Source organism: Aethalodelphis obliquidens, unplaced genomic scaffold, assembly GCF_003676395.1.
Source record: "Aethalodelphis obliquidens isolate GAN/ISIS:26980383/991018 unplaced genomic scaffold, ASM367639v1 scaffold91, whole genome shotgun sequence".
In the NCBI taxonomy this organism is placed as follows: Eukaryota; Metazoa; Chordata; class Mammalia; order Artiodactyla; family Delphinidae; genus Aethalodelphis; species Aethalodelphis obliquidens.
The window spans coordinates 1,869,430-1,941,518 of NW_020838035.1; the positions used below are offsets into that span (position 1 = coordinate 1,869,430).

At 45.5% G+C, this 72,089-nt stretch overlaps 2 long non-coding RNA genes across 2 annotated transcripts; both read right to left on the reverse strand.

Annotated features, from left to right (window-relative positions):
* Nucleotides 1-8,578: 8,578 nt before the first annotated feature.
* Nucleotides 8,579-44,275, reverse strand: LOC113614146 (uncharacterized). The gene is made up of 4 exons (XR_003430471.1): nucleotides 43,305-44,275; nucleotides 40,049-42,190; nucleotides 39,736-39,833; nucleotides 8,579-8,817 (listed from the first exon to the last, which is right to left on the reverse strand). It is a non-coding gene; the product is annotated as an uncharacterized LOC113614146 (long non-coding RNA).
* Nucleotides 44,276-66,060: 21,785 nt separating this feature from the next.
* Nucleotides 66,061-68,827, reverse strand: LOC113614147 (uncharacterized). The gene is made up of 3 exons (XR_003430473.1): nucleotides 68,267-68,827; nucleotides 67,513-67,816; nucleotides 66,061-66,573 (listed from the first exon to the last, which is right to left on the reverse strand). It is a non-coding gene; the product is annotated as an uncharacterized LOC113614147 (long non-coding RNA).
* Between the last annotated feature and the right edge of the window lie 3,262 nt (nucleotides 68,828-72,089).

Sequence of the window (72,089 nt, forward strand, 5' to 3'; positions counted from 1 at the left end):
GAAGACTGCTTCTGATGATACACACAGACAGGTAAATACACCCGCCCATGCATACATACACGCATACATAAAGTCATGCAGAAACGCATGCGTACACATACACCCAAACGCATGTACAAACACAGATGCGTACACGCAAACCTAAACACATGCCTGCATACGAACACATATGCACACAAATACATGTGCATACACAAACACACAGACTCATGCAGAAACATACACATTCAGACACCCAGACACACAAAGGTTAAAGACGGTAACCCAGGCCAGAGCCACACGTGGGATGTGGCTGAGACAGGGGAGGGTTCTCGTGGCTGGCCTTTCGGCCCTGACCAGGACATCCAGGAGGCAGGCAGACTGCAGGATGCAGCCCCCAGTGCTAGCCACGTGCAGGTGGACGAGGCTGGCCTCGGCTCCAACAGGAGCTCAGGGCAGCCACTCCTCAACCAAACCCCAGCCCCAGATTCACGGCTTCATCCTGTGGTCGGAAGGACAGCTCTGTGCACCTAATCTCTCGGCCACACATCAGCTTGGAGAACTCTTGGAGATGGATAAAGGACCACCATGCATGTATTCAAAAGGCACCCAGGAGCCCCTGAAGAGAATCACCTGTTTACCCTACATCTACACCTACCATCCTCCCAGCTTGGCAGGAGGCTGGCGAGCCCATCAGAGTAGCTGACAGATAAAAACACAGCACAAGCGGCACTGAGTATGTCTAAAAGTGAGTCTGGTAATCTGGGCATCTGACCCCATCATAACCGAGCTCCTACTGTGGTCCTGGAAAGAACGCTAGTGTCCACTACTTATTGGTGACCAATGGTTACCATGGATACCTCTGTCCAGCACATGTGCAGACTCAACTTTTATCCCACAGTCAGGCACATACACCGCTGTGAACATTCATGTTAAAACCCAATCAAATGGGCACCAATTGTTTTGGATCTTAGTTCCCCGACCAGGGATAGAACCCATGCCCCCTGCAGGGGAAGCATAGAGTCTTAACCACGGAGGTCCCAGCAACAATTTTTTAAATTTGAACTCCTACTGGGTTCAAACTGCTACACTGACCCACATGCCATGCCTGGAAAGACACTAACAGCTGAAAAGAAAATAAAACCATGTACAGGACTGCCTTCTGCATTGAACCCACACATGAAAGAAACTGAAAATAAAATTTGCAAAAGAAATTTGAGGTGGGTGACCTGATGTGGATGATTTTTCTTTTTTTAACTTCTGACAAATACTTTACAAAGTGTTTTGTTAGGCTAATGAAGGGGTTGGGGGGTTGGAATCTCACTTTCAACACACAGAAGGTGTACCGTGGCATATTTCCATCTATTATGGACTGAGTGTTTGAGTTCCTCCGAAATACATAGGTTGAAGCCCTAACTCCCAGCACAGGTGTATTTGGAGAAAGGAAGCAATTAAGGTGAAATGAAGTCATGAGGGTGAGGCCCTGATCCAATAGGATTAGTGTCCTTAGAAGAAGAGTTACCTTCACTCTCTCTCTTTCTCCACAATATGAAGACACAACAGGAAGGCAGCCATCTACAAACCGAGGAGAGAGTCCCCACCGGAAACCAACCACTCTGGCCCTTTGATCTCAGACTTCCAGCCTCTAAGACTGAGTAAATACATGTCTGCTGTTTAAGGGCCCCCCCATATGTGGTACTACATTATGGCAGCCTGAGCTGAGTAACATACCATCTCTGGGTGTTTAGCGCTATAATTTTCTATCACTGGGGCAAATGGATTTTGTAGACCACCATACGCTTGTGTTATAGGCCCCTCAAAGAACTGAGTGAGCATTGGCTGGACACGGAGGCTTTGCAAAGACCCTGATTGTCCCTGACTATGGTGTTTGGAGTGGGTTTCTGCCCCCGCCCTCAGGAGCAAGGGAAAGTACATAGGGACACGTGTAGGCTGTGTTTTACATTCTTCAGCATTTGTTTTTGCCCAGATGACCCATGAGTTTGTTTCTCACTGGTTTTCTCTGGGTGGGTGCTGGGGTGGGTAACACTCTCTAATTAATTACACCTGCCTGGACCCTGGCAGCCCTTGACTTGCTGCTCTCATGGGTGGGAGGGCTGTGCTTTGTTCATCGTGGTGGGTGATTCTCTAATAAAATGCTCCTTGAATTGACACTGACAGATCAATGATGCAGGAGGACAGAGTCATAGACAGAGGGGTTGGGGGACACTTGGGTGCTGCCATTTTGTGGTGGACTTTTAGTTCTGGACGAAAGTAACCCTACATATAAGGTACCTCCTAGGACTCTGCATGACCCTTCGTGTTCTCACGTCTCGAGTTTTAATAAGCATGGTTTGAATATAAGTGCGAGCATGGTTCCAAAGTAATTAACACAACAGCACAGTGGAGACCAGAAAATCTCATCCATCATCTATCATCTATTTACTTATCTCTATCATCTTTCTATCTATCTGTTTAGCTATTCCTATCATGTCTCTATAAACTGTCTCTACCTATTTCTCTATTTCATCTATCATTATCTGTATCTATCATCTATGTATTTATCTATTATCTACATCATCTTTTTATCATCTATCATCTTTCTATCTACCTATCATTTATCTCTCATCCATCCCTCCATCTATTACCTATCTATCCATCTACCTATCTATCCTCTATCTCTCTATATAATCTATCTATCCATCCATCCATCCATCTATCCATCTCTTTTCATCCATTTGTCTATCTGTCCATCCATCCATATCTATGCATCTATATATCTATCCGTAGATCATCTCTCTCTCTCCACCCATTCATCCACCCATCTATTCATCTACCTATTCATCCATCTATCCTTCCATATCGATCTATCATCTATTAGTTATCATCCCTATCATCTTCTGTTTACCTATCCCTGTCATGTATCTATAAACAAGCTATCTATACCTATCTCTCTATTCCATCTATCTATATCTATCATCTATCTATCATCTACTTGTTCATCTATCATCTATCTCTATCATCTTTTCATTATCTGTCATCAATCATTTATCATTTATCTATCATCTATCCATCTAGCTATCATCTATCAGTCATACATCTATTCACACCTACTATGGAAACTGCTTCAGTATGTAGTCAGTTAGAGCTTCCACATGCACAGATTTCATTTGGGTTAAGCACTCTGAAGTGTGAGTTATGGATAATTTCAAAGAATGGTGGGGGTCAACCCTAAAGCATCTCCCAGGTGTGCAGGAAGAGGGCTGGACACTCCAGCCCACAGCCCTACTTTTCTGAAGGGGGACACTAAATGGCTACGCCCCCCAGGATGTGTCCTACGAGCTTTCTGAAAGGGCAGTAACTGACGTTCAAGGTACTGCCCCCTTGAACCCTCTGGTCACTGGTATGCATCAAGCTGATTATGACCCAACATATCTGAGGAGCAGATGCCTCCCTGAACCTCCAACTGTTTTCTCTGTTCCATCGGCTCTGTCCCTGACACACACCTGGAGTACCGTTCAGGACTAAGTGCCAGGAAAAGGATGACCTTCTCTGTGCGTGCAGGGGAGGACTGCTTCCCATGCCGGATGCAGCAAGTCTGTGAGTTACCTTCAAGCTACCACCAACTGTAGAACAAACAACTATATTTAAACCAACACATGGAGGGGGAAAAAAATACATGTTAAAATATACATCTCACGGTGACAGAGAAACAATGCCTGAATTGTCATGACTTCCAGTTTATACCCACCAAATATAATTTCTCTAACAATCAGAGGAAGGAAACTCAGCTTCAGAATTTCCCTGAGACCAGAGGAGTGACTTTCAAATAAAAGTGCTTTAAACTCCTCCGACGGGGCTGAGTTGAAAACCATGCCTTTTACTCTCTAGGAAAATCATGGGGCATGCTTCTGACTCAGGATACACAAAAGGACCTAGTTTGACGTTTGATGAATCGACATCTGCCTGCCCTCCTAACAGAAACATTTCCAGGGAAATCCATCTCCTCCAATGTGCATTTTCTTCCCCCACCGGAAACTTTTCTTGGAAGTTCCTCATCTGATACTTGGAAATCTTTGCATTTACGTTGAGCTCTTGGGCTCCCAATGCACAGGGGTCTCCAGGCTTTCATGAGAAAAACCTCTCTGCCAGACCTTAACTCTAGATCTACTCCCAATTTTGTCCCTATCATGTCATTTTGGGTAATTTGAGTAACCTCTGAATGTGAGATCATCACAGCAATTTACTTCCTAATTTCTCTCTGTCCAATTGCATCCGAAGAGTTGTGATGCACTCGGCTGCAACTGGAATTCAAATCTTCCACCTCTAGAGTTTTCCCTTGACATTCATCAGATTCCCTATTCTCTTCCTTTCCCTGATGGCACTGATAACAGGTAAGGAGCTGTTCCTGCTCAAAAATCATAATCTGTACAGTCTCCATGGGCAGAACCAACTGGGATATCTGGTCTACCACCTACCTTTTATGAGTCCTTGCAGGATTTTGCCTGCGAAAATGAATCACTGTCTCACCTTAAAGCTATCTCCTTTCTCGAGGTAGGAGGCATCACACTCTCAATATGATTTAGGCATCCATGGACTCCTTCCTGTTCCTACAGGTCACATTTCCATTTTTACTAAACTTCTGCCCACACTGACGTATATGCACTAGGTGGTCAGACCGTATTTGTGCAAATAGATGTGTTGAATTCCAAGCCCTGTCTTCATCTGATGAAGAAATGCATTTCACAGTCACCCAAAGACCTGACATCATAACTGATAAGAGTTCTTGGTTTGATTATTATTTTTTTTGGCATCTTTTCTTTCAGCCCTCCAAGAAGATTACCTTTAAAGTATTTTCCTTGGACGGTTTCTCTCTTATTTTCTTCGTTGTCAATGACCAACATAGTCTGTTCTCTTAAATATTCACAGCTCCTTTCCCCTTTGGGGGTGCAGGGGTATAATCATAGCTACGTTCCCAGGTTCATTGTTTTTCCTGTTTCAGCATCCTTTTTGGTTAATGAACACAGCTTAGGAACACTTATAAGTTTGGTTCAACATTCCAATCTGTTTCGATAATCCTTTCTGACTTTTCTCAAGGAAGCAAGGGATGGTTAAGTGTTTCCAGGCTTGGGGAGGCTCTCCCGGGCATATCCTAAGAGAAATGTGGACCCTTCTTGGGCTTTTCCTGAAATCCAGCTCATGGTCTCTCCATGCAAGCTGAGTCTGCTTATCTGAAAATAACATTAGACTCACTCAAGCAGAACGGTTCGCTCCCTGAGCTGTTTCATCCTCACCTGTCAAAGGTGATTCAAGCCAAGGTGGCTTCTAACCAGCCACTGGCAAGATGCAATCTCTCTAGTCCATTGTGGGACTCCCCCAGTTTTCTTGCCTTAAACCCTTGTAAATCAAGTGAATTTTTTCTTCCACCTTTTCTCTCCTCTCTGTTTCTTCTGTTCCATAACCCTGCCCCTTCTTGGGGAAGCAATTTTTTTTTCAGTTCTAATTAATTAGCCTTAGACATAATAATAAAGTTAAACCATATCCATTTTCTGCTAAGTTTAGTAAAACAAGGTTTCCTTCTTTTACTATTCTGCTAAATTGTCTCACAGTTACATACATAATATACAATTTAAAAAACAACTGGGGCTTCCCTGGTGGCGCAGTGGTTGAGAGTCCGCCTGCCGATGCAGGGGACGTGGGTTCGTGCCCCGGTCCGGGAGGATCCCACATGCCGCGGAGCGGCTGGCCCCGTGAGCCGTGGCCGCTGAGCCTGCGCATCCGGAGCCTGTGCTCCGCAACGGGAGAGGCCACAGCAGTGAGAGGCCCGCGTACCGCAAAAAAAAAAAAAACCAAAAACAACTGTAGTTGAATAGGATATGAGAGTGCTCAGAAGCTCCTTCTTTTAGCTAAAAACAAAAATATCTCTTATGTAAAATTCATGCTGTTAAATTAGGACCAAGTTTCATATTATTTTGGTTGATTCTAAATCAGTGGTCTTAAGTAAATTTTGAAACCTTATATCCCTTCTCAGAAATTTTTGTTGACCTCTAAAATTCCTCATCATGTCTCAATAGTTGTAAAATATACAGTTTACAGAAAATTGTGAACATTGACATGAAAATTTCATCAGTCTTTGAAATGGATCCATTTGGATTCCCACCATGATGCATATAAAAATACTTGAACAAGCTCATTTTAACAGGTCAGAAGTTCTTCATTTTTTTTGTCTCTGAAATTCTATTTTCATATCACTTTTCTTGGGGAAGCAGTTTAATGATTTACATTTCCCTGTAAGAAAAATCTACTCCAATTAGCATTTTTGTCTTCTTCCTGTTTTACTGAGATCTAACTGACACACAGCACCGTATAAGTGTAAGGTGTACAGCACAATGATTTCACTTACATACATCGTGAAATAATTATCACAAGTTTAGTGAACACCCATCATCTCCTATAGATACGAAATTAAAGACATAGAAAAAAATTCCGTTTTGTGATGAGAACTCTTAGGATCGACTATCTTTACACCTTTCATACAGAAGACCCCGCAGGTGTTCATTCTACTTTTCATGTTGTACATCACAACCACAGTACTTATTTATCTTCTCTTATAACTTATTTATCTTATAACCGTACCTTTGACTTCCTTCATCCGATTTTTTTCTATGGGTTTTTGAAGTATAATTGACTTACGACACTATGTTATTCCTGGTACACAACACAGTGATTCAATATTTCTAAACATTTCAAAATGGTCACCATGCTAAGTCTTGTTACGATGTCACCATACAAAGTTATCACATAGTCATTGACTACATTCGCCACCCTGCACTTTTCACACTCTTGACTCATTTATTTTGTAACTGAAATGTCTTTCAGGCACAGGGTTTTGCACGCATTTGCCCTTGGTTAAATATTGAGGCAACATCATGTTCATGACCATAAACTACAGAGTATCCTAATTTTGTTGGCTATTTGAGAGTGCAGTGTATTACTGTAGGAGCACTAATGCATTTTAACAAGTCCTGATGTGAACACGAGCACACTGCCAGGATTATTCTAATGTGTACGAGCCAATATGTTTATATATATACACCTTCTAACACATATCACATTAAATCCATGCATACAGTTTAGGACAAAACCAAAAAAGGACCCTGTGTCTCCTGTATCGTATAACACGGCAGCATCTGGTAAGAGTTTCAGCCAGGCCAGGTCACGTCCCTGACCACATCTGTTATTTAAATAAGACTTCCCTTCTCTCCACTGCTCTGTGAGGTAGAGCAGCTGATACCACTTTGACATTGATCTTCTGATTGCAACAAGGAAATTATAGAAGATTCAGTCCTAGGGAATTCCCGGTGGTCCAGTGGTTCGGACTCAGCACTTTCACTGCCGTGCGCCCAGGCTTGGTCAGGGAATTAAGATCCCGCAAGCTACACGGCGCCCTCCGCCCCCCACCCCAGCCCCCCGATAAAAGATCTGGTTCTGAAAATAAAGTCTTTGGGGAGGAAATATTGCCTGAATGTCGTGGGATGGTTTCTGTCTTTCGCACAAACGTCTGTGTTTTCTGTGGACACCCAGATTCCCAGCTAACTGAAGGGAATTTTGTCTCTCCCTTTTCCAAAGGGAGCCAAAGGCATCCCTGCAAAATATGCAATACACACAGGAGGGCTGGCATCCCAGAAATGCCATAGCAGCCCAATCAAAGATTCTTTCCACTGCAGCCTTTCCGTTAGCTTGGTTGCAGTGGCTGACTTCATGGAAGAGGATGAGCGACCTCTTCTTCGGCCAGCAGCATGGAGTGAACATTTGCAAAGCTGTGATGGCCTTAAAGATGGATCTCTACCTCTGATAAAATGACTGCATGCACCCATCTTACGGCAGAAAGATTGAGTTGCACCTTTCTGCTTCTAAGATCTCTCAGCCGATCCTTCTGGTCCACAGAGGTGGTTTGAGAGAAAACATCCGGCTTCCAACAGCCAGTATTTCATTTCCCACTGGTTGGCGCAAGTGGACATCATTGCTGGTGGATGGGATGTTTCCTACTGAAGCCGAATCTGGCCTCCGTGCCCTGACACCAAATTAATTTTTGGAGACCAAGTTTGGGGTGAAGCAGAAGAGAATAGCTTTATTGCTTTGCCAGGCAAAGGGGGCCACAGTGGGCTAATGCCCTCAAAACTGTGTGTCCCAGGGACTTCCCTGGGGGCACAGCGGTTAAGAATCAGCCTGCCAATCCAGGGGACATGGGTTCGAGCCCTGGTCCGGGAAGATCCCACATGCCGCGGAGCCACTAAGCCCATGCGCCACAACTACTGAGCCTGCGCTGCAAAGCCTGTGAGCCACAACTACTGAAGCCCACGTGCCACAACTACTGAGCCTGCGCTCTAGAGCCTGCAAGATGCAACTACTGAACCAATGCACCACAACTACTGAGCCCGTGAGCCACAACTACTGAAGCCCGCGTGCCTAGAGCCCGTGCTCTGCAACAAGAGAAGCCACCGCAATGAGAAGCCCGCGCACCGCAACGAAGAGTAGCCACAGCTCGCCACAACTAGAGAAAGCCCGCGCACAGCAACGAAGACCCAACGCAGCCAAAAATAAATAAATAAATATTAAACAAAACACAGAAAACTGTGTGTCCCAACCTGGAGGTGGTTGTGAGGAGTTTTACAGCGATGGTTCAAAGAGGGCGTGGTCAGCTCATGGGCACTCTTCTCATTGGTTGGTGGTGAGGTCATCGAAGTCAGCATCATTGACCTTCTGGTTCCAACGGGTCTGGGTCTGCGTGCTGGTGGGCAGCATGCAGTTAACTTCTCCCACCTGCTGGGGTTTCAGTACCTGCAGAAGAGCTCAAAGATGTTGTCATGTGTATCTCTTGAGGGGGAACCAGAACCCTGCCCCCAGGCTGCACCATTGTTTCTCTTGACTGTTCCTCCCTTGTCTCTGCATCCCCTCCCTTCCCTGATTAGCATCTGTTTGAACCTGCCCGTTGGAACGCAGGGAAGGTCACGGGGGCTGAAGGAAGCCTATTTCCTGTAATCAAGAAGGGCGGGACACAGAAAAGCTTTTGTGCCCAGGAGCCCCACAGGGTCTGCTCGGTATCACTACCAGGGATTGTATGCAAATTTTACATTTTTGGGGTCAACGTCAGGATTTCCTCATTTCAGTTCCATTCAAGTGAGCACATGTGTCTTGAGCCCCTGCTGTGTGAGACCCCCCCCCCCCATCCCCACCCCACCCCGGGCTGGCAGCTCTAAAGAGCTTGAGCCCGACAGCGGGGTGGAAAGGAAAGAACAGGCGTTCGGGATGGGGAGGGTCTCCTTGAGCTGCAGCATTGACAGAGGGATGGGTGTTTCTGCTGGGTGATGGTGATGGGTGGGATGTTGCCAGCAGAGGTGAAATGAGGCAAAAATCACTTGTGGGTGCACACAGATCCCCTCGGAAGATATAATGGCAAAAAAGGAGCCACGTTGATGATGTGTGCAATGATTATCACCTTAAACTCTTCCTGTTGACACAGTAGAATAAGGGCTATGGGGACACGTTAGAGTGATATTGCATTTTTGAACTCATGACGGCCGGCAAGAGAATCTCGCCATGGCTTCCTTTCCTTTTTATTTTTATGGAGGTGAAATTCACATAACCCCAAATCAATCAACCGAAGAGAGCAATTCGATGCCATCTGGGACATTCACCATGTGGTTCAGCCGTCACCATGATGGTTCCACAACATTTTCATCACCCCAAGAGGAAACCCTACACCCATCCCCAGTCAATCCCCACTCTCCCCAGCCCTAGGCAGCCAGGTATCTTTCTGCTTCTTTGGAATGAACTATTCAGAACCTGTCCTACAAGTGGAATCCTATAATGTGTGGTCTTTCGTGTCCGGTTTCTTTCCCTTAACGTCTTGTTTCTGGGGTTCATCCACGTTGGAGCTGGTATCAGAATTTCACTCCACGTTATGGCTGAATAATATTCCAACGTATATGTGTGTGTAGGTATATGGACATATACTTCATTTCCTTTTCGACTCTGGTGAGGTGACAAAACTTTGCTGTACAGCAGAGACTGGAACATACTGTAAATCAACTATACTTCAATTCAATGAATTAATTAAAAATCAATCACTACATCACAAGCATCCTACTACTGAAGACTCAGGCTCCTTGTTTGAGCTACCTTTCCTACCTTGTCGATTCCCTGGGTGACCAATGAAGCCTCCTTCTATCTTGAAAGCCCGTCATCGGCCAACAACCCTCAAATGTATCTCAGTACCTTTGCTCCAGACTCACGTTATCCAACCGGCTACTGGGATGCTTAACGGATACGAGATTCATACCCACGTTCATGAGATTTCCGATTCAGCAAGTCCAACGCTGTATGTTTGACCCTCCTTTGAAACCTTCTCCCTGCCACCCTTCTCCGTCTCTGCCCAAATGTTTCGAGTCTCCATACTTACTGTTCTCTTGTGTGTCCCGCATCCACCAAGAAGTCTCATTCGCTGTCCTGTCTGTATGACTTTCCTAAGACTGTCGAAATGTATACTCTCACATTGCTAAAGGCCAGACATCCGAGGTCAAGGTGTGAGCAGGACCAGGTTCCCCTCAGAGGCTCTATATGAGGGTCCCTCCTTCCGCCGTCCAGCTTCTGACAGCTCCAGGTGTCCCCTGATTTGTAATGCATCATTCCAATCTCCTTATCCTCGGGGGATACATTCCAAGACCCCTGGAACCGCGAATAATACCAAACCTTATGTACACGCTGTATTTTTCTATACATATATACCTAGGATAAAGCTTAATGTATAAATTAGGTACATTAAAAGGATGCCCGAGTTGCCAGCATCACCACTCCTGTGCTTTGGGGTCATTATTAAGTAAAATAAGGGTTCTCTGAACTCAAGCACTGAGATACCGGAGAGAGTTGATCTGATAACCAAGATGGCTGTGAAGTGAGGAAAGGGTGAAACTTGCTGGACAAAGGGAGGATTCACGTCACGGGCAGGACAGAGCTGATCGCGCAAGATTTTCTCACACGATGCTACACAATTTAAAACTTACGAATTGTTTATTTCTTCAATTTTTCCATTTAATATTTTCTGACTGAGGTGGACCATGGGTAACTGAAACCATGGAAAGTGAAACCACAGATAAGGGGGGGGAGTATTGTATCTGCCTTTCATCTCATATGGCCTTCTCCACCTGTGTCTGTCTGTGTCCAAATTTCCCTGTTCTTTTTTACTTTTGGATTTTAAAAATCTTTTTAAATTAAAATAATTTGTAAATATTATTTTTTTTAATTGAAGTATAGTTGATGTACAGCGTTGTGTTGGTTTCAGGTGTACAGCAAAGTGATTCAGTTATACACAGGTATTCTTTTTCGGCTTCTTTTCCCTATAGGTTATTACAAAATATGGAGTATAGTTCTCTGAGGAGGTCCTCGGTGGTTATCATTTTAGAGATAGTAGTGTGTATATGTTAATCCCAAGCTTCTAATTAAGGACACCAGTCACGTTTTGTGAGGGCCCACCCAAATGACCTCATGTTAATTTGATCGTGTCTGCAAAGCACTTATTTCCAGATAAGGTCACATTCACAGGTACTCGCAGTTGAGACGTCAAACATCGTTTTTTTTTTGGTGGGGGACCAATTCAACCCCTAGCACCATTCAAGTATATCAGCTCTCAGAGCACTTCTCACCATCTTCACTGCAATCACCCTGATCCAAAATACCACCAACTCTTTTCCAGCAACAATCAGAGTGCCGTGGATTATTAGGGAAGTTCCCAAAGGCACACGTGATTTCATCATTCTCCAGGGCTCGCTTCACCCCTTAGCATCTTGTCTGGACAACCTGCTCCTCACTCACTCTTCCCCACCCGTACTGTTCCATGAACATACTAGGTGACCCTTACCAAAGGGCCTTTGCACAACCTGTTCCCACTACCTGGGAAACTCTCCCTCCGGCCGTCTGCTTGAGATCAGCCCTCATGGCCCACATGCCTTAGCTGAAATGCCACCTTCTCCATGAAAGCAAGCTTGACAGTCCTGCACAGAAAATTTCAACTTCTCTTCTGCTCTCAGCTGAGGGCTCCCATTCCCCATCTACTCTTCTGCTTTTTAAACTTTCCATAGCATTTATCACCTTCTAGCATTTTCTGTGATTCGCAGATGCCTGATGTTTATGCTATAATAGAGGCTTAAGCAGAATGCAAGACATGTTTTCTTCCCTGACGTAGCCCAGTAGCACCATGAGTCCCTCTGAACAAAGGTGAGACTCAGTAGATGTCTACTGAATGAATGAATGAATTCATGATGGATGAGTCCCTCTGCAAAAAGGCAGGACTCGGTAGATGTCTACTGAATGAATGAAAGTTAAATGCCTCTCCCGAGATCTCACTAATAAGAATCAGAAACAGGGCTCAAACTCACATTTCCATGTGGAATCCAACCTTCTTTCCACAACAGCAAAATCTAGTAGAAATACATTCACTCATGGCTACTAGCCCATTTTCAAGATGTAACCATAAGGAAAAACCGTTAAGACTCATGTTAAAATAATCTATATAATGATATTTGGAGGATAAAAGGGAAACAAAACATGACCCTGAAGTACCCCTAAACATTTCATTCTCTGCTTACAGAATGCAAATTTTCATCAGGACAATTTTAACTGAATCAGCTGAGACTGACCCTATGGAAATTCCTGGAGCTGTAATATGTTAAAATGGCCCCGCTCACATTTTTAGTATAAATACAGTCTCATTTTCTTTCTTACAGTACAAGGGAGAACCAAATAATGTCAACAAACCTCAGGAGAAATAGACAAATTATACCATCAAGGCAAAAACAAATTATTGAGGAAACAAAAAGTCGGACTCAATTCCACAACAAAGCATTTGCATGCTTTTAATACTATTGAGGAGTAGAGCATAAATCGGGTTTTCTAAAAACACTTAATTCCCCTCAATTCCAATTCTTGCTTTGCTGTTTGTAGTGGTTTGTTTGTCGTTCTATCGTCCTAAATTGCTTCCAAGAACTAGAATGTAGTCTTGATGCTAATCCAATTCAGCTATATTCATTTCCTTATTATTTTCTCAATAAGTAAATATTTTCATTTTGGAGAATGATTCCAAAACACAATTATACCTCCCAGCAAGGGTTGTCATGCAAATTCGTAAGTCACTACTACTTTATTTTTATTTTATTTTATTTATTTATTTATTATTATTTTTTTTTGTGGTACGCGGGCCTCTCACTGTTGCGGCCTCTCCCGTTGCAGAGCACAGGCTCCGGACGCGCAGGCTCAGCGGCCATGGCTCACGGGCCCAGCCGCTCCGCGGCATGTGGGATCTTCTCGGACCGGGGCACGAACCCGCGTCCCCTGCCTCGGCAGGCGGGCTCTCAACCACTGCGCCACCAGGGAAGCCCGGCAGTCCTATTTTTATGTAAGCAATCTCCGTACTATTCTCCATAGTGGCTGCACCAATTTACATGCCCAGCAACAGTGCACGAGGGTCTCCTTTCCTCCACAGCCTCTCCAACACTTGTGTCTTGCCTCTTTGAGTCGCTCCTATTTTAAGCATAAACGGTTTGGGGTGTAACATCCTTAAAGGAAAATTGAGGGGAGCAAATGTCACGTCATCTTCAGGGATCCAATCACTTACCAAACATTTGATGGACGCTTCTTAATTCTAGGGCACTGGGTGAGTGTTTTTTTTTTTTTTTTTTTTGACAGAACGAAAAGCCTTAAAATTTTTTTATTTTTTAACTTTTTAGTTTATATTGGAGTATAGTTGATTGACAATGTTGTGATAGTTTCAGGGGAACAGTGACTCAGTTATACATAGATATGTATCTATTCTTTTTCAAATGCTTTTCCCATTTTGGTTGTTACATAATATCGAGCAGAGTTCCCTGTGCTCTACAGCAGGTCCTTGTTGGTTATCCATTTTGAATATAGCCGTGTGGACCTGTCAACCCAAACCTCCCGATCTATCCCTCCTCCCATTTCCCCCCTGGTAACCGTAAATTTATTCACTCATTCGTTCGCTTAATTATTCAAGAATTTTTGTTGGGTGCTGATTTGGGCTAGTCTCTGTCTTAACACCTAGAGGATGAATGGGGACAAAATAGATGTGGCTCCTACTTTTGGGGAAGTGTTGATCTTTTAGAGGAAGTTGTTTGAATACTTAGGAGCTGACGTGAGTGTCTAAGAAGGGAACACAGGGGTGCTGAGGGGCACAACGCCAGGGATCGTGAGGTCTGTCCATTCGAACTCCAGGCTTTCTCTTTCTCTTGGTCATTTTTCGGTCCAGGTTTCTCCAGTTGGCCTACTGCCACGTCCTCCTACGTCCTCCAAGAGGGCGCCTGTCCCTCAGCTCCACGCTTGCCCAAAACCCTCCTGGAGGTCAGGACTCTGCTCTGCCCAGCTGGTTTTCTTTGCATCAGAGGAGATGCTGACAGGTAGACTGAGCATCCTCGGTCAGGTGTAAAGTCATCCACCTGGAAGGACCCTCCCCGGGGAGCCCACCTGGAGTTCTTCATAGATGTGGAGAGCACCCCTGTGATTTCCTTGGGGGGGAAAAAAAACCCTTCCTGACCCAAGAACCACGCAACGTCCGTGAACTCTGGGGCCAAAGGGATCTTTCTGCTGTACCGACTGGAGGGTCTGGGACAGTTCAGTAAATCGCTCATCACAAGAGCCTGATTCCTTGGAAATTCATCTGCATGTGTGAATTTTCTTTTATTTACTTTATGTCTCTGTGCTTTTAGGTCACAACTACTTTCCAAGCCTGTCATTCTGAGGCATATCTTACATCCTGATAACCTGTCCTTCTTACTGTGGTTAAAATACCCCTAATATACATTGCACCACCTGTATTCATTTCCTAGGGCCGCCATAACGAAGTGCCCCCCGCTGGGGGGCTCCACGCAACAGAAAAATCACTCTGCAGAGCAGAGCGTGAAGTCGAGGTGGAGGCACGACTGATTTCTTCCGGAGGTTCTGGGGGAAACTCACGCCTCTCTCCCAGCTTCTGGTAGCTGCTCACAATCCTTGCGTTCCTTGGTTTACAGAGACATCATCCCAATTTCTGTCTTTACGTTCCTACGCTGTTCTCCCCGCCTGTGTGGATCTGTGTCCAGATTTCCAGTCCTGTTCGATTAGGGTCCCTCCCTCCTCCGGCACGACTTCATTATTTCACAATGACCCTAATTCCAAATAAGGTCACATTCGGAGGGACAGAGAGTCGGGACTTTAACATATGAATCTGAGGGGCACACAGTCAACTCATAACGCCGTTGTAAGCATTTTAAAATACCCGACTGGGTGGCATTGAGCACAGCCACAGTGTTGTGCGATCATCCCCTTTATGTAGTTCCAAACGGTTTTCATCACCCCAAGGGGAAACTCTGTACCCGTGAAAGCAGTCACTTCCCAGTTTTCCCTCCCTGTGGCCCCTGGCAAACACTAATCTGTTTTCTGTTCCGTGTTTAAACGCTGGCTAACGCAGGCATTTATAAATAACGTCGAACGGAAGCCCGATCTTACCTAGAGAGTTCAGATGCCTTGTGGCGTTTGGAATGGCACGCTCTCTCTGGTTCTGTCTGCAGACGGGGGCACAGGAGAACTTACATGACCTCACTCTTGGATCAGGAAATACTTTCGCCAGTGATTCGGATAACCCCATTCCAAGAGCAGGCTTTTTAAGCTCCCACGATTAAAACCAGCTGAAGAAAAGCCAACTCACTCCCTTGACAAGAACTGAGATTACCGTATCTAGAAACAGAGATGAGGCTCAGGCGTGGCAAAATAAGAATAAAAAGCCCCAGGGTGATCAGGTCAGGGAGAAAAAAAAAAAAAGATATGGCCGGAGGGTGGGTGAAAGTCAGGGTTGGTCTGAGTGTTCGCAAAACTGAAATGGCAAGATTGTCATTTGTAACTGTCCGCCCTGCTCTTGCGGGCAGATAAAGTGGCGAGATGGCTGGTGTGTCAATCTTGTTTGGAATCCTGAGTCCTAGGGAGACTGGGGCGGGGTAGCACGCCCAGTGGGCTCCCGAAGCCTTTTCTTGTCCCCCCGTTTCTTGTAGGCAAGACTGCAGCCTCCGAGACCTTCCCAGAGTTCCCAAGGGCGGATGTGGAACAGTTGCTAATCAAGTCCCTGCTGACCGGAGACCCTGCACAAGCCCTGATCTTATCAGCAACCCCACCCTTGAACTATTGCTATAAACGCATCAAATCCTCCCAAGGTGGGATACATAGTTTTTCGAGGGCAGGAGCCCGCTGTGCCCCTCTCTGTCTGGCAAAGCAATAACGCTCTCCTTTACTACTTCGCCCCAAACTCTGTCTCTGAGATTCGATCTGGCGCCGGTGCAGACAAGCTCAGTGTGTGACATCACTTAGCAGGCTCCCACACGTGTGTCCAGTGAGCAAATCAACTCAACAAAACATGTCAGACTAGATAAGACTGGCCATTTCCCCAAAACCTTTAGATTCCAAAACATTTCATCATGAGCTCAAAGTATGCCTTACATTATGCTATGAGGCTATATATATACCCAACAAACATAAGCATTGGATTTCCCTGAGCGCCAAATGAAAACTGGGGAGCTGTGCAAAGGAGTTCATTTTTCTATTACTTTCTTCTCTTTTGTTGCTGCGGTTCATGGCGAGAACACTGGTGTTTGGTTTTGTTTTGGTTTTCTCAGCGTTGGAGCTGCCGATGGAATCAGATGGACATGCAAAGGTCAGCGAGTTCTGAGAGGCGACCATGGGATTTATTTTGTGTTTTGGTTTACATCGATGGGTTGCACAGCATGGGAATGGAAATAGCATTTACGGAGGAACTGCTAGATGGGAGGCACAGGGAAGGTCGGGCAGCTAGGATCAAAGCAACATCCTCAAGGTTGTGACAACCCCTTGGCCATGTTTTGGGGAAGCTCAGCTTTGCTCAGCAGCGTGTCAGGCTGCTGCGGTCACACAGCTCAAGGGAACATGTAAGCTTCTATAAACAAAACACAGTGAAACAACACACCGCAGATGTTAAAATACAATAGGAAAAAAAAATGGATGACCATAAAATCATCTTAGATCCCTTTCAAGAACAAATTCTTGCAAAACAGACTTCTACTCTTTATAAAAGAAGCCACAGAATTATCCGAATAGATGTTCCCCTTTACGATTTGCCTTAAATTTAAAAATAGATGTATATTTGGATGGTATCCTGTAAAATTAAACTCCATCTCTGTAAACCTAGTGTCCTTTTCATCCAGTGACTGAAAATAGCTGGAAGACAGCCAGTGTTTGAAACGCTCTGAACAACCACAAGGTAATCCGTAATTTGGGACTATTAACTGATCTCTTTCTACATTAGGTTCACTGACAAAGTCTGGTCAGGCTGTTGAAACAAACTGTTTGGCTGCAAGTTTACTATGTCTGTCCTTCATCATCGTTTTCTTTCAACGTGATTTTCTTTTCCTTCATAAATGGAAGAACCACTGGTAAGGTCACATGGGGTAAAATAAATATGGGGGTCGGAGTCTTCTAGCGTAACCAACCAAGAAATGTTTCTTTTTTACAAGGGCTGTGGCTACATGAAATCTCTCTCCAGAGACAGGCAAAACCAACGCTATCATGCATCCATTTAGCATCTGTAGTTTCTCTTCATCACTTTATGATACAGTTAAAATAACTTTCATTGTCGTGAAAAGAGGACCACCCTGGACAATAGATTTTTACCAAGAGTAAAAAAAAAAAATTCCAAGAAATGCCATTAAAACAAGTCCTATTCTCCTCCCAGCTGCCTTTTCTGTGAAGCAATGCTAAAACGCAGTAGCTGTGTGAATGCATCGTTTGATGGACTTTGTTTTTTAACAGAAAATGTCTTATAAATCACACGTCAACCTTTTCTTTTCTGAGCTAAGAAAATTTGAGAGCATAAGGCATATAGTAATATGCAGAGTGTGTGAAGGGACTTCCCTGGTGGCACAGTGGTTAAGAATCCACCTGCCAATGCTGGGGACACAGGTTCGAGCCCTGGTCAGGGAAGATCCTACACGCCACAGAGCAGCTAAGCCCGTGCACCATAACTACTGAGCCTGCGCTCTAGAGCCCACGGGCCACAACTACTGAGCCCGGCTGCCACAACTACTGAAGCCTGCACGCTCTAAGGCCCACATACTGCCACTACTGAGCCCACGTGCTGCAACTACTGAAGCCCGCACGCCTAGAGCCCATGCTCCGCAACAAGAGAAGCCACCGCAATGAGAAGCCCGCGCACCACAATGAAGGGTAGCCCCCGCTCGCTGCAACTAGAGAAAGCCTGCGCGCAGCAACGAAGACCCAACGCAGCCATAAATAAATAAATAAATTTATATTAAAAAAGAGAGTGTGTGAGTAGACCACCTGGGCATATACCCTGAGAAAACCATAATTCAAAAAGAGTCATGTACCAAAATGTTCATTGCAGCTCTATTTACAATAGCCTGGAGATGGAAACAACCTAAGTGCCCACCAACAGATGAATGGGTAAAGAAGATGTGGCACATATATACAATGGAATATTACCCAGCCATAAAAAGAAATGAAATTGAGTTATTTGTAGTGAGGTGGATGGACCTAGAGTCTGTCATACAGAGTGAAGTAAGTCAGAAAAACAAATGCCGAATGCTAATACATATATAGGGGATCTAAGAAAAAAAAAAAAAAGGTCATGAAGAACCTAGGGGTAAGACGGGAATAAAGACACAGACCTACTAGAGAATGGACTTGAGGACGTGGGGAGAGGGAAGGGTAAGCTGGGACGAAGTGAGAGAGTGGCATGGACATATATACACTACCAGATGTAAAACAGATAGCTAGTGGGAAGCAGCCGCATAGCACAGGGAGATCAGCTCGGTGCTTTGTGACCACCTAGAGGGGTGGGATAGGGAGGGTGGGAGGGAGAGGCAAGAGGGAGGGGATATGGGGATATATGTATACGTATAGCCGATTCACTTTGTTATACAGCAGAAACTAACACACCATTGTAAAGCAATTATACTCCAATAAAGATGTGAAAAAAACTTTTTTAAAAATTATACAATTTTTAAAGGTTACTTTCCATTTACAGCTATTACAAAATATTGGTACAAAACAAAGTTATGGTCACCAATGGGGAAAGGGGGGGAGGGATAAATTGGAAGATTGGGATTGACACATACACACTACTATATACAAAATAGATAACTAATAAGGACCTACTGTAGAGCACAGGGAACTCTACTCAATACTCTGTAATGACCTATATGGGGAAAGAAACTGAAAAAAAGTGGATACGTGTGTATGTATAACTGATTCACTTTGCTGTACAGCGAAAACGAACACCACATTGTTAATCAACTATACTCCAATAAAAATTAATTTAAAAAATATTGGCGATACTCCTCGTGCTGTACGAAACTGGGGGATTTATACCTCGTGCTTTCTCGTGGTAACCTCACAGTGTTTTCTTCTGTGCGTTCTCTTTCTTGCTTTTGCTCTTACAGGTGAGAAAGCTCAAATTCAGACAGCTCAGTGTGAAAGCCCAGAGTTGAATCTGATGTGCCTGGTTATAACGTCAGGGTTTGCCCACTGCCTCCAGACACGGTGGAATGCCGTTATTCAACTTGGTTTCCAAGAAAATGTCGTACGTGTAGCCATACCCTGAAGCACGCATCAAAACCAAGGGAGCATGAAGAGCCCCTTGCACGTTTCCAGTCCTACTCACGCATTTCACAGAGTGAACGTACTCTTTTTCGTCCAGTAAGCCATCTTTCTAGAAAAGCAGAAAGACAAGATGTGCAGTATCTCAAAAAAGTGTCAAATGCATAAAAGTCAAGGTCTTGTCGACAGGATGAAAAATTTGCCCTGGGTGTGGCCATCCTAAGCAGGAGGATCGCGGGGAGAGGGGATATATAAATTACTTTTAAGCTACTGTCTGGATTGGTATTTAGAAACAAGTAACTGGGCCTGATTTGTTCCAGACGTGTCCTCGGATGCACAATAGACATTCTATCTCCCTTAGCTGAGTCAGAACTGGGGAATCTCTCTATTTGTCTCTCTAAAGATGTTGCCCCAAACAAATGGGAGATCTCACTGTGCAAAGTAATTTCCAGAAGTTGCATCCATTTTAGAAGGAATGTAACATAAGATGGAGAGGAAACCAAACACAGAGAGATCGTCAGAGCCGCATGCATCTGGTTTTCATTTGGGCTGTATGTTTATTTTCGTCGTGTAACTTTCATTTTCCAAGTGGCTGGCGGGTAAAAGGTTTTAACTGATGCAACTCTTTTTCCAACTGGCAACTTTCTGGCTGTCATCCCGAGACTGTGTCCCATGGTTCTATGAAAATACATTGACGACAGAAAACCTCCGCCTCCAGGTTTATTCAGACCCTTGCAAAAATGCTTCTTAATGGATCACACATGTTCTAGGGTGGCTAAGGTATCAGGCTCTCCCAGGAGCGAGAAGGAGCTTGGAGGAATCCCATTTCCCCCTCTACCACCTACTCAGTACATCAAGTCCCTTGGATTCCATGGAGTGGTCAAAAGGCCAATTAAGTAGAAATAAAGGCAAGCTTTATTCAGTTTATACTTTATCTCTAATCATTCATTTCTACATGAATCAGACTTGGTATATCTCTCTTTCCTTTGAAAGCAGGATTCTCTCTAAGCAAAGACTTGTAGATGGCTGGGCTGTAGGTTGGACACCTTATTCTTCTAATTCCCCCAAATCTTGCTTTGTGTATTTAAGTGCTTTGCTACCAGGTCCAAAGAACGTTAGCATGTTTGCAACTTTTTGGCGAAAATTGATCGCTTCATACTAGCTTTCTTTATCCATAGCTTTCTTTTTTTTTAACTTCCTGAAGTCTTTTTTACTTGACTTGAATAGGGCTCCAGAAAGTTCTTCTTCGGTTACTCACCATTTTAGTGTTTTCGTATCTTTATCTTAGCCTTTCTTGGTTATTGGTTTCAGACCCTTTCAAACTAGCAAGAACCTAGATTTTTTTTTTTTAAACCCGATCTGAGAGTTCATATCTGTCAAGAGAGATTTTCATCCGTTTCTATGTACTGCAATTGCTAATATTCCTAAATTTCATTTTGGGTGCTTATTTGACAATTTCTAGGAACAGTTTCCTTTCTTCGCTTCTATTATTTCTCTTCTATGATACCTAAATAAAAAAAAATATTTCTCCCATGTTTTTAAGAGGAAGCTGTTTTCAGTCTTCATTATTTAGTGATTAAATTTAATACGCCTAATAACTTCAGCAGAAACATGATAAAGCTCACGTTTACTGTCTTCTCAAAGAGGTGACTTGTTTTAACTCTGTTCCATTTTCATTCTGCAAGTTATGTCACTGCTAACTTCCGCCCCACCTTTGCTTGTATGCCTTCATGGAGTCGTAATTTTATTATTGGTGCTGGCTTTGATGTGGTCAGTGTTAGATCGGTTTCACACTCTGGTCCTTTTCTCCTTTTGCTCACAATGTTTCTTGCATCCTTTTCCTTCATCTGACTCCAACATTGTCCTTCCTGTGAGTTTCCTTTTGAAGTCCCAACAATGAGGGTCCGTGAGAGGGAAACACTCTGGCTTTGGGGAAACACCCGGGCTTTGCACTATGTCTTTATTTCCTCTGTACTCTTTGGGGAAACACTTTGGCTTTGCACTATGTCTTTATTTCCTCTGTACTCAGAATAGACTCGACTCAGCGTAGAATCTTAGACATCCAGAAATTTCTCTTTCACGCTTAAAAGACATACTTCTAGCTTCCAGCCCTCCTGATGGTGTAGAGATGTCTTCTCTGGGTCTTACCGGATACTTTGAGGTCACCTGGCTATTTTAAGTTTTCCCCTCTGTTTTTGAATGTCCACCATGTTCCTGCTATGTGTTTGATGGTGTGTTTATTTTTCCATACCATGATTTTTCAACTGGGGAATTAAAGTTGTTCACACATGTACACACTGCTGTATTTATTTTTTATTTATTTATTTATTTTTAAATTATAGTCATATCTCATTTAAAAATTTATTTTTATTTTTGGCTGCGTTGGGTCTTCGTTGCTGCACGTGGGCTTTCTCTAGTTGCGGTGAGCGGGGGCTACTCTTCATTGCAGTGCATGGGCTTCTCATTGCAGTGGCTTCTCTTGTTGCGGAGCATGGGCTCTAGGCATGCAGGCTTCAGTAGTTGTGGCACATGGGCTCAGTAGTTGTGACTGACAGGCTCTAGAGCTCAGGCACAGTAGTTGTGGCACACGGGCTTAGCTGCTCCGCGGCATGTGGGATCTTCCCAGACCAGGGCTCGAACACGTGTCCCCTGAACTGGCGGTTAGATTCTTAACCAATGCGCCACCAGGGAAGTCCCGACAATGCTATATTTAAAATGGATAACCAGGGCTTCCCTGGTGGCGCAGTGGTTGAGAGTCCGCCTGCCGATGCAGGGGACGCAGGTTCGTGCCCCGGTCCAGGAAGATCCCACGTGCCGCGGAGCGGCTGGGCCCGTGAGCCATGGCCGCTGAGCCTGCGCGTCCGGAGCCTGTGCTCCGCAACGGGAGAGGCCACAACAGGGAGAGGCCCGCGTACCGCAAAAATAAATAAATAAATAAAATGGATAACCAATAACATCCCAATGCGCAGGTGTCTTTAGTTTTTTTTGTTACCTTAACCATCATTTTTCAGAATTGTGTTGCAAACTGTTTCCTGCCGTCTCCCTTTCTCTTTGTGTGTGATTATGCAGTTTAATCATGTCCTCTCATTTCTGTAGGGTTTGCCTCCATATTTATTACAAATGCTTCTTTTTAGGAACGGCCTCAGGCTGCCACCTGGGAAATCATGAGTTCTGCGCCATTAGAACAGTGTGTCTGAGAAGAACATTTCTGTATGCTTGACATTTGGGGCCAAGTGGTACAAACCCGATTAAATAGTTTATTCTTAAATTGTGCTATTTGATGAATGCATGTCTTTGCTCTAGGGGTCTGGAATCTGAAGAGCTGAAATTGTGATGTAGGTACTTCAGCCTTCATGACAGATCCCCAGTAAAATTCCTGGACACCAAGGCTCGGGGGGGCTAATCTGAGTGGCCAGAGTTCAGATGTGTCGTTACGTACCACTGCTGGGACAATTAGCCATACCCATGTAACTCCACCGGGAGAGGACACCTGCAAGTATGTGCCTTGCTTCTCCTGGACTTTGTCCCACAGACCTTCAGCCTTTGCTAATTTTAAGGAAGGAGGATGAGAGGATGCTCTGGGCTAATGGTAACGTCTACCTCAACAGGGTTGGTCGCACAGACATATTTATTTGTCGAAACTTATCATAGGGTACACTTAATATTTATGCATTTCATTGTATGTAAACTTTACCTAGAAATAATTTTAAACAAATAGTAAAACCTAGTTAATGATACGTATACTGAAAGTTTCAGGGGAGCCTGTGTGGATGTCTGTACGTATTTTAAAATGTCTCAAAAAGAAGCGTAGAATAATGGATGGAAATCGGGATCGATAAATGGACAGATAGGCCTACAAGGCAAGTCTAGCACAATGTCAATGCTTCACTCTAGGTGATGAGCACGTGAGTGTTCAGTGTAAAATCTTTTCAAATTATATGTTGAAAATTTTTCCTAACAAAATATCTGAAAAAATCAAAATTGGAACATTACAACAAACTCTCCATTTTTACTGTGATTTTGAAACGGAAGTATTGTTCTCAATAAAGTTTCCTCAAGAAAAAATAAATAAATAAAATGGATAACCAAGAAGGACCTACTGTCTAGCACAGGGACCTCTATTCAATATTCTGTAATAACCTAAATGGGAAGAGAATCTGAAAAAGAAGAGGTACACGTATACGTATAAGTGAATCACTTTACTGTACACCTGAAACGAACACAACACTGTTAAGCACCTATACTCCAATATAAAATAGAAAGTTAAAAAGAAAGTCATTCACAGATCTGCTAAAATGAGCAACCACTGTTTCTTCAAGTATGACTCGGCCCCTTCTTTCTTTTTTTTTAAAATTTTCTTACCAATTGCGTGACCTTAAAATTAAAAAAAAAAAAAAAGTCCACAACTATTCTGGTTCTTAGTTTTCTCCTCTGGGTCAGATAATCTCCAAAGATCCTTGCAACTTTAGAGACACGAGACTACAATTCTATCACTTAAGAGAACATGACAGAAACTCTAAAGGGACACATTTTGTCTCCTTGTTTTTCTCCCCTTGAAAAATTTTTAAACTTTTAATGCTTATGAGATTATAGATTCAAAAGGTGTTGCAAATATAGGACAGGGAGGTCTCTCTCGTATGTTTTTAATATTTTAATATTTACAAGGGAAACATTTACTAATACACAAATTATTCACATTAGCTGACTTTGCAGTTTAAATGTCCTTGGAATCATTTCATCGTTTCCTTTATATTTTTTTCTCCCAAATTCCTATAACTGTTTTTTTTTAAATTAAAGTATAGTTGATTTAAAATATTATATTAGTTTCAGGTATAAACAAAGCGATTCAAAACTTTTATAGTCTGTACTCCATTTCCAGTTATTACAAAATATTGGCTATATTCCCTGTGCTGTACAATGTAGCCTTTGTTTTATACCCAGTAGTTTATATCTCTTACTCTCCTCCCCCTATGTTGCCCCTCCCCGCTTCCCTCTCCCCACTGGGAACCACTAGTTTGTTCTCTATATGAGTGAGTCTATTTCTTTTTTGTTGTATTCACACCAAAGAGTGCTTCTGTATTATTCATCTATCTTCCTTATTCCTGCTACGTTAAAACCAATTTCTTAAAAATTGAGGTATAGTTGATTGACAATATTATATTAGTTTAAAGTGTACAAAGTAGTGATTCCAAATTCTTATAGAGTATACTCCATGTATAGTTATTACAAAATACTGGCAATACTCCCTGTGTTGTACAATATATCCTCATAGCTTATGTATTTTATACCCAGTAGTTTGTTCCTCTTAATCCCCTCCCCCTATCTTGCCCCTCCCCGCTTCCCTCTCCCCACTGGGAACCACTAGTTTCTTCTCTGTATCTGTGAGTCTGCTTCTGTTTTGTTATATTCACTAGTTTGTTGTACTTTTGTTTAGATTCCACATGTAAGTGATATCATACAGTGTTTGTCTTTCTCCATCTGACTGACTTCCCTTAGTATGATAACCTCTAGGTCCATCCATGTTGCTGCAAATGACATGATTTCATTCTTTTTTATGGCTGAGTAGTGTTTCATTGTGTACATGTACCGCATCTTCTTTATCCATTCCTCTGTCGATGGGCATTTAGGTTGCTTCCACGTCCTGGCTATTGTAAATAGTGCTGCTGTGAACACTGGGGTGCGTGCATCTTTTCTAATTAGAGTCTCGTCTGGACCCATGCCCAGGAGTGGGATTGCTGGATCAAGTAACCCTCACTCTTAGCTTAACACAAGTCCCACCTTCGTTCTGCTTTGGGGTTGCCTTCCTGCATCCTGTCGCTCCCTTTCCACCCACTATGACAGCGTATGAATCCTTCCCATTCTGCCCCCCGCATTCTGCTCTACTGATATTTTCTTATTCAGCTTCTCAGCGGCAGCAGAATGTGTTCCCCTCTCTCCTCTAGGGCAGCACCTTCCCACGGTCTCTCTGGACAGCAGCCGCTCATTCACGTCCTCTCCATCAATCGCGAGGCCAGCGGAGGCGGTCGAGCCTTGCAGATTCTGTACTTCATTGGAGATTTGCATCCCGCAATCACGTCTGCTTTCCGCCTCCCGAACTTCTCACCAGGCGCCAACTCTCGGAGGATCATTCCGTCCACGGGGGTGATGGGGGCCTCTGTGGGTGTTTCCCTTCACCTTGAGCAATGAACTCCGCGTTCTGAACCGTGCACACCTGGCATCCCATCGCCTCTCAGGAGAACCTTCTCCAAAGCGACTACATCTGAATAGAAAGGAAAACTGGGACAGCACACCCCGTTTCGTGTGTGACTGGAAAGCTGGAAACCCGTCGACGTTTCCAATCAGAATACACTTGGCTCAGGTCCGGGGGGCTGGCTTTTCGTGCGGAGCCGGCAGAACATTCTTTTTGCCTTCCACCTTCTCCGCAGCAGATTCCGGAAGTGGTTTTCCCATGGAGTAAATGAGAACAATAAATGAGAGACTCACCAAACAGATAAATCAGCAATTTTATTGCTTAAAGACTGATCACGCAAACACAGTGTAGTGTTTTGTCACTGTGATGCAGTCTAGCGGATAAACAGAAGCGTTGCTCAGGGGGGAAAAGGTCGAGGGAGCTGGGAAAATACTCAGAAATAAGGTCTTGTGTCAAATCTCACAGAAGCTGGGTTTAAATGCTTCCCGTCACTCATTAGCATTTGTAGCAGCCGTCCTCAAGCCAGTTCATGAGGAAGTCTAAGAAATACGATCTGAAGACTGCACTGAAAAGTTTGTGCCCAGGAAGCAAGGTGGAATTTCAAATGCTGTCTGTATTTCTAGTGGCAAGTTTACTAACACACCAACCCAAATATTTAACTTCATGTAATACGTCACTTGCTGTACAAATGCTCTTCCGGAGCAGCGAAAAAGGTTATTTTACGGAGAAATGATGCTAAAGGAATGTACTGTTTGTTTTTTTCATTTGCCCTTATTCTCATGTATCAGAAAGTCTGCTACCAAACACAGCAATGGCATTACCAGACTTACTTATCTTCTCTGTTGCAGGTAACGTGGGTTATGAAACTTCGTATCTTCCGAAGCAACTGTTCCTCTGCACTTTTTTTATGACGGAAATTTCTAAATGCTACGCAAAGGGGCAAAGACACGAAACACGCAGTGTTTACCTAAATGCTATAGTCATTCCTTATTTTTCCATATGTCACATGTTCCTGAAACTGTAAATTCACACGCCCGACCAACCTGAAATAGTTCTCCAGAATTCAACGTCATCTAAATGATCAGATACGTCAGGGAATGTGAATCTGAATTTTGAAATATAGGCTATAGTTCTTAAAAACAGGAAATTTATTTGGACTGTTCTAGCAATACACTGACCCTGATGAAAAAGCAGACATAGCCTATCTGGGTACAGCAGTGACTTTGAATCCCAATCTAATGTAATATTTAGAACTGCTGTGATTTTTTTTAATAAGAAGGAAGACGGTTATATGTACATAATCTGAGAATAGAGCTTGTTGATCAAAACACGAAATCTTGCAGGGCTATGAAGGTAGAGATGACCAGGCATTTGGGGGAAGTTTACAGAAATGATCCTTTATCCCCCAGGGAACACAGCAAGACCACACCCTACCTGCACCCCACCCCAATACTGGTACGTTGGACAATGTTAACGGATGCTGACCAACGGCAACTGGGCAGAAGACGGGTCCCATTAAAAACAAAAATCTCCCACAGCAGCGTCCCAAGGGATCAGTCTGTTCTACATACAAGAAAGAAGAGAACACGTATCTGTAGGAACCTTAAGCGTAACAGTAAGACTAATCTCTTTTCTAATGTACTTGTAGACGTGACGTCACCATCGCCTTTGTCACATCGGTTGCACCGAACAAAGCTGGTCCGTGGTGGAAAAGGTCTACACAAGAGTGTGAGTGTTAGGAGGGGAAGACCACGGGGATCCCTCCTAGGGGCTGCTCACCCCAGAGAATGGCTCAAGAGAATCCCCCCATGGGGAACAACCCCGTTGGGCTTTGCAGGAACTAGACATAACTATTTCTGTCCTAACCCACTGGGATTTGGAGACTGTTTTTACTACTCTTAGCACAAGCTGCCCTGCACCAGATTCCTTTCTGAAACTCTCGAGTGGGAGCTTCAAGGTGACAGATCTGAGCCTTCGGAAGGGAAAGTGTTCCTATGATGTGTGTCCTTCCTGGATGTCAGGTTACAGCTTTACGGACCTGGTCCCTGCCTTTGTCCACGTACATGACCAAGGGGACACGCCTGCAGCCAGGCCTTGGAGCTTGGCTGTCACAAAAGTCAAAAGACGTTTCACGAGAGCAAAACCACACTCACATTCTATGAAGGGTTGATTTCTTTTTTTTTTTTTTACTGCATGGATACAGACACTGTTACTTCAATGGTCTTCCTACTTCCCCTTACATCTGTAAGAGTGAAAATGAAGGCAGGTTGTGGTTTCTGAGTTTACACTTCACGGGACGTTTTGAACAATCTAATCCAGGACATGAAGATAGTCTTAGGCTCCTTGTCTCTTTAAAAATACGATTTCCTTATCCTCCTACACTGTTGGCGGGAATGCGAACCGGTGCAGCCACTATGAGAACAGTATGGAGGTTCCTTAACAAAATCAGTATAGAGCTACCATATGATCCAGCAATCCCACTCCTGGGCATATGTCCAGACAAAAGTATAATTCAAAAAGATACGTGCACCCCAATGTTCACAGCAGCACTATTCACAATAGCCAAGACACGGAAGTCACCTAAGTGTCCATCAACAGAGGAATGGATAAAGAAGATGCGGTGCATATATACAGTGGAATACTACTCAGCCATAAAAAAGAACAAAATCATGCCATTTGCAGCAACACGGATGGACCCAGAGATGATCATACTAAGTGAAGTAAGTCAGACAGAGAAAGACAAATACCATGTGATGTCACTTACATGTGGAATCTAAAATATGACACAAATGAGCTTACCTATGAAACAGATACAGACTTACAGACATAGAGAACACACTTGTGGTAGCCAAGGGGGAGGGGTGGGGGGGAGGGAAGGATTGGGAGTTTGGGATTCGCAGATGCAAACTATTATGTACAGGATGGATAAACAACAAGGACCTACTGTATAGCACAGGGAACTATACTCAGTATCCTGTGATAACCCACAATGGAAAAGGATATGAAAAAGAATGTATATATATGGATAACTGAGTCCCCTTGCTGGACAGCAGAAACTAACACAACATTGTAAGTCAACTCTACTTTAATAAAAAAAGTAATTTTTAAAATCATGCATTGTTTAATTTGAGTGTCCTAGCATCCGTGTTTGGTAGACTCCTCCCCGAGGTGAGATGGCCGGATTTGTCAGGGTTACACTGCTCTGTCTTTTCTCAGGACCACGTTGTACTTGAAGGGAAAGTAGATGTGCACGTGCATTGGTTACAGGACAGTATGAGAACGTTCCCCGCTGAATGCAGTAAGAGGACGCACTGCATGGATGGAAGCCAACACCAGGGCAGCCGGGTGGGTGGAGAACATTGTGGGCTGGAGTCACTGCCTGCGTCTCCGCAGCTCGGACACCTGACCTTTCCCTTGATGAGCTGCTAGGAGACTGATTTCTCAGATTCTGTCAACATCCAAACCGCGAGTGGGTGGAACCTCCAGCTGTTCTTTTCTTGCCTGCGGCAACTGTGCCACAACCTTCCTGGGTGTACATGTCCTGAAGACTCGTCCCAGATTACAACCCCTGAATAGTAACCTTGACAAGCACTAGAGAGAAGGGTACCAGTGGAAGAGGTATACAAGCAGGGTCAGACCAAAAAAAAACCGGATAAATGGATAAAGAAGATGTGGTACATATATACAATGGAATACTACTCAGCCATAAAAAAGAATGAAACAATGCCATTTGCAGCAACATGGACAGACCTGGAGATGATCATACTGAGTGAAGTAAGTCAAAGACAAATACCGTATGATGTTGCTTATATGTGGAATCTAAGAAAATGAAACAAATGAATTCATTTACAAAACAGAAATAAACTGACAGACAGAAAAAAAAACAACTTACGGTTACCAAAGGGGAAAGGGAGGGATAAATTAGGAGTTTGGGATTAACATATACACACGACTATATATAAAATAGATAAATAACAAGGGCCTACTGTATAACACAGGGAACTCTATTAAATATCTTTTAATAACCTAAAATCGAAAAGAATCTGAAAATATATATATATATGTGAAACTGAATCACTTTGCTGTACACCTGAAACACTGCAAATCAACTGTACTTCAGTTAAAAACAAGAAAACAATGACACACCACGGTGATCTCTTTCTGCAGAAGGTCCATTAATCTACACGTTGAAATCCCTCCTGGCCACGTCACAAAGGATGCCCTGTTCCAGCAGAGCTCCTCTCCCTCGAAAGCATGAAGTGGTGTCCTCTGCTCTCGGTCTGGAAAGCGTCCTTGAAGTCTCCTCCCGAGAACGGTCACTGGGGGAACGCATCTTTAATTGCTACCAAAAAAAACCCCAAAAACAAAAAAGCATTTGGCAACGCAGGATGTGAAAGATAAAGTTTAATTTGCTGATGATTGCATGTGGGCTCCGAAGACGGATGATTTATCTCTGACACTTGGCGGCAAACTTGAGGACGCTGAGCCCGTTGTTTACATGCTTTGGAGTTTGTGCAACTGTGCGGTACGGAGAGGCTCTGGAGGGATGTTTAGCTTTCTTTCTGAGCTTATGATTACCATGGACGTGGAAGCATGAGGCTCAGAGGAATGTGCAGGGGTCATTTAGAGAAAGCAATTCCAGACTTGTTCCAAGGATGGCAATCCTGGAGCAGCTGTGATTTGGGGGTGCTTCTCACACTCTTTGTGACACCTACGAACTCCCCTTGGGAGGCTCCAGTACAAAATGTGTCGGAAAGGCTGTCAAACATCTAAAGCTTATACTCTCTCCAGAACCCAGGTTGTCAACAAAGCTTGGCGTATTACTTTCCTGTGGCTGCCATAACGAAATACCATAAATTGGGTTGGCAAGACAGTGAGAAGTTATTCTCTTCCAGCTCTGGAGGTCAGAAGTCTGAGACCAAGGTGTCAGCAGGCTTGGTTTCTCCTAGAGGCTCCTGGGGAGAATCTGCTCCACCCACCATCCCTCACCAGCTGACAGCGGCTGTCGGTAATGCTTGGTGTTCTTCGGTTTGTAGACACATCACTCCCATCTCTGTTTCCAGAGTTACACCCCATTCTCTGAGCCGTCCTCGTTTTTAAGGACACCCTCATGGGATTTCGAGTTCGGCCTGCTGCAGGATGACCTCATCGTAATTAGTTACACCTGCAAAGACCCTCTTTCCAAAGACAATCACGTTCAGAGATTCAACAGGAACATAAATTTGGGGAGAAGCTGGTCACCCTATTCAAGGCTCCTTCTCTTTCCTTAAACAGATGATGTGGGCCTCGAGTTTCTCCTTTTCATCCTTCCACAGAAAAATAAATGTTTCTTTTGCATTGGAAAACCTGTGTGCCAAACCCCAGCCCAGAGGGACCGGAGGGGACCGTTACTTCTCAACTATAGGTTTCAAGGAAAGCCTCTCCCCAAATATTTTATTGCATTTCCAAATGAGATCCGTGCAAACATCACAACGGTGTTGACGGGTCTTGGGTCTCGGCCTATGCACACATTCACTCTGAAAGAAGTTTAAAAGACTCTTCCCCCCATACAGAGAAAAGGTCGGCTTAAGTGCAACCATCTTTGCATTATTCATACTCATACCTTGTCAGTTTTCACTAACCCTGAAAGTTAAGAATATCCAAAGAGCGATTTATGTCTCTGGGTTTTATAGCTGTTTCCCTTCTCCCTGGCGCCAGGGTGGCCCCAAGACAAGCTCCACGTCAGACAGTTTAAATCCTTCCATGTTTATTGACTGCAGTGAAAGGAGATCTCTGGACGGGCGACATATCTACAGAAACTACCGATTAACAACGGCTGAGTGATATTGCCATATATATACACACACACACACCACATCTTCTTTTCCCACTCATCTACTGATGGACACTTAGGTTGCTTCTCAGCCATAAAAAAGAATAAAATATTGCCATTTGCAGTAACATGGATGGACCTACAGATGATCAGACTGAGTGAAGTAAGTCAGACAGAGACAACTATCCTAGGATATCACTTGTATGTGGAATCTAAAAAAATAATACACATGAATTTATTTACAAAACGGAAACAGACTCACAGACGCAGAAAGTAAACTTATGGGTACCAAAGGGGAAAGGGAGGGGAAGCATCAACTAGGAGTTTGGGGTTAGCAGATACAAACTCCTAGGTACAAAACAGATATACAACAAGGATTTACTGTAGAGCACGAGAAACTCTGTTCAGTATCTTGTTGTCACCTATAATGGAAAAGAATATCTATCCATCTATCTATAACTGAATATATATATATAACTGAATCACATTGTTGTACACCTGAAACTATTCCAGTATTATAAATCAACTATCGTTCAGTAAAAATAATATAAAAATGGCAATGAACTGGCATTTATCAACGGTCAATAGGTTATTGACAACGTAGCTTGTGCACAGACTTATGAGGTAGCTGTGCTGATCACATTGCAGCACCTGCCTTTTAAGTGACCTAATTCCACCCAGACAAGGGAAGAGGAGGGGGTGTAGGGAAGAGAGACGGGAAAACAGGTTGGAGAGACAGATGAGTCCAAAAAATGCATGGCCAGGTACTGTATGTGAAGGAGTGTGAATGTCGTCCTCAATGTGACGGGAAGTCAGCGGACAGTTTTAGGTAAGGAAGATGGTGGAAGGTTTACGCTTCTGAACATCCTTTGGCTGGGGCGCAGAGAAGACTATGTGGGGTGATGGTGTATGCAGACGCTCAGCCGTGGGGCTATCGCAGGCGTGCAGGTAAGAGAGGGGGATGGATTTAAGGAGTAGCTCTCTTAGAGATGAAGGAAAGGGACCGGTTCGGGATAGGCTCTGGAGGCAGGAACACCATCCTATGAACTGGATGCTGTTCTAGGGGACGTGGAGGGGAGGACAGATGTCAGGAACGGACCATGGGTTTTGCTCTTGGCCGTGGAACCAAGACTGACGGACGAGGTATCACGGGAAGTGACCGAGAGCTCCCTTGCCGACATAACTTTTGAGATTTGTAGTGGATAATCCCAACGTGAAGAGGAAGGGGGGTATCCTAGGAGGTTCTTGGCTTCCGTGACAAATATATGAAGATCAAAGCGACGTCAGTTATGCTCAGGAACGAGAATGGATTCTAAATTCTGAGTCGCACGAGGAGCATACGCCTGAATTAGAAAACGCTGAAAATCCAGTGCTACTGTTCCCTTGATATTCACAGATGGTCCTTCCGAGAGATTTCATTTTGCACACGCGTGTTTGCAAAGGCCTCTTTGGAGCCACACTCTTCTTTGCCCCCCATACAAACACTTCTCTGTGTGTCAAGCCCTCGTCTTTGCTGGAAGGGTCGCTGTCTCTCTGCCTCTGGGTTTTGGAAGCAGTAGCTCCCTATTGTTCCTGGAGAAGCTCCTGACCCGCACGGAACGGAAATCAAACCATCTACTGACGTCTTGGGTAGCAAGGCTGTGAGGACAGGCTACACGTTCAGATCGAGATACTCAAGGACCTGACTGTCTTCTCCCCTTTTTCTTATCTGTGGGAAGCTAGGGTGCAGCTGCCGTGGCTGAAATTGGGGAAAATGTAGGCACTGCAGGATCTCTTTATGTTTCAGAAACTACGACAGTAGATGTCAAAAACACGTATCCCCTGTGACTCACTCGCCCGCGTTTCCTAGGAATTTCACGGCTTTGTATTAGACAAACATTCACTGAGCGGCTGAAATAGGACCAGTACTGCATGTGGCTTTATCCACACAAGGTAAATAGGCTTCATTCTTATCTTGAAGAAGAGGTTTCCCCATGTAGTCTGGAGGAAAGAAATCCTTTCAGCTCAGGGCACTCTGTTAAAAAAAAAAAAAAAAGGCACATACAGTGCACTGCAAGGGGACAGGGAGAACCCGTATAAAAAGGACTACGGAGAAATGAAAACCAGAAATGCTCACTGGCTTTCTCCGTGTCACTTGGCAACACTTCTTTCCATCCGAGAGAGTGGAAGATGAAGCAGAAAGTACACAAATGATCCAACAGATGCTCAGACCCTTACACACAAATGCCTGTTAAATGGCTCATAACCTCCTTGGGCCAGCCCTGCCCCATGCCATCCGCCATGATGTTCTGCTATCTTGGCAACACCGATATGCACCGAGATTCCTCACGGAAAATGTGAGTTTATAAAACGCAGAGCGTCATCAAATTCAAGCAGTGACTCTGTTAGGAAAGGTCTTGCCCACGGAGACTAACATATGAATACTCATCAATGTTAATGGATTGATGAGTGACCACCTTCTGAAACACTGGGGCCAATGCTTCCTCAGAACTGGACTGGCTACCAAAAGGGCTTGTAGGATGAGAGAATCTAGCTCATTATCCTGAAGTCTAGTTAGTGGTCAAGAAAAAGCCCAAATGGTATGCCTCACACTTAGTTTAAAAATTTCACTCCGGTCCTGAATCTTCACTGCCAAGTTTCAAGTATGAAATGCCATAAAGAGATGTTAAATGTTGGCTGCCTCACAGGAGAGGTGAGACATCTGTGGTGATTCATCCAGTGGTCTACCTTCCTACAGAACTGCTTACAAGGATAACATTACATCAGCTCTAATTAGGCATTTATCAAGGGTAAATAGGCCTCCTTAGGGTTTCCAGACAATGAGGCAGTCCCTGTATGCCTGCTGCGTGGAATTCTGGCTGACAAGATGCCTGGGAGACCCCACCAGACACAGTGTCTGCCGTGGTTTGAAATATTTGTCAAGGCGAAGCTAGCTTCTCATAAATAGAGACAGTCCTAAGGCATAGCTTGAGAGACTGTCGCAATATTTGTGCTTTCTTATATATTGCTTAAAGATTCTTGGGCATGTGCGCCTTTTGTCTGAACTGACTATTTCTGGCATCTTCTGCAAAAAACAGGTTATCTGGTCGTTTTTATTACTTTATACACAATTACACACCGTCCGCCTTCCAAAGTGAAAAGAACTTCTGGGTAAAGCGTAATAAGCCTGGGATGCGAGGGACGGTTCCAACAGCTGCTTCATGAAACAAAATGAGACCACATCCTTCTCCACATTTAGGTCGTGGCACCAGATTGTGAGGCTGGAAGTTTTGTTTCTGATGCAGAGGAAAGAAGTGAGGAATTCACTTTCGTCCCAGGGTGGTTGCCTTTGTCATTTTAAAATTAAACTGAGTTTGAACCTGCCCTGCAATGTTTTTTCTTATTTTATTTTTTAATTGAGTAGAGTCGATTTACAATGTTGTGTTAGTTTCAGGTGTACAGCAAAGTGATTCATTTATATATATATATATATATATATATATAAAACATATATATATTCTTATATATAATATATATTCTTACATATATATTCCTATATATAACATATATCTACTCTTTTTCATACTCTCTTCCATTATAGGTTATTACAAATATTGAATATAGTTCCCTGTGCTATAGTAGGTCCTTGTTGTTTATTTTATGTATAGTGGTTTGTATCTGCTTAATCCCATACTGCTAATTTATCTGTCCCCCCACTTGCCCCTTTGGTAACTCTAAGTTTGTTTTCTATGTCTGTGAGTCTGTTTCTGGTTTGTAAGTAAGTTGCTTTGTATTACTTTTTTAGATTCCACACATAAGTGATATCATATGATACTTGTCTTTCTCTGACTCACTTCACTTAGTATGATCATCTCTAGGTCCACCCATGTTGCTGCAAATGGCATGATTTCACTCTTTTTTATGGCTGAGAAGCAACCCAAGTGTCCATCCATGTATGAATGGATAAAGAAGATGTGGTCTATAGATACAGTGGAATATTACTCCTCTGTAACAAAGCATGAAATAATGCCCTGCATTCTTCAAATGAACTGGGAACACAGATTTTCTAGAGAGGAATGTAAGGGAGAAAGAAACACCCTGCAGACCTCATAGCTGCAGGGCTGCCAGCAGCCAGTCCCTTCAAATGCCGTGACCGTAACAGGGTGACCGGATGGGTGTCTTCTCCTCTGCAGTGGGGAGCTCAGAACACATGGAAACGTTCTGGAGTTACTGGAATTTTTATGTGGCATCACAGCTGTCTGAAAGCTGTATGCCTGGCCAACTGGCTACGTTCCCTCTTTTACTTTTTCAGATCCTTCCCTTAATTTGTATTTGGACGTTGCAAATGATGTTTCAGAATGACTTTAGAATACTGTTACAGCGCCCATATGTTCCAGCGAAAATTCCATCCTTCATTCGGCCCAGTGCTGAATGCATCCTAAGATGTACACACACACACACACACACACACACACACACACACACACACACACATTATGATTTTGGTGAGACATGATTCTGGGTGTGTCTGGGAGGGCGTTTCTTGATGAGATTAACATTTTTCAAAAACTGAAGTACCTTTGATTTACCACGTTGTGTTAGTTTTAGGTGTAAAGCGAAGTGATCCAGTTCCACATATATATATATGTGTTCTTTTTCAGATTCTTTTCCATTATGGTTTATTACAAGATATTGAATATAGTTCCCCAGGCTATATACAGTAGGACCTTGTTGGATGAGGTGAACATTTGAATCAGGAGACAGAATAAAGCAGGCTGCCCTTCACCACGTGGGTGGGCCTCATCCAGTCGACTGAAGGCCTGAGCAGAACAAAAGGATCTACTCTCCCACAGAAAGGAAGGAACTTCTCTCGGTCTAACTGTCTTCAAACAGGGACATCTGTCTTCCGCCTTCAGACCCAGAGTGGAGTTGACACTATCAACCCTTCTGAGCCTGCACCTTGCTGACTATAGATCTTGTGGCTTCTCAGTTTCCATAACTCCATGAGCCACTTCCCTACAGCAAATCTCCTTATATATACATCATTAGGGTCTGCATGTTTCTGTTCTCCAAACTCCGTATGTTGGAGCCCTAACCCCCAAGGTGATGGTATGAAGAGGTGATGAGGTTAGGAGAGCAGTGCCCCCGTGGATGGGATTAGTGTCCTTATAAGAGACCCCAGAGAGCTCTCTCACCCCTTCCTCCGTGTGAGGCCACAGCAAGAAGATGTCCATCTACGAACCAGGAATCAGGCCCTCAGCAGACACCAGATCTGCCAGCAGATCTTGAAATCTCACCCTCCACAACTGGAAGAATAAATGTCTGTTGTTTCTAAACCATCCGGTCTGTGGTACTTTGTTATAACAGCCCAAATGGGCTATACATATATGTATCAAATATGCAATAATAATATTATATATAATATTATTTTATGTATGTTAATATATATACTTATATATATGACATATATATGTTATATATATTACATATATATGCCTTATATATTATCACATATAATATGTCCATCTTAAATCTAATATTGAATATATGTTCTCTGGGGAATATATATATATATATTCACAAATTCACACACATAGATCTATATGCGTATACAGATGCAAACATATATTCATTTCCATTTCCAGCTGATATATTACAACCCAAAAGCACATGCAGGCTAAGACCCCACGTGGAAGGCTGGAGTCTGTGAACAACGGCAGACAGGCATCTACCAGCCGGTAATTTCTTCTCCCTCCCTCTGTTTGAGGGTCAGTTCCTTCTGTCCACTGGGAAGAGGGTGCCTAAGATGGAGCGGTCAGCCTGGCTCATACCCAGAAGTGGTAACCCTGCCTTGCGCTGTCTCTCCCTGCTTCCCTGCCCCGGCCCCTGTTCCCTCTCTGCCACTTGCTTGGACCAGCGCAGCCTCATTGCTTTCTCCCTGCTTTCTGGGGGATCCCACCTAAGACATGGACCCTTGAGCTCACTGAGGCACCGGCATCCACAGTTCATCACTGAGCTGCACTTCTCATGCCTTGGTATTTCTTGAAAATGCTCAGTGGGAACTGGCGGAGGGCAGGCACGGTGCTGGGGCAGGACTGATAAAAATGAGAAGCTGCACCCCCTACCTTCACATCGCTCAGAGACCACAGGGCAAACGGGGGATGAGTAGGGAAGTGAGACCAGGGCTATCATGAAATGACAGACAGTGCAAAGAGACCATCTAGGGAGTGTGCCTGGCTCTGTTGCGGGGATGCTGGGGAAGTAGTAGGGAGGGAGGGGGTGAATCTCTGGGGCTGATTCCAAAAGCAGAGGCATGTGTGTCTCAGGGGGAGATGTTAGGGGAGCATTTCTCAGGGCAGAAAGCCGCAGAGGGATGCTGTAAATGAGATTCAGGGCAGGGTAACATCCACGGTGCAGATGTGGCAATGGGTCCTGCAGTGCAGCAGACACACACATAGCTGCTGATATGGGGCCACGGACAGAGACAGAGGTGACACAGGGCGCCGGGGACTTGCAGGCTTCCTGGGCAACTCTCTCAGTAAGGGACTGATCTTTGGGAACCGAACAAGCTTCTAAGGCACCCTGTATCAGGGTCTTCCCCAAGTCATCTATTCGAACACCCTTAGTCTCCTCAAGAGAGAGGCAAGGAGACTCGGGGTGGCAGGACGTAGCGATGGGAAGCAGACGCATTGAGTTCAGGCTCCAAACAGCCCAGTCGGGGGCCAAGCAGCAAAGACGGCGGAGCAAAGACCCCGAGGTCACCTCGCCTCACGGACACACCAAAATCACAACCCTGCAGAACAGCCATGGATGAAAAAGACTGGAACCTTCCAGAAAAGATCCTCTACAAACTAAAGACAAAACAGCCAAGTCTGCTTGTTTTCTGCCCTGAATCTGAAAGGGTTCCAGGAGCTTCCTCCCTCCGGGATCAATCGTATGGACCTAGTTTGGGTTGGGTCACCACCTCTTGATCGATAAGCCCCGCAAACGATGGTGACAGCAGAAGACGGTTGTAGAGAAGCTACCTGTGAATCAAAAAGATCCTTTCAACGACGGGGAATTAACCAGGGGGTGGGAAGCCACCCAGGACTGGCTAAAACTAGTTTATTGCGCCCAAAACGAACTTATTTTTTGTGTGAACTGTTGGCGATCTTCAAAAGAAGATATGCAGTGATGTGAAGGTAACGGACAGACAAAGGAATGAACAAAACAAGCGTGGATCCACCAGCCGCTTCAAACATCGGGAACATTTCCGAATCGTTATCACTCTCTGGGATCCCCTTTCCTTTCAATGCTCCTCGAGAACCACTCCCCCCAGAGTTAAGTATTTTCCCAAATTTTATGCGCAATACGAAAATAGTAACGACTTTGCCGAAGGTCTCTGTATTTCTCGACAACATATTAGTATTCCACTCTGCGTGCTTTATTCACTGATAGCGCACTGTCTGGTCTCCTGTACTCTTTTCTCTCAACTGTGCATTTCTAAAATGCATGAGGACGTTGCCTATGTATTCAGTCAGCTTGCTTCACTTTTGTACAATATTCCAGTGTCGATCACTTCACACTCTATACATCGGCTCTCCTGCCAGCAGACACGTGGGTTGCCTGCAGGTTGCGGTAGGAGAGGCGTTACTCCTGAGAGCGTGCTTATACACGGACACACATGCAAGACATTCTCTAGAGTTTCTACCAATGAGGGGAACTTCTGAGTCACCTTCAGCTTCTCAAGATGGCACTAAATGGATTTCCAAAGCGACTGTACCAACGTACAGTCCCGGCAGCAAGGGATGAGTCTTGTCACTGCTTGCGTACGCATCAACGGACGGTTTTATCCATGGGCAGAGGCTACTAACTGATCCCAAACCAAATTATCCCTCTTCTCAGCTTGGCATCGCCTCCCAGCTGGTCTCAGCATTTGATGTGTCTGTGTGGTTGAGTTCTGGCTAAAGGAATGTGAGTCGAAGGATGTACACCACGGAAACCTCCCATGGGTAAGTGTGTACGTGTTTTCTCTCTTCCAGCCGTGCGGCACTGAAGCGACGGCAACAAAAAACACCAACAGCAACCAACCAACAAATGAAAACTGGGGTACCTTGGGAGGCAGGTGTTGATGATGGCAGAGGACCACTTTGGCCAGGAACCTGGATCTCTCACTCATCGCCGGGAAGAAATCGCCTCAAGTAGGAACACCTGCAAAGGACGAGTCCTTTAAAATAAACAAACTGTGGCTGCGTTAAGTCTACGAAATTCTCCGGGGTCTTTGTCAAGGCAGTTCGCGTTACTCTCAGCAACACAGCCCCCGACGTCTCAACGGGATCAGCCTCCCGCATCTCCAGTGACAGCGCGGCCAGCGTGAGTTTCTCATTTTCAAACGCGATTGGTTGACTTTTCAGCTGTTTACTCACCTGCGTGATTCCGCTTCCGGGAAGCCCGAATCTTCTTGTCTTTCGCTCACCTAGAGAATGTAAAATAATTGTAAGAAAAGATGAGACTATGCAGATACGTGTAAATAAATAGCTGTAGACTTCTACAGCTACCCTGCATGGGGGGTACAGGAGTATGTGTAACAGACATATTTAGACATTTGGGACATTTTTCAGGATTTAGCTCTTCAATATCAGGGCTTTTTAGAATATCTAGGGAGCCCCATGTTCTGAGGGACGTATATTTGTGCCCTGATTAGGAAGGGCTTTACGCTGCTATACAGAATTTTATGTGGGTATTCACTCATACCCCTTCACATCTTCAAATCAAAAAAAAATTCCAAAGGTTAAAAACCCATTAGCCTTATTGTAACTAGATGTTCCTGGGTGATAGCCAGCCTCTAGACGAACACAGTCCTGCAGAAGTTTCTGCAGTGCTGGAATAACGTTCTACGCTGTGTCATCCAACATGGCGGCTACCCAGCACTTGCTTGAAACGTGGCTCGTATGACCAAGGAAGTAAGGTTTGAAGTTGTCTTTTATTTTAAATCATTTACATTTAGTTAGGCAGGGATGACTACTGGCTACTATGTTGGGCCACTGGGATACGTCTCTAGACCCTTCCCGCTCAACACATGGGCCACCGGCATCTGCATCACCTGGGTGCCAGCCATGAACGGATGTTCTCAAGTCTCGCCTCGGACCTATCATGTCAGACTCACATGTTAAAGTCTGAGAACACCACGTTAGAGCACCCACTTGCAGATTTTGACTTGAATCATTATGTATATATACAGCTGACCCTTGGGCAACACAGGTTTGGACGGCGTGGGTCCACTTCCAAGCACATTTTTTCCACTAAGTATGTACGACAGTACCACACGATCCAAAGCTAGATGAACCCTTGTATATGGAGGAACCATGGACACCGAGTGCTGACTCTAAGTTATACTCAAATTTTTGGTGCTCTGAACCTCCACGTGGTTCAAGGTTCAACTACAGTGGGACCATTCTCAGAAGGGGAAAACTGGAGGGTAAGAAGAGATTTGGAGGATTTTTTTTTTTTAGAACGGGGTCGGGGGGTGGAGAGTGTAAGCCCAAGTTCTCAAATGATTAGAACAAAGCCATCCTATCCCCGAGCTGCTCTAAATGATCAGAAGGTGGAAAACACCACAAATAAGGTAATGTGCCCAGGTCGGGCGTTCTCTTTTAGAGAGAGGTCGACCACCATCTTCATCCTGGATTTATCCTTTGTCAAAGGCTGTGAGAATCTTTCATGCATTTCTCAGTGGTTCACCTGTTCCCCATGGAGCCCATCTGTTCTCAGAAGACAAGTTGGGTTCCATGATGCCAGAACTAGTGGCCAAGGAGGGTGGTCCCTGCTGCTCCCCTAGATCTCCACAGAGACAGTGATGTCTGGTTCCAGGCTCTTATCCCAGCAAGTTCAACTCTGGCTTGTCATGATTCAGCTCCAATCAGACACGCCTGGGAGCTTCTGGTAGAAGGAGCCGTCTAAGCCGTGGACAACCCACCCTGTTTGATGTATCCACTGTAGGTGTCATCAGATGCCTACAGGTGTTGGCTGTCCAGTCTGCATACCCCACGGCCATGCTACCACGGGGGTCCTGCCACCCGCTAGCCAAGCTTCCATTTCTTCCGAACCCAGGCTATTTAGAGAGAATCACAGAGTATATATGTCAACCCCAACCTCCCATATATCCGCCATTGGCACTATGTATAAAATAGATCACGAATGAGAACCTACTGTGTAGCACAGGGAACTCTACTCACCGCTGTGTGGTAACTTAAATGGGAAGGGGATCCAAAAAAGAGGGGATATACGTGTACGTAGAGCTGATTCACTTTGCTGTACAGCAGAAACTAACACAGTATGGTAAAGCAACTCTACTCCCATAAAAATTAAAAAAAAAAAAAAAACACAAGAGAGAGAGACTCATGGAGATTTCCTCTCCAGATGGTTCCAATCTTCCTCATGCCTCACTGGGTTGGCTCATTGCCCGTGGGCATCGCTGCAGTCCACTGGGGGTTGGGGGCGGGTCCCCCTGGGTACCGTGGAGGCCCAGAGAAGCGATGTATGCCGGCGGGGCGAGTCTAGGCAGGATCCTGGAAGAGGGGATGGGTTTTTGTGAGCTGCGCATAGCAGGATGGATGTCGGCAGGACACATTCTAACATTTATAGACCATTTCCAAAATGGTAAATCGGGTGAGTCCTCACTCCTATGTGTTCTGTGAAGAGGCTAGACATTAAGAAATGGTTGTAGAATGAAGTGAGTGTTTATGGATGACAAATGTACAGAGATAGTGGTCCACGTGCATGCCTGCCCAGCTGCCACATCTGGAATAAATGACTGGTGAGGAATACAACCAGAAAAGTGATTGTCAGTTGATGACAGCAGAGGGGGAGGTGATGCTGGGGAAAGAGAAATCCCCCTGATGGATCCTGAAAGGCTTATAGATATTACTATAAATAGGCACATAGACAATTTTTTTTCTGAACTCTATATACGCCGCTGGGTATGAAATACATATCTAGTGAGAACCTGCTGTATAGCACAGGGAACTCTACTCGGTCCTCTGTGATGACCTGGATGGGAGGGAAATCCAAAAGGGAGGGGACACGTGTATACATACCTACAGTGGGGCCACTTTGCTGTGCAGCAGGACCTAGCACAACATTGTAAAGCAACTGTACCCCAATAAAAAAATAAATATTAAAAAAATAAGTACAGAAGAGAAAAAAAAAGGACCTGGGAAAGGAAACTTAAACGCATATGACTAAACGAAAGAAGCTAATCTGAAAAGACTACCTACTGTGTGATTCCAGCTCTATGACATGATAAAAAAAAGAGACAAAATATGGAGACAGAAAAAAAGATCAGTGGTTGCCAGGGTCTAGGGGAAAAAGGGGAATGAACAGACAGAGCACAGAAGATTTTTTAGGGCAGTGAAACTACTCTGTATGATGATAAAATGATGGATACGTGTCATTATACACTTGCCCAAAGCCACAGAATGTACAAGACCAGGAGTGAACCCTAATGTAAACTACAGACTTGGGGTGACAACGTGTCAATGGGTTCATACATCCATTTTAATTTTACAAATGTACCACTGGGTACATCCGTCACATCTATCTATCTATCTATCTATCTATCTATCTATCTATCTATCTATCTATCAGGAGAGGGACAGAAGTTATTTTAAGGAATTGGCTCACATGATTTTAGGGCTGGCAAGTCCAAAATCCCCAGGGCAGGCCAGCAGCCTGGAAATTCAGTAAGAGTTGATGTTTCAGTCGTACGTCCAAGTGTCATCAGGGCAGCAAGCTGGAAACTCAGGCAGAATTCCTTCTTCTCTGGAGGACCTCAAATTCCTTTTTCTCTTATGTTCTTCACCTGATTAGATAAGGCCCACCCACATTACAGCAGGTCACCTGCTTTACTCAAAGGCTACTGATGCACAGGTTCATTCCAGGTATAAAGTATCTTCCCAGAAACATCTAAACCGTTCGACTGGTCCCTGTGGCCTGGCCAAGTCGACAGATAAAATTATCCATCGCAGGCTGTATTTAAACAAAGCCACTTAACGCAGGCATGTCTGATGGTCTGACCCAACTCCAGCAGGTGATTTCAGCTCACCAATCTAACGTTCTAATTAAGTCCAGTTGCAGACAGATAAAAGCAAGTCCTTGTTTGGACATTACGAGGGCAGAATCAGCATGTGTTTTCTCCATCTGCCCCCTTCCTTGTCTGCAAGGCCATGGACCACAGTAGCTGTACCAGCAGCGGAAGCAGACTGAATGGGCGAATTGCCTTGTGATTCATTGTATTAACGGCACCACCGTTAGCCACCAGCTTCTCAAGCCTCTTCACCTCCCTAAATCTATCAGCCTCCACACATAGAAGCACTTACAGCTTCAAAGGTTCTGCTTTTAGAACAACGTCTGGGGTACTGGAGGACCAGGCTGGATGGCCCACAGACAGGAGCGACAGGACCAGGCTCCACCCAGAGCCCCTCGGACCTCTGCGTGGAAGCAGCACACTGTCACCCCTCTGCAGTCTCCGCGACACCAAGGCTGGAGAGCGGACCCTGCCCCAGCATCTCTGGAGGACCCCACCGCACGGTGCTAGCCAGGAGATGTGTACTTCACGGTGAGCCTTTCTAGCGCATCTCTGGGACTCCTGCAATGACGCTGGATACACCTGGAGGAATCTGGCTCAGGGGACAACCCCAGCTGCGAAGTATCCTGGGACACGGATCAGTCACTTTCAGTTCTCTCTTCTGCAGGTGAGCAGGTAGGAAGGGGTTTTCAGCTTGTAGATGGCAGACGGTGGGACTTCCATTATCATGGGAGCCAATTACTCGGGAACAATTTTCTCTCTCTCTCTGTAGATAGATAGATACATAGATAATAGATAAGTAGAGAGATGACAGATACAGACATACACAGATGAATAGATATTGATAGATAACAGACAGAGATAGAGGTCCACAGCTAAATAGATAGATAGATGGATAGCTAGCTAGGATCCACGATAAGTAGACAGATGACAGACAGATAGGCCAATAGATGATTGACAGAGGATTGGATTAGACAGATACTAGACAGACTGAGATGGATAGATGATAGACAGACATACAGACTAGATAGACAGGTGATATAGATATACATATATACATGCAGATAGATATCCGATGGGTTCTGTTTCCCTGCAGAATGCTAAAACAGGTCATCTATACTAGCAGATGGAGAACAATAACCCGTAGATTAATAACCCAACAAATAACCCGGCAAATCGCGCCAGCTGCCTGTTTCTGTGGACGAGCTAAGAATAAGTATGTACTTTTTAAATGGTTGGGGGAAAAAGTCTAAAGAAATGAAAAAAGTCAATATTCTGTGAGACTTGAAAATTATGTGACGTTCAAATCAATAAAGCTTTATTGGAACACAACCAGGAGCATCCGTTCAGGCACCGCGGGTATCTGTGTACCCGTTGCAAGGCCGAGCTGAGTAGTCGAGACGACGCGTAGGGCCGAGAAAGCCCCCAATGGTTCCTCCCTGGCTCTGTACAGACCACGGGTGCCAAGTCGCGCTCTACCTCTTTGAGGAGAAGCCAAGCAAAAACCTTAAGACACCATTAGCTGTGCCGTCGCTGTGATGTTGGGATGACACCTTATTCTGCAGAAGTCTCCTATGGAAGATTCCGCAGACATCATCTCCCGATGCTTTTCTGAGGGTTTTCCACCTTTGAGGACACCTTGTCTGTAAGGCCCACGCCACCCTTGACAGCCCCAGCTGTCGCCAGTAATGGGTGTGTCCCGAAAGAGATCCCATTTCCCCTCTAACGAGCCCCGCACAGCCCTGCTCCGCACAGCTTTCAAGGCACTGAGTCATCTCCTTCTGGAAAACTCAGTCCATTATCTCTCCTTCTGCAAAGCAGCCAGGCCATGTCAGCTCCTTGCCAAGCTCCCACAAACTGAGATAATCAGAATTGCTAAATGGATTACCATAAGGACCAGTTTCGCAAGAGCAGAAACCCAACGGCAGCTGTTACCCCGAAGCGCATTCCAGAGAACGGCGTCGTGGGTGATTTCATAGTGCATTAGGTGGTGGTTTATGTGGAAACGACTCCGAGAAGCGAGCTGAAAGGATGAAGGCAGGCGGGATCATGGAAGCGGTCATGGCGTTTTGAAGAAAAGAAAAGATCGAGAGCGAGTGTCGTCTCTCTGGCTTTTGGGCTTCTCGGCTCCCAGACGAGGGGAGAAGTACTGAGAAGCACTGGACTCACGTCACCTCTTGATCTTAGCAGGTGGCACATGTGTAGTGTCATCCCATGCTAGGACAGGATGGGTTCTCCTCCCAGAATCCCGAGGATGACAGCATTGTCTCCTTGGTAAATGCAGCCCTTGGTAGTGATTCCAGATACGAGAGGGTGAGGGAAGAAAAGAATTATTGGTTTCCTCCAACGGGAGATATACTTTTATTTTTATATTGCATCTTTCCACTCTGGAAGATGCCATTGGGGTCCAAGGAAAGGAACAATTTCGGGTAAGAGCCATCAACACCATACAGACCTGGCAACTGGACACCCTCTCACCAGCAAGGGATGGTCTTGGGCCAGTTTCCAAGGCTGAGAGTGAGTGCAAACCCAAGCACGGCTGCAGAAGTTGAGTGACTCATGGGAAAAACACGTGAGTTTGTGCAAATACGCATGTGTCTGCCTGCCTCCCCACCACATGCCTTACATGTACTGTGTCTATTGCTTAAGAATATGTAGGACAAAATGAGATAACATTAAATAATTGAATGCAATTGTCTGACGCCTGTGACTAGCCTCAAGGAGAGTCTGGAGGTCCAAGGAGGGGAGTGGGTGCGGCTATAGGTTCAGCAAGATTACCCAGGGGGTGGTAATCGCTCAGTGCAATGGGTATACGAGGGATACAATAGACTCTTCTCCCTGCTTTTGTATATGTCTGCAATTCTCCAAACAAATATAAATTTAATCTGACCATCACAAAGATTTTAGAAGGCAGAGTATGTATTTATTTATTTTTAAACGGTTTGTTGGCGTGTAGTTGATTTACAATGTTCTGTCAGTTTCAGGTGTACCGCAAAGTGGATCACTTATACGTACACATGTATCTTTTCTTTTCCAGAGTCTTTCCCCATATAGGTCATTATAGAGTACTGAGTAGAGTTCCCTGTGCTCTACAGTGGGTCCTTATTGGTTGTCTATTTTGTATATAGTAGTGTGTATGTGTCAATCCCAATCTCCCAATTTATCCCTGTCCCTCAGAAGACAGAATATCTTAAAATGTACTCTTCCCTCAACCCCTTCACCTGCTATGTCTTTATGTCCCTGTCCACCACAATGACAAGATTTTTAAAAATAATTGAGTTCTGAGCTTCTTGACAGCCAAAGGAAAAAGTGATACCTCTTCTGTTCTGTGAATAACCATTTCCCAACAATTCTCCTTGGGAAGAAAATCTGTTCCAGTCATATCTCTGAGTCATTAATCCCCAAAATGTTTTCAATAGTTCCCCCACAGGGAACACAGTGACATAATTTGGAAATGCACTCTGCTACAAATATTTTCATTTTAACACCCAGTGCGTACTAACAAAGTGCTGTGCAGAGGTAGCAATTCTGTGGAGAACTACAACAGCAGTGGTCTAGGAACTCAGCTTTGGGGTGGTCCAGTAACACCTATGCTATCTACGAGCCATGGTCCTTCAAGCCGACCTCCGCAAACATCGCCTCTTTCAGGTGGTTGCTTGACCCAAATGAATGGCTTTTAACGTCGTATCGTCTGGCAAAGGCATGGAAAAATCCACATTATCTGTGCCTGGGTAAGGGCCGATGCATAAACCCTAATAACTGGCCATGGAAACAGGATGGTTATACATCTGTCATGGGGGCTCATGGCAGACTGGGTGGTGAGCGTCCCTCAGTACAGCTGATATCGTCCCTATAAATGAAAGTTCTCTCCACATCACGCTAAGTGAAATAAGACAGACAGAGACAAATACTGTATGATATCACTTATATGTGGAATCTAAAAAATACAACTAGTATTAGTGAATAAAACAGAAACAGAAGCAGACTCACAGATACAGAGAATAAACTAGTGGTTCCCAGTGAGGAGAGGGAAGGGGGGAAGGGGCAGGATAGAGGGAGGGGATTAAGAGGTACAAACTATGATGTAGAAAATAAGCTACAGGGATATATTGTACGGCACAGGGAATATACCCACCATTCTACAATAACTATAAATGGAGTATAACCTTGAAAAATGGTGAATGACTACATTGTACAACCTGTGACTTATATAATATTGTACATTAACTGCAGTTCAATAAAATAATAAAGTTAAATTTTAAAAAGTCCTCAAACATTTGAGCGAAGGAAATGCTTCAAATTCAGACTTAGAATTCAGCCATACAAATATTTCCATCACTCTCCCATAAAACATCTGGATTTGAGCAATGCACTCTCTTTGTGAAGTATCAAGACGTATTTCATGCAAAGATAATTTGAAGCAATGAGAACCGCTGTATGGCATTTCCTTACTTACCTCTACCTGCCATGGAAACAGGGCTCTGGTGCCTGGGCTGCTTCCCACGGTAAAACGGATCCCTTTGAGTCCTATCTCCTGGGGGCGGGGTGAGAACATTAAGTGAGATGTGTTTAAACTACCTCCGGAATAGGTCCAATAGCTTAACAGTAATCAGATAGTAACTGATTATTACATCAACAGTAAAACAAAGAACCCAATTTAGCCATGACCAACCATAAGCGCTGGTCAAAGGTAGCAGGGCACTGATATGGGCTCCCATGGGCTTCTCTAGAAGCCGACTGTATTGTAAATTCTCACTCCCTTGGAATCCTTGTGATTGAGAAGCTCACACAGTGAAAGTCACCTTCTGTCCCCTATCCGAGAGACCTCTTTCACACACTCAAAACACTGGGTTCAAAGATGTATTCCAGGGACTCTGAACAGTAACAGTAAGGTGGAATAAGATTAAATACCCAGGGGGTATTTATTTATAATGCTGACTGAATTACTGCAAGATATTCTACAGAACAATAACAAAACTGAACATAGCTGTGTACACAAATGAATACGGGTCACCACGACCCTGGAGCAGGTCAAATGTAAGTGTGATTGTGAATCACACACCTTTAATGAAAAGGGTAGGTGAGGCCACGTCTCAGCTCCATCTCCTATGGCTGTGTCCCCTTCCTCAGGTAGATGGTGACTGCATCAGGTGCGTTTTCACCTGAAGAATGAGAACAATGGCGGAATCACTGAGGGTATCATGTGTGAACGATTTACTGGGGAGATGGGAGATAGATAGACAGATAGATAGACAGACATATAGAAGGGTGGATAGAGAGATAGGTAGGTAGATAGATACACAGACAGACATATAGAAGGATGGATGGATAGATAGGTAGACAGACAGACACAGACATATAGAGGATGGATGGATAGGTAGGTAGACAGACAGACAGACAGACAATCAGACATACAGAAGGATGGATGGATAGATACATAGGTAGATACATGGATGGATGGATAGATAAACAGATAGAAGGATGGATGGAGAGACAGACAGACAAATAGAGGATGGATGGATAGATAGATACATAGACAGATACATGGATGGATGGATGGAAAGACAGATACATCAGATAAGTGACAGGTGATAGGTGGAGAGATAGATATGAACAGATGAAAGATTTACAGATTCGATAGATGGTAGATAGATGATAGAACAGATAAATGATTGGTGGATGGATAGATAACAGATACATAGATATGGATAGAGGAAAGATTGATAGATTTGATAGATGACACTAGATAGATGATTGATAGATATGAAACACTGGTAGATGACAGATAGCTACAATAATATGTATTACATATTATATGAATTTATGCTTATACCCACACCCATGCAGTTGAATTTCTCATGTAGAGTAACCCAGCAATTAGAGGATAGCCATTTCAAGTGAGTTAAGAATTGCAATTTCTGGGCTTCCCTGGTGGCACAGTGGTTAAGAATCTGCCTGCCAACGCAGGGGACACGGGTTCGAGCCCTGGTCCGGGAAGATCCCACAATGCCGCGCAGCAACTAGGCCCGCGAGCCACAACTACTGAGCCCGTGAGCCACAACTACTGAGCCTGCGCTCTAGAGCCCGTGAGCTACAACTACTGAGCCCGTGCGCCACAACTACTGAAGCCTGCGCGCCTAGAGCCCATGCTCCGCAACAAGAGAAGCCACCACAATGAGAAGCCCGCGCACCGCAACGAAGAGTAGCCCCCACTCGCCGCAACTAGAGAAAGCCCGTGCGCAGCAACAAAGACCCAACGCAGCCACAAATAAATAAATCAGTTAATTAAAGAAAAATTGCAATTTCTACATGTAAGTGTCGTACATCAAATTTAAAAACCTTCTTCTTTTAACATTCTTGGTCTGCTAGCACACTCACTTCAGAAAAACTGATGACCTTCCCCATAAATAGTAACAACACCTTTGCAAGGAACCCACAGCCCCTCTGCGAGAGGGGACTTCATTCCACCTCCTTTTGTGTGGCGCTTGCCTAGAGCAGATGACCACGTTCTTCTCATTTGCTCCTCAGGGGACATGCACGTACGCTGTCAATAAATGAACTCTAGCCTTCCACACTGAAAGCATCTGGAGGTCCAACGTGTTTGGAGAATTATTTTCGAGGCTGACCTCCCCCACGGCTGACAGCTTTGGCGGAGGCTGTGGTCAGCTGCCAGTCATTGCTCAACTGATACGCCAGATGGATGATGAACGGTGCGTGCTTTCCACCATGGGGAGAAGCAGTGACCTACATCTAAAGATGGAGCACTTGTTTCCAGTTTCTGCTGGTGACCTGCCTCGATCTCTCAGGCTTTTTAGAGCTTCCTGGTTCCGAGGCAGGGTCCAGGCAGGGCGGGGGTCCGGATGGGCAAGCATGGCCTGGGTGCTCAGGATTCGGGAATCCCAGGGACAACTTCACGGCTCTACCCCTAGCACGTGTTAGGAAAGGATTTCCCTCTTCATGTTCTGCTGTGGACCTTCATCCCCCCTTTTCAAACCTGCTGTGTATCTGAAGAAAATGAAAACACTAATTCAAAAAGATCCATGCACCCCCATGTTCACAGCAGTGCTATTTACAGTAGCCAAGGTGTGGAAGCAAGCTAAGGGTCCATCGACAGAGGAACGGATAAAGAAGATGTGGTACCTGTATACAGTGGAATATTACTCAGTCATGAAAAGGAATGAAATCATGCCATTTGCAGCAACATGGATGGACCCAGAGATGATCATACTAGGTGAAATAACTCAGACACAGAAAGACAAATATTCCATGTTACCACTTATACGTGGAATCTAAAAAGAAAATAAAACAAATGAATGACTATAACAAAACAGAAGCAGACTCACAGATACGGAGAACAAACTAGTGGTTCCCAGTGCAGAGAGAGAATGGGAGGAGGGGCCATAGAGGGGTAGGGGATTAAGAGGTAGAAACTACTATGTGTAAAACAGATAAGCCATGAGGATATATTGTAGAACGTGGGGAATAAAGCCAATATTCTATAACTACAAACCTTTAAAATAGTGACTGCACTGTACACCCGAAACGAATATAATACTGTAAATCAACTATATCTCAATAAAAAATTAAATATTAAATAAATAAAAGCAAAAAAAAAAATCTAACCTTGACTGGATGGATTTTCAGACAAGGCTGAGTTCTGAAGGTGACAGTCTGCAAAGACGACTTCTCCAAATCAGGTCACGTTCCCCAGTTCTAGAGACAGAGACCTGCTGTCTCTGCAGACACTGATTCAGGCTATGACAGGAAGAAGCTGTCACAACTTTGAGGGGTGATTTTTTTTTTAATGATTACTCTGGAAGAGTGGGAATGCGGGTGCATCGTGACCACCCGGTGAATGCCATTTCTTTGCTGGAAGGGAAACAAGCAGTGTTTGCTAGAATGAAAACGAACCTTGGGAGTTTTCCCTTTCAGAGTTTATAGATATCTCAGAGAGGTCCCAAGAGGTTAGAGGGACAAACTGGGGCCAGACGCCCAGCCACCGTTTCCCCCATTCGTGGTGCCTCTCCAAGAGAAAATGAAGTTATCTTTCACAGTGGACGATTCCCCTCCGTTATCCTGAGCCCGGGCGCATCCACCCTCTTCCGTTTCTGTTCCGCTCTGCTCTCTCCTGGAAGGCAAGATGCAAGGGACCTTGGGACAAGCGCATGGGTCCAAAATGTTAGTTGGTCAGAAAAGCCAAACAAATATCAACTCTCCCAGAAAGAAGAGAAAATCTTTCACGGCCACTGAAACATGGCGGCGGAGATGCCTTCGAGATAACTAGCTTCTCCCAGAGTAGTATTTCTCCCGTAGTAGTGTTAGTAAACATTCCTACTAGAGTAAGAAATATGAACCAGTCCTAAGGGATTCTGACAGAACTTCGGGGGATGAACTGTATTTTCTTTTCTTTTTAATTTTCACATCTGGAACTTCCCGAATCTGTCCATCTAGCACATTTGGACACATGTGCAGCCTCTCCACATGAATTCAAGATGCTGTGATTAAGCGTCATACGCTTTGCTCTCGTAACTTGACAAAAGACATTACATTACAGAGGATGGAACATGTGATGGAAACAGTGCAGAATCCCTTTTTATTAACTTTCCTATATGTTTTCATATCTCCAGATAATTTTCCCAAAGACACAGGTAATTTTCTTTTCTTTTCTTTTTTTTTTTTTAGTAATAAAGTGTTTCACTTATACCCTTAGGCCTCTCATAAACTCCTTTGGTGATGAGAAAGAAACTTTCCATCATTAACGAAAAGCATATGCCGAGGTTTAGATGACATCAATCTGATGCCTGTAGAAAGATGGGACATCGGGAGTTCTGTGAAGTTAAAAAAAAAAAAAAGAAAAAAGAAAGAAAAGAGAAGAAGCCGTACAGCTTACTCAGCACTGCGTTTCACACCAAGGGAAATGCATGGAAGAGGGTAAAAAGCCATCAATGAGAATGTCCTGTCATTCTATCAAGGGACGTGAAGAAATGCTAATAAGAATGGGGACAGCTTTCGGGGACGTTGTCATCTTTACGGCATCAGCTTCACTCAAGGCGCACTCCGTCCATCTTAGATGCAGCACTGGTGGCATATCTTCACGAGAAGCGGCATCTCCAGCGTGAGTGTCCAGTTGTCCCTCCCAAACTCCATCCTCTTCACTCTTTCCAGTCTCCCCATCTGGCCCCTTCATAATTCATGTCTTGACCGCAGACATCTCCTGCCTCTCCCACCACAGCTGTCCACCCACTCCTCTCTGCGTGAGGCATCTCCCTGACATTCTCTTCCGCCCTTTCTTCTCCTTTGCTTCCACAAACGCGACATAAATGCCAGATGTCAGATGGGCCTGGGCATTTTTCAAAGGAAAAAAGAACTGGCAGGCATCCTCAGACATTCCCGAGACCTCCCTCCTCCTTCCCTGAAGCTACTGTCCCCATCTTTCCCCTTCCTGTCCCCACCGAATGTTCTCGAACATGGACCACACTCACTTCTCTCCCGTTACGTTGACTGCTCAGCCCAACCCACCACTGCTGTGATGCTGCCCCGGGAAATACGGCACGACCTCCTTTCCAACCCAAGAACCCATTTTCAAGAACCCATCTTCTTGGAGCTGTTCACTGCTGTTTCTCCCCAGAAACCATTCCTCTCTGATCTCCACAACACCGTATCCTCTTCTGCTCTCCGTACCTCTCGCACGGTGCTTCATCAATCATCATTTTGGATAATTTCCTCTCCTCCATATTCCCCTACGGGTAAGAGCTCAGACCTCACCAGTATCATTTTTTTTTTCATGGGGATGGGGTTTCCTGTGCTTCAGAATATAGTTTAAATGGACTTTTCAAGTTAATTTTCATGGGAGTACAGTTGATTTACAATGTTGTGTTAGTTTCAGGGGTACAGCAAAGTGAATCAGTTATACGTACACATATATTCATTCTTTTTCAGATCCTTTTCCCGTATAGGTCATTACAGAGCACTGAGTAGAGCTCCCTGTGCTCTATAGCAGGCTCTCATTAGTTATCTATTTTATATGTAGTCGTGTGTGTGTGTCAGTTATTTGCAAATGAAGCAACTGATAAGGGGTTAATCTCCAAAATATACAAAGAGCTCATGCAGCTCAATATCAAAAGAACAAACCACCCAATCCAAACACGGGCAGAAGACCTAAAAAGACACAGTGTAAAGAAGAAGAGAACGTAAAAAAAGAAGATATGTAATATATATGTGTATAAGTGAATTATTTTACTGTACACCGGAAACGAATACAACATTGTAAAACAAATACATCCCGCTAAAAATTTTTTAAAAATTAAAAAACCCCATAAATTTCCACTTGACCATGGCTCACGACTCCGTGAATGAGAAAAGGACACATCTGGGGAGCAACGGACAAGCGGAAGAAAGGATAATTTCATTCTGAATATCCATTAGTGGGTTGGGACCATATAACTGTCCTCCTAGCCAACTCTTGTAGAAGCTGGAGTGGGAGGCTGCGCCTTGCCTGCAGCTGATCTAAGCGGCACTATCTCTACTGGGTGGAAATTACACTGGCTCCTCTGTGGTTTGTGAAAACAGGATGTGAGAGCATTTGGTAAGTCTTGGGACGCGGCTTCAGGGAGCTCTGGGGCCTCCAGCATCTACTCTGCACGCTGTCTATGGATGACAATTGACGCATTTCAATCTATTTCAGTGATGTCTACCGATGCCTGGGTGTCCGGTTGGCGGTCATGGGTGAAGCAGCATCAAATGACAAGTCACGGGACTTGCCTGGTGGCGCAGTGGTTGAGAGTCTGCCTGCCAATGCGGAGGACACGGGTTCGAGACCTGGTCGGGGAAGATCCCACATGCCGCGGAGCAACTAAGCCCGTGCGCCACAACTACTGAGCCTGCGCTCTAGAGCCCGCGAGCCACAACTACTGAGCCCACGTGCCACAACTACTGAACCCGCGAGCCACAACTACTGAAGCCCGCGTGCCTAGAGCCCGTGCTCCACAACAAGAGAAGCCACCGCAATGAGAGGCCCGCGCACCACAACCAAGAGCAGCCCCTGCTCGCCGCAACTAGAGAAAGCCCATGCGCAGCAACGAAGACCCAACACAGCCAAACATAAATAAATAAAGTTAAACCTTAAAAAAAACAACAAAACAAAACATGGGTGCTTCCATTCTTCCCAGACTGACCCTTCCGTGCAAGATCGCCTCACACCCTAAGATGCTACGGGGAGATCTCCCTTCAGCTTTGTCTCATTCTCTTTACTTCTTATTCTTTTTAAAAGCCCTTGGGAGGGGAGTTCCCTGGTGGCCCAGAGGTTAGGATTCTGGGCTTTCACTGCCAAGGCTCGGGTTCCATCCGTGGTCAGGAAACCAAGATCCCGCCAGCTGAGCAGTGCAGACAAAAAAATTTTTTTAAATAAATAAAAACCCTTGGGAGAGACTGAAACTTAAGCAGGAAGTTAAGTTTCCCACTTAACCGTTCCTACTTTGCACACTGGGAATAGCTCATATCTGTGTCCAGAGCAAAGAAACAAAAGGAGCCAGTGGTTGTGTGTGTGTGTGTGTGTGTGTGTAAATGTATGTGGCATGTGCATGAGTGCATGGAGAGACACTGGTGCACGGGGGAGACCACAGTATACAGCTATGCGTGAGGACTAACATGTAAACTGCAGCTCTGCCGTTGGTTCTGGAGTACATTAATTAAGCTTTTTCAAAACGTTCCCTCTTCCTCTATAAAATGGAGATAAGACCTGTCACCAGTATTTGTTGTGAGATTTAAAAATAAAGCATCAAGTCCTGGAAGAGACACATGGATTGCTGCTGGGGGAGTCTGGTGTGGCAGAGGTGTGGGGAAGAAGGACTGAGTTCTCCAGATATCAGGGCTCCCTCTTGTAAGTGGATGGCAGACAGTGAGATCCGAACCCAATTTGGGAAGGTCGTTCTGTACAGGATGCCGCCACGATGACTGCCGGGAGTCCTCCTGCAAACGCAACGGCAGTCAATACAAATATCACAATATCCCTGAAACGTAAGTCCCCCATGAACTTCTTCAACGCAGCTAAATCCAGGTGGAGACAGAGACCACTCTCCTAACATGTGGGTTCATGAGAGGTTAACAAGCAAAAAAGAGAAAGAAAGGGAAAGAAAACCTGAATTTGGAAACTGGACATTATAACTTCTACCGTCCTTTGCCATGGTCCCAGCTTGTGGAAAATTTTAAAACTTGTGATAAGTAAAGGAATTCCCTGGCAGTCCAGTGGCTAGGACGCGGTGCTTTCACTGTCGTGGCCCAGGTTCAATCCCTGGTCAGGGAACTAAGAGCCCACAAGCCACACAGTGGCCAAAAATAAATAAGGGCTTCCCTGGTGGCGCAGTGGTTGAGAGTCTGCCTGCCGATGCAGGGCACACGGGTTCATGCCCCGGTCCGGGAAGATCCCACATGCTGCGGAGCGGCTGGTCCCATGAGCCATGGCCGCTGAGCCTGCGCGTCCGGAGCCTGTTGCTCTGCAACGGGAGAGGCCACGGCAGTGAGAGGCCCGCGTACCGCAAAATAAATAAATAAATTAATTAATTAAAATAAATTAAACATTGTGATAAATAATTAAACATGTGAGGTAACTACACAGTGTTCTTTACTTAGGGAATTGTTGGACCAATAGTACAACTGAGAAGATGCTCCTCTAAGAAGCCTTTCAAAAGGCATCTAGAAGATCATAAAAGTCCAGCAAAACTCCAATGATTGCCCCAGACAGAAAGAAGAGAAAGAATGGAAGAGAAGGAGAAAGAAGATTTGGACAACTAACAGTTGAAAATCCCCCCCGAACTGAAGAAACACAGAAAAGGTTAGATCCAACCAACCCAAGAGGGTCTAGCCATCCTTAAGTCCCATATGGCTCATCTAATTAACTCCTAACCAGGAGGCTACCAAGCGAATATAACCAGAAGCAATGTTGCTAGAAAGACAGAGTCATGAAAGGAAGGACGCTGTGTCACCTCCCGCTCTCAGATGTTCAGAATCTAGGGGAGGGCTCTGTTCCGCCGTGTGGCCCTGACACGGGATGCTGAGAGCCCAGAGTATGCCATGTAAACAGTGACCATCGCTATCAAGACAATCCAAGTTGTGCCCTGAAGAGTGGGACCCAGACAACTCCAGAAGGAGACAGGAAGCACATTCTAGGGACGGGGAAGTCCGCCTTCGTCTGGACTGCTCTTCAGGATGGAGCTGAATCTATAACAAAGTCTACAAGACGTAAACTTTACAACAAACCCAGCCGTAGCCCAACCCCAGAGTAGGATGTCTCACCATGTGTATCATCACACCAGATGGGCTGCCTCGGAGATTAGTGATTCTGGAAATCTTCACACAGAGCTGGACAACCCTTGCTCTGACCCTTGGAAACTGACTACGGGATGCTTGGACCATGAGTTGGTGTCCATTTGGAGGAAACTCTGAGTGACCGGCTAAGGGGAGCTGGGCTGTTTTCTATGTCACGCAGAACCTTGGCCCAGCTCACGCACTCAGATTTACAACTCATTTTTAAATATTTCCTTTTAACAAATTATAGACTATGCAATATTTCAACAAGAAAATGCAAACACATTTAGGTAGGCAAGGAAAAAAAAAAAACCTCTTGGAAAGATAAATCCCAAACCCAGCATTTTATGTATGAGTAATTCACTTCAAACAGTGCCAGTCAAGTGGGAAACTAGGGATATTCTGAGATCATCTGAGGATACAGCATGCTTGGCTTTTATGATGTTGGGTTGTTTTGAAAGAAAGAAGAGGGTTTTGTTTAAAACATCCGGATAATTACAGCTGGTCAGAATTTACTACGTGCGATTTTGTTAACAGATAACGAAATGTTTACTTTCTCCATGTGTGTTTCTAAGCAGACTTTAGTTTCTAGAAACCTCAGATCTATAAGGGAAGATAGATGTGGGGTTCATTCACCTGTGAATTAAAAAACTGTTGCCTTGGCAACCTGAACTACGCCGTGGCGGATGTGTTCTGTCCCTTAAGTGGTACTTCACATGGTTTGATTTTGCTGTCAGTCCACTTGTTTGGGGTTTTAAAAAGGTCATCTCAGTTCCAGAAGGTTGAAGAGAAACAGCCTTGGTGTTCTCTGTATGTACAACCGGGACGAATGTATCAAGCTTGCCGATGCGCTTCTGCAGCAAACGTTAAGTTCTATGGTGCTCCTACGATGAGATTAGACTCACCAAAGAGTTAGGAAACCCAAGGTGAAAACGACCCAAGCTTGTAAACGTCATCCCTTTCTCCTGGCTTCAAGACAGCAACTCCTTTGCTATATGATCCAGTAATCCCACTCCTGGGCATATATCCGGGGAAAAGTCTAATTTGAAAAGATACGTGCACCCCAATATTCATAGCAGCACTATTTACAAGAGCCAGAACATGGAAGCAAACTAAATGCCCATCGACAGAGGAATGGATAAAGAAGATGTGGTCTATATATACAGTGTTTGAAATTACATGAAGAAAGAGCCTTGAAATGAACAGCAGGTTAAACGCTGGACTCCAAGGAAAGGCGTCCAGTCACCCCGCCCTCATCTTTCCTGTGTTCATATCCATGGGGCATCTCAGATCTGAGTCTGTGACCAAGGTTTATCACTTTACAGTTGAATTCTAACACCTCTGAAAAGTCGTCGGCCCTGGCCCCCTAAAAACATGCATTCAGAGATGAACTAAAACAGAGGTAGAGCACGTGGAACACCAAGGAGGTGAGGACCCAGAGACACCAAGCTGAAGATTACAAAAGAAGGGAGAGAGGAGCACACTGCATGTGCAGAAGGACGGATAAGGCAGTTACCCCGCACAGCCAGCCACCCCGTAGAGAAAAGAGGGACCCTGTGGTCCTGGTGGGGTAACTCACACCCCCACCCTGAAGGCAGTCCGCCTCGCCTGAGTGGTTCAGCTACAAGCAGCTATGACACCGACTAGGATAAATAACGGAGTTGGTCCGAAGGTCAGGGAGCTCTGAAGAGGTGGCTGCAAGACAGAACGCCCAGGACACCCGCTTCTGGAAGCGGAAACACCCTCCCCTGCATCCGGGAGACAAAGGCTCTGGTGCCGGCGTCGGCCTGCGGCAGCAGAAGCAAGGCTCCAGGAGAAGGAAAATGGCAAGCGGGACGCAAAGGGAGTCCGCGTTGGGCTCCGGCACAGGCAGACTGACATCTTAAGGCTCTGCCCTGAAAGTCTGCGGCGGGTCCGGAGAGATGCTGGGTCACCTTTGTTTGCCGGCACTTGGACGGGTTGCTTTTCCGTCTGTCATCCTGAGTTGCGGGCTCTGTGCCTGTGTGTGTGTGTGTGTGTGTGTGTGTCTGTGTGTCTGTGTGTGTCTGTGTGTCTGTGTGTGTGTGTGTGTGTGTGTGTGTGAGAGATGGAGAGAGCTTCGTGACTGATTGTGTGTCCGAACTCCTGTCTCTTCCCTTGTGAGCCTTGGTCAGTGTTCTGAAACAGGGATGTCTTCAGAATCACCCTCCACGGAGCCCTGGCTTCAGTAGGACAGACAGACACCCGAGGGCTACAGGTGGTTCTGGACCTCGTCGACAAGAAGCTCACGGTGGTCCCTACATATGCCCCCAAATTAACGGGGTCCTTCACGTCCCTCCAAGCTCTCTCCACAATCCTATATCTCAAAAGCCTCCAGCGACTTTCTTCTCCTCCCTGTGTCTTCAGCCCGAAGTAGAAACAGCGTCCTGGAGAAATGTCGCCAGACCTCCTGTGTCGTGTGTTGAGCCCACGCTCTGTAATGGGTCCTGCGTTAAATCTCGTCCTTTGGGACACCTGGGTGGGACACCTCCAGCAGCCTCTGACAGGTGCCTGCCTAAATCCTTTCCTTCCTCAGGGACCTTGGCTTACAACTCAATTCGGTGTTCACTTCTGGCCGTTTTAATCCCAGCCTCACACCCCATCATCGTGCAAAAAGGTGCGTGGGTCAGTGGAATTCAGGAAGAAAGGAAAGCCTGACTGATAAAACGGGCCAAAGGCTCCCTGTCGCTTCCACCTTTTTCATTGGGCCAAAGTTTCCTAATTGAAGACCCTCGCCGTTCCTCACATAGGAAGCGTCACTGTCCTTGACCTCCACGCCAATTAGGATGCTTGCAACCAAAGTACAGAGACACCTCCAGGGGTGTTTCTTGCCGAAAAGCACAGCTCAGCCTGACGACCCGTGGTCGCTGGGACCTTAAGAGGTTTCCTTAATGGGCTTTCCAGGTCTTCGCAGCTCATTCTCTGACCCTTCCCCACCCCCAAAGGGGAAGGTCGGTCATCAAAGAATGAATGTCACAAAGCAGATGTCGTGAAGCAGACAGCTGTAGCGGTAGCAGACCGGGCGCTTTACGCTTTTCACGGCGTGGGAACCTTGCTCTACAAAGACCCCAGTAGGGATGTGGCCAGTGTACATTCTCGAGTCAGTTGGAAGGCTGCTCATTTTCTCACACTCTGGGCTCCGTGCACACTCCTTGAAGGAGGGGGTGGTGCTCTGGGGAGAAAAGGAGGGTCTCTCTCCTTTCACTCCCCAGAGAAGTTCACCTGAAATGTGCACACACACAGATTTCTCACCTTCCCAGGGTCGACTTGCAGTCTTCAGCTCCCAGTCTGACCACGGGGCACAATAAACTGACAGTTACATAATCCCGTGCTGGGTTAAACTATAGGAGCATTTGGTTGCCTCAAATAATTAGTCTTCACCAGCAGCTTCACATCTAGAGCAAATCAGCTAGAGATGCAGAGCGGGTTCAAAATGGAAATCATCACGGAATAAGATGTTGCGAAAGTGGACAACGCTTGGTGACAGCCAGATGTCTCTGTGAGGTGCACCAGGTACTTAATCTTAAGAGAATTAGTAGCAGGTGAGCATCAGGCTCAGAGAGGACAGAAGTAAAAACAATAAACCTGAAAACTACAGGCAACTTGGAATAAGGATAAGGATCACAGCGGTGACTCCAAGATGCTCAGGAGTCTAGACTGCTTTGATCTTTCTGCTCTAACACTCCAACATGTTGACTTCCACCCTCAAGCTTGCCACGTGGCTCAAGATGGATGCTGAGGCTCCAGCCATCGTGTCTACATCCCTGGAAGCAGAAATGAGGAAGCAGCGTGGAATCAAAGGGCCTACCTTCTGGGACTTCCCTGGCTGCCCAGTGGTTAAGACTCTGCACTTCCACGGCAGGGGGCCAGGGTTCGATCCCTGGCCAGGGAACTAAGATGCTGCATGCCGGGCAGCCCTGCCAAAAATTAAAAACAAACCGAACAAAACAAAACAACGCCCGAAGAGCCTACCTTCCAACTCAGTATTCTCAGCAGCCGTCCTAAATGTCCCACAGTGCTCCTAACTAAAATCCTATGAACTTAGTCACAGGGCCACACCTAGCTGAATGAGAGGCTAGCAGACGTAATCTGTACAGTAATCTGGGGACATTATCACCCTCTTCAAAAGGCAAAAACCTTGAGCTCAACTGAGAATGGGCTTCAGTTATCAACCAGCAGTTTCTGCTCAGAGTGTCAGAGAATAACTCACGTCGGGGCAGGTTAGAGATGGGGCCAACTGTGATTTATGAGCCCCAAATGCCAGCTTCTGGAGGACCACCATGCTCCCCTCCACGTGTAGCCCCAAACAAGCCAAGCGCTCGCTCTGCACTTGGGGGTTCTGGCCACTTCTCCCCTCTCATCACACGGTACACCCCTGCAACCCGTGTCCGCTGGAGGTTAGACTCTGAAATGGGTGGGCAGGGTGGTGCTCCTTCCGGAAGCTCCAGAGGAGAGTCTGTCCTCTTGTCTCTTCCAGCTCTTAGGGGCCACCTCCATGGCTTGGCTCAGCAAAGGCTCATGGCCCCTTTGTCCATCTTCAAAACCAGGAGCACACACTCTTCCAATCTCTCTCTGTCTCTCAATCTCTCCCCCCATCTCCTTCTCTAACTCCACCCTCCTGCTTGCCTCTTACTAGGACCCTTGTCAAGACATATAGGGACCACCTGAGTACCCCAGGGTCAGTTCCCCATCTCAAGACCCTTAATCACTCCTGCAATGTCCCTTCTGCCACATAAGATAACATACTCATGAGTTCCAAGCTTTCGAGAACGGACATCTGGGGAGACGGGGGCTTTACTCAGCCAACTGCACCCACTTTAGGATTCTGAATAAAATAACAGAAGTAGAACAGCTGTTTCCAAAAGATATCAGCTGTTTTGGTGACTGTTCTCTGAGTGTTTCAGCGGATGGACTTTAAAGCATCGTGATATTTCAGAGCATTAGGCTTGGCCTCCGTTGGACACTATCATATGTGGGAACACATTCACGGGACAGGGCTTCAACGTGCTGCGTGTTCAAAGAATTCACTGCTGTCACAGGTTCACATCAAGATTTAGGACACCTTGTGAACACACATGGCAAAAATCAAAATCGTTATTCGCCCTCCAGAAGAGCACGTGTTCGACAAGTGAGTTGCATTTCACTTCAAAGAGAAAGTCAAGCGGAGAAGACTTGTTTTTGACATAAATGGGTGCTAGGTACAGCAGAAGTTGAGAAAGCTTGTACGTAAGGAAAGTATAAGGCTGACTCTTAGATTGTGGTTAAAATTCACGGTAACGAACGCACCAACGACTTATTGCACTCACGATATGGGTCGTTATGTTAATACAGATCGAGTTGACAAGATAACTACGCAGAGAGCGCCCTCGCCCCTTTTCCAGGTGAGGACACAGTGAGAAGACGCCGTCCAGGAACCAGGAACTGCGTCCTCCCCAGACACAGAACCTGCCTCACCGGGATCTTGGGGGTTCAGCTTCCAGAACTGTGAGAAAGAAATGTCTGTTGTTTATGAGACCCCCGGTCTGTGATATCCTGTGACGGCGGCCTGAACGGACTAAGACGGGGGCCTTGCGGAGGGTGCACAAGGCAGGATGCAGGATGCGAGGCGGCTGATCTGGGGGTCAAACGTGAGCTCAAACCGAGGGCACTTGGTAGAGGGGAAACTTCTGTGAACTTCACAGCCTGCCCTGGGAGCTCTGACGCCTGGTCTCAGCAAATACCTGACATCCGCTCAGTCTAAAAAGACTTCTCTCAGGGAGCCTCCTACACTGCTGGTGGGAATGTCAACAGGTGCAGCCACTATGGAGAACAGGATGGAGGGTCCTCCAAACACGAAAAATAGGACTTCCCTGGTGGCGCAGTGGTTGAGAGTCCGCCTGCCGATGCAGGGGACACGGGTTCGTGCCCCGGTCCGGGAGGATCCCACATGCTGCAGAGCGGCTGGGCCCGTGAGCCGTGGCCGCTGAGCCTGTGCGTCCGGAGCCTGTGCTCCGCAACGGGAGAGGCCACAGCAGTGAGAGGCCCGCGTAACGCAAAAAAACCCAAAAACAAACAAAAAAAATGAAAAATAGAGCTCCCATATGATCCAGCAATCCCACTACTGGGCATATACCCTGAGAAAACCGTAACTCAAAAAGACACATGCGCCCCAATGTTCACTGCAGCACTATTTACAATAGCCAGGACATGGAAGCAACCTAAGTGTCCATCGACAGATGAATGGATAAAGAAGATGTGGTGCATATATACAACGGAATATTAGCCAGCCATAAAAAGAAGTGAAACTGAGTTATTTGTAGTGAGGTGGATGGACCTAGAGTCTGTCATACAGAGTGAAGTAAGTCAGAAAGAGAAAGACAAATACCGTATACTCACACATACATATGGAATCTAAAAAAAAAAAATGGTTCTGAAGAACCTAGGGGCAGGACAGGAATAAAGACACAGACCTACTAGAGAAAGGACTTGAGGACACGGGGAGGGGGAAGGGTAAGCTGGGACGAAGTGAGAGAGTAGCATGGACATATATACAGTACCAAATGTAAAATAGCTAGCTAGTGGGAAGCAGCCGCATAGCACAGGGAGATCAGCTCGGTGCTTTGTGACCACCTAGAGGGGTGGGATAGGGAGGGTGGGCGGGAGACGCAAGAGGGAGGAGATAGGGGGATATATGTATACGTGTAGCTGATTCACTTTGTTATGCAGCAGAAACTAACACACCATTGTAAAGCAATTATACTGCGATAAAGGTGTAAAAAATAAAAATTACTTTAAACATGAAAAAAAAGATGTGGGGTGTGTGTGTGTGTAATGGAATATTACTCAGCCATAAAAAAGAATAAAATAATGCCATTTGCAGCAACATAGATGGACCTAGAGATGATCATACTGAGTGAAGTAAGTCAGACAAAGAAAGACAAATATCATATGATATCACTCATATGTGGAATCTAATTTTTTTTTTTTTTTTTTTTTGTGGTACACGGGCCTCTCACTGCTGTGGCCTCTCCCCCTGTGGAGCACAGGCTCCGGACGCGCAGGCTCAGCAGCCATGGCCCACGGGCCCAGCCGCTCCGCAGCATGTGGAATCTTCCCGGACCGGGGCACGAACCCGTGTCCCCTGCATCGGCAGGCGGACTCTCAACCACTGCGCCACCAGGGAAGCCCTGGAATCTAATTTTTAAAAAATGATATAAATGAACTTATTTACAAAACAGAAACAGACTCACAGATTTTGAAAACAAACTTATGGTTACCAAAGGGGGAAGCGGGGGGTGGGGATAAATTAGAAGCTTGGGATTAACATATACACACTACTATATATAAAATAGGTAAACAGCAAGGACCTACTGTATAGCACAGGGAACTCTACTCAGTACTCAATACTCTGTAATAACCTATATGGGAAAACAATCTGAAAAGGAATGAATATATGTATAACTGAACCACTTTGCTGTACACCTGAAACTAAAACAACATTGTAAATCAACTATACTCCAATAAAATTTTAAAAAATAAGATGACTTTAGTATGGATTTTGACCAAATCTCGCTTTCTTACACGAACAAGATAACGGCATTGAAACGCAGAATGATGAGAGAGAAAGACAGACAGCGGGCATTGGCTCTTCCTAATATTTAAAGACACGTCCCTAAGCTCTTGAGAGACAGGGTAACCCGTGAAGTCACCGGCGTCCTGGGATGGGCACCGTTTTCATCTCCAACTCACGGCTAAGGGAACAGAAGCCCAGAGAAATTGGGGAACGAGGCCAAGTTTCCACAAGCAGTAAGTGGAGACATCCTTAGAAGAACTGGGTCTGTAATATGGCAAAGACAGTGGGACACACCAGTTCCTTATTAACAGTCCCACAGATTGCAGGGAACAGGGATTTTTCTGTTTGTTAGTAGCGGCTTTCATTGTCCAGCGTTTAAATTATCAGTGGAATTTCCATTGGACTGTGTGTACCTTTGATGAACATGGCCTGTGGGTATGAAGAGCCACTTCTGAGCAGCAAATAAAGTAAGATGTGTTTATTGCAACCGATGTTATGAAGTTCTAGGAAGGAAAATACTATAAGACTGGGGCTAGAGAAAAACAAACTAAGCACAGTCCTTCTGATTTAAGAGTATCCCGCTTTTGCGTTTTTGCGGTAACACAGTAATGCTCTTACACACTCCGGATGGCTCTCTCCGCCTCTCTCGTATTTAATGAGATTGGACGAGGCATCTTAAGTCGCTCGTCTGCAATTTACGCACGAGTGGATTTTAAAGAATTGGGCGAAACTGTGCTGTCGTGTCGCGGTAAGGTCTGTGCACCTCAGCCAACACAAGCACACGTCAGGTGTGAGAAGAAGCAGGCAGGTGCAAACACCTTTACCCTTCCGAGAACGTGTAACATGCAAATGCAGACACGGCGATTCCTCGAAAGGCCTGTAAAATGCCATTTAACAGAAACACACTGAGAATATGTTTTAAAGGTAGCAAAACGCAGCACAGATGGAAGAAAGAACCCAGAGAACGTGAGGAACAGAGAAAGCCAGTCTGGGTGGATCACAGAAAAGAGGAACGTACGATATTTGTATTCAACAGCAAGAGTTTGGAAACGGTCTGAAACCCTGGGACCACTGCCTAAAATTTTCCACTTTCCTCAGCCAGACTAGAAACTGCATTAAATATTTAAAAAAAAAAACAAAACCGTGAAGGTTTTTGCACCAAGAAAAATACATCCATCCGTTGTAGCATCTCATGAACTAAAGCAGAATGGAAAAACCAGAACCAAGCCATGCTCCTAAGGTGATGCCCAAATGCAAAGGAAACGGGCCAGGGGTTGGAGGTGGGAGTTCAGATTTCCGAGGAGTGTCAAATTCAGGTCCTCGTTTGAGCTGCAGTGAGGTGACTGACTACCTCTGAATCTCTCACAGGTTGGGCCTTTCCAACTCAACAGCACCAAATCCCTGAAAGCCATTATTTCAAGCCCGGCTTTACAGCCAAATAAGTTGAGAAGCCACAAAGCAGTATCATTTCTGGGACGCTGAGATGGTGCCTAGATGAGCTGCTAGAGCTGCCGTAATAGAGTAGCACAGACAAGGAGGCTTAAATAACAAACATTTATTTCTCCCCGCCCTGGAGGCTGGAGTCTGAGATCCAGGTGTGGGCAGGGCTGGTCCCTCCCGAGGCTTCTCTCCTGGGCGTGTAGACGGCCGTCTCCTCCCTGTGTCCTCATGGGGTCACCCCTCTCTGCGCGTCTGTGTCCTGATCTCCTCTTCTTGTAAGGACACCAGTCCTGTGGGATCAGGACCCACCCTAGTGACCACATTTTACCTTCCTCACGTCTTTCAAGACCCTGTTTCCAAATACAGCCCCCTTCCAAGGTCCTGGGGGTGAGAACTTCAACATGTGGATTTTGATGGGACGCAATGAGCCCATCACAGGGTCCCGACAGAGTGCCCGGTGCCAAAACAGTCTGCGTGTGTCACCGGGTCTGCACGTGTCACTGGTTTTTGCTCAGCATCTTTTTATGGCGCACGGGGACGCAGGCATCCACTGGCTTCAGACGACATGGCAGGAAAGAGAGGACAGTTTAGGTCAGCAAGCTCAGGTCATGAAGAACTTTCCATGCGACGCCTGACCGTTGTGATTTATCCTCTAGATCACAGGCCGACCCACTCTAGCGCATGGGCCGAATCTGGGCCACCATCTGTTTCTCGTAAAAAAGTTTTATTGGCACAAGGCTACGCCGGTTCCCTGACATATTTTCTATGGCTGCTTTTGCAATAAAGTGGCAGAGTCGAGGAGCTGCCATGGAAGCCAGATACCCTGCAAAGCCTGAGATACAATTACTCCCCGACCAGTTCCAAGAAAAAAAGAAAAAAAATGAATATATGCCGATCCCTGCTCTAAATGACGTGGAGCGATTGGAAGGGATTTTACTCAGGAGAATGATACACGCACGTTTACAGGTTTACAATCATTCAAGGTGTCCTGTAGGGATTTGGACCAGAGGGAATTCACAGAGGCAGTAGGATCCCAAGGGAGACGGGGCATGGGGATGAAAGATGCGGATATGTGTGTCTCTCAGGGGGAAGCAGCGCCTGGTCCCCACAGCCTGAAATGTGCATGGAGACACAGGTGGTGAGCCTGTCTTCTGAGCGAGAAAAGGGTGGGATGAGGCATGTTTGGAAACGGTTACAGGGCTCAGCCCACGAGCTAAGAGGTAAGCACGGCACGTGAAGGGAGATTCCGGTGCCGCCTACAGACCTGGCGGGGTGGGACAGCCCCGCTCAGTAGGTGACTGTCTCCGCGGGGACCTGAGCCCAGGGGTAGCCTTGGAGAACGTGGTCTTAGAGGCTGAGCCAGGCTCGCGGACTGCGGGGCTGGTGCCCGCCAGGGGGCCTCAAAGCAAAGCTGCTTTGCATCGGCCACTGTTAACAGGAGTGGCTGATGTGCTTCCAATGTCTATTGGGGTTGAAAATGCAGAACTCCCTACCCTGCGCCAGCCGTCCAAGCATGCATGATTTGATGAGTGTAGATGATCAACGCAGAGCATGTAGACCTCGGTGTGAACTGTCTTGTCTCGGAAGATGAGGTTGGTTGAGACGCATCTGCTCCTTCCGAGTCACCCAGCTGTGTATGAGGGTCCTGGCTCCCCGGAAGGAAGTGACTTTTAAAGCCGAGTGACAGAAATCGACTGGACGAATGAAAATACCTCTCACATCCCAGGGGAGAGACTCTTGAAGTGGCGTCAGCTGCCCTCTCGTGGACACAGTTTGAACAAAAAGGATCCCGTGGGCCTGTGACACAAAATACTTTTTCAATTGTGGACGGGTTGTTTCCGGAATAAAGAGAGGAGAGAAATGTGCAAATGTTTCTTGTTAATTTATACAGTTGTTTAATCGTCCACAAAACCACACTCAGCAATGTCAGCAGATATTCTGTATACAGACGGCTGGTAGGTTTGCAGTTCAAATGACCATGAAGTAAACTATTTCTTTCCTTTTGCAAAGATTAGGCAGTGATAAGTTTTTTTGTTTTTTTTTTAATGTTCTAATTGGCCACGTTTAAATCTGTGGGGTGTGCTTATCTTTGGGGAGTTTTGCAAGCTCCACTAGTGTCATCATGTAACATAATCCATGTTACAACCACAGCAACCACAGAACCACGTCTGCTATTTCTATAGTTTTACAATCGTTGGCGCAAAGGCCCCTGAGGGCAACAGGTAGGAGGGGCAGGGTTTTCCGTACCTTCTTCTGCTTGGTTACAACACTTTCTTTTTTTATTCCTGGTTCCACAAGCACTTTTCAGAATGGAACAAGTATGTGGCAATACTTCATTGCTGGATCCATGAAGCCAGGCGGATCTGAGCCCACTTAGAGAGCCAGGGACTTTCCACAGTGCAGGGAGGAGCTGCTCAGAAGCATGGCGAGTAAGTGAAAGATGTTCCTGCTGTGTGTCATCCTTTCTGGTCCCGGTGGGTGACAGGGAAGAGACAAAAGGCAGCATATTCTAAAGGGTCCTCGGTGTGTTCATCAGATCCCACAGTCCTTGACAGGGACAACTGTACCCCCAGAGGACACTGGGCAATATCTGGAGACATTACGGTTGCCATAACTTGGGGGTAGGGGTGCAACTGGCATCTGGTGGGTGGAGACCAGGGATGCTGCCTAACATCGTACAAGTACAGAGGACACCCCACCCCAGAATGGTACAGACCCAAATGTCAGGGTTGCTGATGCCAAGAAACCCCATGTTAGCATGGGAGATTCTATCTGTCTATCTGTCTACCCATTCATCTATACATCCATCCATCCGTCCATCCATACATCCATCCATCCATCCGTCCATCCATCCATCCATCCGTCCGTCCGTGCATCCATCCATCCAACCATCCATCCATCCATCCATCCATCCATATGTCCATCCGTCCATCCATCCATCCGTCCATCCATCCATCCATATGTCCATCCATCCATCCGTCCATCCATCCATCCATCCATCCATCCATCCGTCCATCCATCTACCCATCCATCCATCCAAGCTTATCTGCCTATCATCTATCTATCTATCCACCCATCTATCTAACTGCTATTGCTGTTGTTTCTCTCAAGACCTCAGACTAATACACATGGTATTGAGGGAGGAAAGCCGATGTCTCTATTCATGAAAACAAGAATAGTGGGACAGTAGGCAAGACTGGGGTGTGTGGGCAAGCAGAGTGGAGCCCAGAGAGCAGCCCCATGGAGTTCTGGAAGGGCCCCCCCACCTACTGGGTCATAGAAACCCTGGTCCCAAGTTCCCCAGTCCGTAAGTGTTGGATTCAGACCAATCAAGTTCCCTTTATCACCTAATAAATACTCCATTAGGCCACCACAATTTGAGTGAAGGATTCTCAGGACAGGACAAAGAACAGCTTCCTGCTACACTGAGGATCTTTGTAGATTTTCCCGGGACTGAGCACTTTCCAGGGATGTGGAGACTTTAGTTTTAAAACCATGAACTTCTCAGGTAGGCTGGGACGACCTGGTCACCCTAATTCCTGGGATGGGGGAAAAATCAAATAAGTAAAGAGCTGTGAGAAGCAAAATTTGTCTAAGTCGTAACTTGCTCAGGGAAACACCATTGCCCGGGGTAGGGGACAGGCAGGGGCTTGAAAAAAGGAGGGCTGTCAAGGAACACCAGATGTAAAAAGCTGGATCAGGCCATGTGTATTTCGCAAATATGATTCTATCATCATTTCCCGCCAGAGTTAAACGTTTCCTTTAAATAGACCCACCTATTCTCCAGGGTGGTTTCAGAGGACTTCACTGGAAAGCAACTGAATTTGTAAAACAGAAAATAGGAACAAAACTTAATTCTACAGTATTTTAGGAAACAAGGGATCATTATCTGACATTTCAAATTTAAATCCCAATAGATATCAGGCCTTCCAAAGATAAGAATAAGGAGACTGTGCTTAAAATCCCAAACTCAGGTACACTCATGGGCTTCCTGTCTTGCGTTTGTCACCCTTCTGACTACAGGACACAATGAGCCTGCGACTGAAACCGTATTTCCAAGATCTGTGGAGGTCTGCCATCTTTGCGCAGAGCGCAGCCCAAGAACTTCAACCTAATTCTTTCCACTGAGCCAACGAAATAAAGTATCTGCAAAGCATGATGGGCACTGGCGAGTGGTGAAGGTATACAAGATGTGAATGGCCTACATGGGGCAGTCAGCTCCGGGAAGAGGAAAAGCTCACACACGTTCTACAGATAAATGGGTTCACTCTGCATTGAATCCATGGATTAAATGCTCAGATAATCCCAGGGCCTGCTTTCCTGAGAAGCTGAAAAGCACCATCACCACAACTACCAGCATCCCAACAAGGAACGGAGTACATTTAGATGATCCAGGTTTTGTGCAGGCTTGAAGCTTACAGAATCTGGGGGGCATCGACGGAGAAAAATGCACAGCCTAAAAGCTGTGAGTTCTGTTTGATTCGGGGACCTGACTGAGGACCACAGCCCAGGAGACAGACTCTCGGAGCTCTGAGAGGAGGCTCCAAAGAGCTCAGGGAAGAGCCTGGGTATACAGGAGTTTTTGCTGAAAAAAGCGCCCAAAAAACACGTGCAGTTGAACATCACAGTTACTGCTAATCACAAAAAACCAGACATCTCAGGTCAATGAGTTTCACACTTTTCTATGCACGGGAAGATGCGAGAGTCTGGGCTCACTGAAATCATTCCTTGGATATGCACCTTATCTATCTAGGGCCAGGATACTGTTTTCCTCCATCCGAGAGTGCACCACTGGGGCCAGCTGCAGTGGCTGATGGCTTGATGGCAGGAAACATTCACTGTTTATCAGAATGGCAGGTGGTATTCTTTGTCCACAGTGGCCATTTGAGAAAACAATTCAAACATATCCTACATTTGGAAACTGAAAATAGAGTCGTCATAGGATCCAGCAATCCCACTCCTGGGCATATATCCAGATGAAACCCTAATTCAAAAAGATCCGTGCACCCCTATGTTCACGGCAGCACTATGTACAGTAGCCAAGACATGGAAGCCACCTAAGTGTCCACCAACAAGTGGATGGTTGAAGAAGATGTGGTACATGTATACAGTGGAATACTACTCAGCCATGAAAAAGAATGAAATCATGCCATTGGCAGCAACGTGGATGGACTTGGAGGGCGTGATGCTCAAACAAGTCAAAGACAAATACTGTATGATCTCACTTATACATGCAATCTAAAAACTACACCAAACTCGTGAATATAACGAAACAGAGGCAGACTCGCACATGTAGAGAACAAATGAGTGGTTCCCAGTGGGGAGAGGGAAGGGGGAGGGGCAGGATAGGGGGAGGGGAGTAAGAGGTGCAAACTAGTATGTAGAAAATAAATAAGCTACAGGGATCTGTCGTACAGCACAGGGAATACAGCCAATATTTTGTAATAACTGTAAGGACAGGGCTTCCCTGGTGGCGCAGTGGTTGAGAGTCCACCTGCCGATGCAGGGGACACGGGTTCGTGCCCCGGTCTGAGAAGATCCCACATGCCGCGGAGCAGCTGAGCCCCTGAGCCATGGCCGCTGAGCCTGCGCGTCCGGAGCCTGTGCTCCGCAACGGGAGGGGCCACAGCAGTGAGAGGCCCGCGTACCGCAAAAAAAAAAAAAAAAAAAAAATAACTGTAAGGACAAAGTAACCTTCAAAAATTATATAAAATTAAAAAAAATTATTAGAAAAAAAAGTGAGGTATTCAAGGGCATTTAGCACGCTCACAATATTGTTCCGCCACCACCTCTTTCCGGTTCCTGAACGTTCTCATTCCCCCAAAGGAGACCCCATCCCCGGGAGCCGTCACTCCCCGTTCCCCTGCCCCCAGCCCCTGGCAGCACAAACCCACTTCCTGTGTCTGTGGACTGGCCCGTTCTGGACGTTTCCAGTCAATGGGATCGCACACCGTGTGTTCTTCTGGGTCTGGCTTCTCTCACTGAGCATCATGGATTTGAGGCTCACCCACATGGGAACATAGATCCCAGCTTCATTCTTTCTGTTTACGGGGCTTGGTAGGGAAAGGGG